The following is a 70,576-nucleotide window of genomic DNA, read 5'->3' on the forward strand; positions in this document are numbered from 1 at the left end:
GTTTTGTCCTTTTGCTAGCAGCAGGAGCGGTTTGGACATAACTGAAGATGTTGAACTATGCAGGTAGTAAACTTTGTTTAGATTAATAAATTGCTAAGGAATTATGTCATGGGTAATAAAGAAAATTGTCAAAATGGGCCTAGGGGAAAATTTTTGTTTTTTTTTCTAGCAATTTTTTCCTCCACAATAATACTGTGTAACAAACACTCCCAAAACTTGGTGGCTTATAACTTTGAGCATTTATTTCTGTCTTTCCTGGGCTTGTGGGTTGGCAGAAGCTCTGCTGGGATCCGCCAGGTTTAGTTCTAGGCTCTCCATTGGTATTTTAGCTTCCTAGGGCTGCCATAACATAACCACAGACTGGGTGGCTTAAGCAACAAAAGTGTACTTTCTCATGGTTCTGGAGGATAGAAGTCCAAGATTGAGGAATACCCTGGTGGTTCAGTGGTTAAGACCCCAATGCAAGGAGAGCAGGTTCAATCCCTGGTTGGAGAACTAAGATCCTACATGCTGTGCAGTGTGGTCAAAAAATGAAAATAAATAAAAAGGAAAAGAAGTCCAAGATTGAAGTGTTGGTAGGACTGGCTTCTATGGATGCCTCTCTCCTTGGTTTTTCCAGTAGTCATGTATGGATGTGAGAGTTGGACCATAAAGAAAGCTGAGCACAGAAGAATTGATGCTTTTGAGCTGTGGTGTTGGAGAAGACTCTTGAGAGTCCCTTGGACTGTAAAGAGATCCAACCAGTCCATCCTAAAGGAGATCAGTCCTGGGTGTTCATTGGAAGGACTGATGTTGAAGCTGAAACTCCAATACTTTGGCCACCTGATGCAAAGAACTGACTCATTTGAAAAGACCCTGATGCTGGGAAAGATTGAGGGCAGGAAGAGAAGGGGATGATGGAGGATGAGATGGTTTGATGGCATCACCGACTCAATGGACATGAGTTTGGATAAACTCTTGGAGTTGGTGATGGACAAGGAGGCCTGGCGTGCTGTGGTTCATGGGGTCGCAAAGAGTCAGACACGACTGAGCGACTGAACTGAACTGAACTGAACTGACTCCTTGGCTTGCAGATGGGTTCCTTCTGACTGTGTCCTCATGTGGTCATTCCTCTGTGTGCATATCCATGGTGTCTCCATGTGTGTCCAGATTTCCTCTCCTTCTTTTGAAACTATTTATTTACTTATTTGGCTGCACCAGGTCTTAGTTGCAGCATGTAGGATCTTTGATCTTCATTATTGCACGTGGGACCTTTTAGTTGTAGCATGCAAACTCTTAGCTGAGGCATGTGGGATCTAGTTGCCTGACCACGGTTCGAACCTGAGCCCCCTGCATTGGGATTGCAGAGCCTGAGCCAGCGGACCATTAGGGAAGTCACCAGATTTCCTCTTCTTATAAGGACACCAGGCAGATCAGTGAGGGCCTTTCCCAATGACATCATTTAAGTTTATCACCTTTTTAAAGGCCCTGTCTCCAAATACGGCTTCTCTTGTGGCTCAGCTGGTAAAGAATCTGCCTGCAATGCAGGGGACTTGGGTTCAATCCCTGGGTTGGGAAGATCCCCTGGAGAAGGAAAAGGCTACTCACTCCAGTATTCTGGCTTGGAGAATTCCATGGACTGTACAGTTTGTGGGATCGCAAAGAGTCAGACATGACTGAGAGACTTTCACTTTCACTTTCAACTCCAAATACTGCTACATTGGACATATTGGGAGTTAGAGCTTTGACATATGAATTTGCAGGGAACACAAGCTAGCCCATAACACTTGGGTTTAAGGTTATTCATGTGACTCCTTGTTCTGATACCAGCAGGCACCCAGCGCATGTTCTTCTCATGACAGAACTCAGAGACTCCTGAGGGGGCAGAGGGACAGTGGGGATCCATGGTACTCTGAAAGCCCAGGCTCAGAACCATACACAAAGAGCCAGCACCACATTCCAGTGGCTAAAGCAAGTCCTGTGGTGCATCTGTTACAACAGCTGCATTCCAACCCCCCATAAAACTGAAAAGCATGAAACAACCATTTCCTTAGGCTCACCAATTCTGTAGGTCAGGAGTTTAGGCAGGGCACACTGGGAACTGGGCTTCCCAGGTGGCTCCATGGGTAAGGAATCCTCCTGCAATACAGGAGACACAGATTCGATCCCTGGGTTGGGAAGATCCCTTGGAGGAGGGCATGGCAACCCACTCCAGTATTCTTGCTTGGAGAATCCCATGAACAGAGGAGCCTGGCAGGCTACAGTCCATGGGGTTGCAAAACTTTCATTATTGCCAGGTAGGTATGGAATTCCAGGCTCCCAATGTGGTCTCCACTGACACTTCGGCAAGAAGGGGTGGCAGGAGAGGGCTCATTAACTGGCCAGCAGAGATGAAAAGTCCTGCTCCCTTGGCCTTATCTCACAACACCCCACATTGATAGTGTGTAGTCGGGGCACCTTGAATCAGGGCAGAAGCCTATGGTCCCCACTCACCCTTTGTTGATGTAGTTGGCCATAACGTTCATAGTTCTTTTCTTTTCCCAGTGGTATTTGGCTGGAATAGAGCTGCAATCATCTACAACTTCTATCTTGCTAGGATGTTTCTCTCCTAATCCTTTGAATAGAGAGAGCTGGCTTCAGTTGGGGCTGTTTTTTCTTTTCTGTGCCCACTGGCTTTTTTGAGTAAGCCTGCTACAACTTCTTCAACCCCAAGTCTGGGATCTCTGAGACAGAAAACCCAGAGAACTCACCATTGTGTTGTTCCTCGGGTTCTCAGGTCCCCATCCAGCCTGCCTTCTTTTTACCTTTCAGAGTTTTCTTATGCTTGTTGCATATACAACATCCGGGGATTTTAGTTTTACTTAGCAGGAGAAATTGAGGAGAGGGCATCCTCTCCATCTTCCCAGAAGTGGAAGTATAGAAGAAGAGGCATCATCTGTCCTGAGGGGTGCCCTCCAGGCTGCATTTTACTGATTGCCCTCCCCTGTATCACTTACTGTGTTCCTCTGTCCCCTGTATCTTCCATTCAGGGGTGGTCACATTTAGAGGCCTTGGTCAGATTCAGATTTGACTTTTTAGCAAGATTATTTAGTCCGTGTTCTTTTGCCAGGAGGCACACATGATGACTCGGTGTCTTTGTGTGCCATTTGTAGCCTTCATTGGTCATCATGTAGATTCATTAACTCATTAGGGGTACAGATGGCTTTCACATTATCAAAAGATGTCAACCTCAATTAGAGGCTTGAAAATGAAATTTTAAAGTATGGGATACTATTTTTCCATCGGCCAACTGACAAAGATCAAGGAGTGTTAACAAGGATATCAGCAAAGGTTCAGAAGACAGGCAGTTTCACAGGATGCCAGTTTTGGGTGTCTCCATCAAAATGACAAAAGGCCTGGTAATTCTACTTCTATAAATAGCCTGTGGATACACATGCACGTGTGCAAAATGACGGATCCGTGAGGTAGCTCAGACGGTAAAGAATCTGCCCACAATGCAGGAGACCTGGGTTTGATCCCTGGGTCAGGAAGATTCCCTGGAGGAGCGCATGGCAACCCACTCCAGTATTCTTGCCTGGAGAATCCCATGGACAGAGGAGCCTGGTGGGCTACTATCCATGGGGTCGCAAAGAGTCAGACATAACTGAGCGACTAACACTACTACTATGCATGTATGTGTACAAAATGATGGATCCGTGAGGTTGTTCACTGCAGTATGGTTTGGATTAGCTAAAGTGGAGGACCACCAGTGGTGCCTCCCTCAAGCAGAATTTTCCAACTGACATGCTATCAAGTTTTTCATAAGTTGTGGTAGATGTGATGGTACTCCACCATGTGTCTTCAGACCACCCTCAAAGGTCATGTGCAGCTTTGGTGGGCAGTTTTCATTCAAGAAATAGCTGCCTGGGTCTTCTTGATCATAGGTGTATGCTTGGCAGGTAGGAAGTGCCAAGTACTGAGGAGAAATGACCTAGGAGCTGCCCTAGGCAGATGAGGGATGGGAGTTAGTATATAAATACCTTGTGTTCTTGCCTCTAGAATGCTCCATGGGTCTATCAGTGGATCCTCTGAGAAGGAGCCCCATTGCCTTAGGTGGCAGGTTACTCATCATTGCATCTTCTGTTGATTTCCAAAGTCCTCCCTGATCACCCCCTGATTCACTGTCCCCACTGCCCTGGGATCACCATTTAAACTACTTAGACTTAACTTAGTGTGCATGTTCAGTCATGTCCGACTTTTTGCAACCCCATGGACTACAAGTCCATGGGATAATCTCTGCAAGAATTTTGGAGTGGGTTGCCATTTCCTACTTCAGGGGATCTTCCTGACCCAGGGATGGAACCCATGCCTCTTTTGGCGCCTGCATTGGCAGGCGGAGCCTTTACCACCGAGCCTATCCGAATCCTTATTTTAGGCTTTGCCTTTGGGAGGTGTCCATGATAAAGTTAGAGCTTAGCCCCAAGATTAGTCCTCTCACCAGTCCCTGGAGCACTGGTGGTAAGGGGTAGGAGGTCTGACAACATAGCCTGATAAAGTTTATATAATATTTATGGTGCCAGAAACCCTTCTTAAGCACCTTAAAAGCATAAAAATTTGCACAAAATCTGCATAACCTCCCATCAGGTAGGTATAATTATCATTTTACAGGTGAGGAAACTCAGGTACAGAGAGGTTAAATCACTTGTCCCAGGGCTCCCAGCTAGCCCTGGCAGTCTGGTTTTATAGTCTTGCTACTAACTTCTATATAGCCCGTCTCTCCTCTGGCCCCTGCTGCTCCACCAGAATGAGATGAGCCTGGCCAAGGTTGAGCTCTTCTTCTTGGACATCTAACTGCAGTGGTCACCTGCACAGCACACGACCACCCATCTGGGAGGGCTGCCTACTCTCCTCTCCACAAGGACCCTTCAAAAGGCCATGGAGCCACTGGAGGAGTTTGCTTTCCAGGTGCACAGGGAGCTTGGCACGAAGCCTGGGGGAGATTGTTGTTCCTAAAAGTGATGGCCAGCTAGCTGTTGGGGAATGTTCCACAGCATCAATGGTTTGCAGATAAGGGCCTTATTATTGTTGTTGTTCATTGTTATTATTTTTACAATGCAACTGGATGGGGGCACAGCTGTTTTCTTTTCCTTGGGCGGGTGCAGGGGGTTGAGGTTTGAGGACAGCATTTTCACACCAGCACAATTTAAGCCAGGCTGATATGGGCACTGGTCATTTCCCACTCGGCAGCAAATTTACAAACCATGAAAAACATGTAAGACAAGTGTAGTGGACTCGGCCACTACATTATGTTAATGTTATATACTTCAAAATTTTACTCTTAGAAGACTGTTTTCTTAACTTTATGTCCATATTCTTGGTACCTTAGTGTTTTAAGATTGACTCCCTCCAACTTCAAGACGGAATTGTTAAAACGCTGTGATAAGACCATTTAAGTTGATAAGAATTCACAAGACTCTTTATCATGAAATTATTCAAATTAATTATTCATGTGTGAACCTATTGAAATGGGATGGTTTAAATAATTTAGGAGGGAATTAATACTCCATATGCCCTGAATTCTAACATTAGTGCATGGATATCTATTAAAAATCAAAGAAGACAAATTAGTAGGGATCATATATGTTCACTGGAGAAGGCAATGGCACCCCACTCCAGTACTCTTGCCTGGAAAATCCCATGGATGGAGGAGCCTGATAGGCTACAGTCCATGGGGTCGCTAAGAGTCGGACACGACTGAGTGACTTCACTTTCACTTTTCCCTTTCATGCACTGGAGAAGGAAATGGCAACCCACTCCAGTATTCTTGCCTGGAGAATCCCAGGTACGATGGAGCCTGGTGGGCTGCCATCTATGGGGTCGCACAGAGTCGGACACGACTGAGGCGACTTAGCAGCAGCAGCAGCATATATGTTCATTTCTATTATTTATTATATATTAAGAAAAAGCTCTTGGTTTTTTTTTCCCCCTGCTTCATGACAAAGGCTGTGATGGTAAAGACAGAAAAATGGAGAGCTGGATATTATGTAATGAATTTGATCATAAGTTGATGATTTTTCTCAAAGATTTGCTAACTTTAAAAAATTGCACAAGCAAAGCACACAATCATTATCTTAAACTTTAAGAAATTCAGAAGGGTATAAAAAAGTGAAAGCTAACTTTCAACTCTTAGCTTGATAAAAGATTTTTTAAAGTAATAAATAGGTATTGAATTTTACAAAATACTATTTTGATATCTACTGAAATACCATAAGGATTTTCTTTGTTAATGCTTCAGTACAATGAATTACACCTGACCTGCCTCTTGAGAAACCTGTATGCAGGTCAGGAAGCAACAGTTAGAACTAGACATGGAACAACAGACTGGTCCCAAATAGGAAAAGGAGTACATCAAGGCTGTATATTGTCACCCTGCTTATTTAACTTATATGCAGAATACATCATGAGAAATGCTGGGCTGGAAGAAGCACAAGCTGGAATCAAGATTGCGGGGAGAAATATCAATAACCTCAGATATGCAGATGACACCACCCTCATGGCAGAAAGTGAAGAAGAACTAAAAAGCCTCTTGATGAAAGTGAGAGAGGAGAGTGAAAAAGGTGGCTTAAAGCTCAGCATTCAGAAAACTAAGATCATGGCATCTGGTCCCATCACTTCATGGCAGATAGATGGGGAAACAGTGGAAACAGTGTCAGACTTTACTTTTCTGGGCTCCAAAATCACTGCAGATGGTGACTGCAGCCATGAAATTAAAAGATGCTTACTCCTTGGAAGGAAAGTTATGGCCAACCTAGACAGCATATTAAAAAGCAGAGACATTACTTTGCCAACAAAGGTCCGTCTAGTCAAGGCTATGGTTTTTCCAGTGGTTGTGTATGGATGTGAGAGTTGGACTATAAAGAAAGCTGAGCGCCAAAGAATTGATGCTTTTGAACTGTGGTGTTGGAGAAGACTCTTGAGAGTCCCTTGGACTGCAAGGAGATCCAACCAGTGCATCCTAAAGGAGATCAGTCCTGGGTGTTCATTGGAAGGACTGATGTTGAAGCTGAAACTCCAATACTTTGGCCATCTGATGTGAAGAGGTGACTCACTGGAAAAGACTTGATGCTGGGAAAGAGTGAAGGCAAAACGAGAAGAGGGTGGCAGAGAATGAGATGGTTAGATAACATCACTGACTCAAGGGACATGAGTTTGAGCAAACTCGGGGAGATAGTGGAGGACAGAGGAGCCTGGCATGCTACAGTTCATGGAGTTGCAAAGAGCTGAACACGACTTAGCGACTGAACTACAACAACAAAATTATGTAAAAAGACGTTTCTGGAAGAATCTCAAGAATCTGGAGAGGGGACTTGAGTGGTCAAGTTACTGGCCAGGGGCATATCCTGGGCCTAAAGATATAGAAGCCTGGAGGCTTTGGAGAATGGTGACCCTGAGCCAGGAGGCGTGAAAAGCTGTGAATCCGGGACCTAAAGGTTGGAAGTGTAGACGTCCTTCTGGTGAATGTGGCAGAAGATGGGGGACACAGTGGAAAGCTGGCCAGTCAGGAGCACTAGGAGCAGGCATCTGGGGTGGGAGTGGCTTTCAGGTGGAAACCCCTGGCCACCAGGGGGCAGTCAAGCTCGCTCCTGAAAGCAGACGGGGAGGAGCGCCCGTGGCAGGTCCCGCCTTCTGCTCCCCCCCCCCCCGCCCCAGCTGGAGAGCCCGCCTCCCCAGCTGAAGGGCCTGCCTCTGGAGTCCTGCTTCTTTTTCCAGACTCTTCCCGGATCTCCGGCCACAGCCACGTTGAACTCCCTGAGCACCTCCTTCTTCCTTTTGAGGGTCTTCTTGATGCAGGGTCATCGCTGCATCCCCCCTCAACTTTCACTTCACCCAAGTTTTGTTGGGTTATCTCTCATTCAATTTTGACCACTATTGCTTGAGATGGGTACTGCAATCCTACCCATTTCACAGATGGGAAAGCTAGGACATAGACAAGGTTACTTGACCAAAGACCAGGAATGGCGACCCAGGATACACACCTGGCTGACCACCCTCAGAACTGGAGCTTAACCGAGCCATGGCTTCTCCATTCTGCTCTCCCTCCAGAGCCTTCTTCACATAGCAGCCAGAGGGCGCTTTGGGGTCTAAGTGGTGTATCACTCCCTGACAACCTTCCTCTGGCTCTCACTGCCCTCAGGATCAAATCCAGTCCCCTCCTCCCCATCCCACCTCTCTAGCATCTTATTGACCCAGGAGCCCCCAGACACACCAACTTTCCTTCAGCCTGAAGAAAATTCTTGCTTGTCCTGTGCATTTGCTTCTTCACCAGGACCACTCTTCCTGCCTCCCCACTTCTTTTGGAGAACTCTTACAGACTCTTCAGGCTCTGGTTCTGATATCACTTCTTCCAGGGAGCCCTCCCTGACTCCCAGACAAGCTCAAGTTCCATATTAAATGCTGTTAGAGCATTCACTATGAACTTCTTGGCCTCAGCGAAGGGTGCTTCACTTTGGAATTATAATGGGTATCACTATTTCAAAACCTTGAATCACCCATGGTTCCTTTCTCTCTAGAGCTCTCTCCAATCCATCAGCTGATCTTGTGGGATTATCTTTAAAATGTTATCTGGGTTTCTGACCCCTTCTTATCTCCTTCCCCACTAGGTCTTTCATGTCTTGCCATGCTTCCTCAGAGTCATTCTGTTTCCACCTTTGCCCTGCAACAGTCAGAGCCATCCTTATATTCATCTCCCTGTCTCCCGGACCAGAATGGAAGCTCCATAAAGGAAAGGGCTTTGTTCTCTGAATTCCCAGGGCCTAGGGCTAGGATTGCCTGGTGCCTGAGACAGTAGAGAATCTGCCTACAGTGCAGGAGACCTGGGTTCAATCCCTGGGTCAGGAAGATCCCCTGGAGAAGAGAATGGCAACCCACTCCAGTATTCTTGCCTGGAGAATTCCATGGACAGAGGAGCCTGGCAGTCTATAGTCCATGGAGTTGTAAAGAGTTGGGCATAACTGAGCAAAACTAACACTTTCACTTTCTTTCAGGATTGTGCCTACACAGAGCAGGGGTCAGTCAACACTTGCCAAGTGGCCACTTGATTGTTTCTCCCACTAGAATATCAACTCTTGAGGGCAGGGACTGTCTGTCATGTTCACACATAGTCCCAGTACCCAGTACATAGCAGGTGCTCAATAAAAACCCAGTGTACAGGTGGAGAAATTCAGGCCCAGAGAGAGGAAGAAGGGACTTGTCCAAGGTTAGGGCAGCAGAGTCAGCACAGGTACCCAGGTCTCCTGCACCTCTTCTGCCAGCCAAGCGTCCCCTCCTGGAGCACACAAGAGCCCAGGCCCTTTGCTCACGAAGAACACATTTTATTACTGAACTGCACCTTCACTTTCACACAGACTATTTCAAAGAGCTGGAAAAAGTGTGGGGTGGGGGCTGGGGGAGGGACAGGTGCCTCTCAGGAGCCAGGACCTCCGGCTGGCTTTCCCAGACCAGGGCGGGGGGTGGGGTGGGGGGGTGCAGGGAGCATCAGGCTGTTCGATCTCTGGGCACCAGCTCTCCACGTGCACACGCACTGCAAGCCAGCAGCTCCTCACACATAAATACAGACACGCTTAACAAAAATAGTATATCATCTTCACAAGGAATAAAAACTAGTTTCAAATATGTACAGCAGAGAGCCCGGGGTGGCCGGGGCTAGGCCTGGACCCCCAGGGATGAGACAGGCCATAGGTAGAGCAGAGGAGAGAGAGGGAGGTCAGAAGAGCTCCCGGCCAGGCCATCCTGACCTTGGCAGCCCGGCTGCTCAGGCTGAATGGGGGTGGGGCACAAATTGTTCAGGCCAGGCAGGGCTGGCCCCTCCGGCCACTCCCAGCTCCACCCCACGCACAAGGCTCTCCTTCCTGCCCTTCCTGCCTGAGGTAGGAAGACCCTAGGGCTCCCACAGCTGCTCCCTGTAGCTCCCCCTCACCTCTGGGCCGAGGCCCCTGAACCCCATGGGCAGCAGCCCGAGGCAAAGATGCCACAGGCTTATCTTCTTGCAGGAAGTGAGGCAGCTGAGGCCATAAACAGCTCTGCGGCACCTATCTCAGGCCCAGTTGGTCCCTCACTCATGGTCATGGAGCCAGGGAAGGGGAAGAACTGGGGTGGTGCTAAACTGCAAGGCCACCCCAGCTTTGGCATGGGGTGCTTCCTGCAGCTACAGTCCCTCCATCTCGGGTGAGGCCGGCCTCTAGCCAGAGGCCTCCAGAGGACACTGGGATTGGAGGGAGGGACTCTGGCTGGGTCAGAGGTGGGGAGGGGGTCCTGGTCCTTATTTCTTTATCCCAAGCATCCTGAATCCCTAATTAGTCAGAAGTGGGCCCTAAGTGGCTCTTGGAGGGTGGGGATGGATGAACGGGGAGCCCAGGGCCGGGAGGAAGGGGGAGACCGGAAATTACCAAGTCTGAGGCCACAGACATCAAAATGAAGGCAATCTATTGTCTCTCTTTCTGGGAAAAAGGGTCAGAAAACTTTCCAGCTCCCTGGCAAGAAAGCATGCTCAGGGACCCTAAATGCGGAAGGGGACCCACCAATCAGGTGGGGCACTCCGGCCCCTAGTCACAATCCCCCACACCTGTTAGCTTCCATTGGGGCAGATTCTAGGGAATTTTGTGGGTTTTGACACCACGAGAACTGAGGAAGGCGGCTCTCACAGAAGCATGTCAATTCTAGAAAACTAATTGTGGGGGACCAAGTCAAGGCCCAACGCTGTGATGTGTGGGTGGCTGTGGGCTCCATGGAGTGGTTCTCCTGGTGGCAATGGTGGCTGGACGGAGAGATGTGGTGGGGGCAGGACGGGGGTGTGTGGGTGAGTGGGTGGTCAGTGTCTGGTCATTTTCGACTGAAGAGTGAGCCCAGCAGAACCACACCAGCCACAGTCATGCCCGTCAGGAACCAGCGGTTGAAGCGCTCCTGGCCCTTCCGGCTCTCGGCTGCTGCATTGTTCCCGTAGAGTTCCACAAAAGTGTCCTGCAGGGAGAGAGAAGAGACGGAACTGTCTGAGTTCTCAAAAAGGAATGTGGCTGGGACAAAGGGGGTGGTCGGCATGTGATGACCTTGCTGAGCTGAAAAACTGTAGCTGTCCATGCCCTCTCTGGGCCAGATAAAGGGTTAAGGGCTGCCCTTCTTCCTGACCCTCAGCTGGGGGTAACCAACCCATTTTATTGCTGAGAAAACAGGTGAAAAGTGGGGGAAGAGTTCTGTCCAAGGTCAGCCAGCTAGGAAGTGGTCCTTCAGAACCTGAGATGGGAAAGAGATGGGCAGGGAACTGAGGGAGGCCAAGGGGCTGGAGCAGGAGAGGACAAGAGAGGAGGAGATGAGCCTGGAGGGGTGAGTGAGAGCTGGACCACCTGTGGTCTGGAAGCTTGGAGGAAGCTGGAGTTGAGCCTGAGGGCAGTGCAGAACTATCAGGCCTCAGCCTTTCCACTGCTGCAAAGGAGGGAGAGAGGGAGGAAGGGAGAGAAAAGAGACAGGGGAAACTCCCAGAGTGATTCCAGGGCAGGGCAGGTCTGGAGGGAGCCTCTGACCAGGGCAGGCTGATGAGTGGGCAGAACAGGGCAGAGTAGAGAGGGTAACAGCAGTGCAGGACTGAGATGGGGTCCATGAGGCCCTGTCCCCCACCCCAGGGGGCATGACCCGGGGCCCAGGAGGAGGTGAGCAACAGTCCTCTGCCCCGAAGCTAGTCAGGAGGGAAGCACGTGATACCACGGAGGAGGGGCTGTGGGCTGAATGACCCAGCCTAGGGTGGGACCAATCTGTGGGGCAGGCAGAGGGGAGCTTGGAGCACCCTTTAATGAGGGCACCTTGCACCCCATTTGTCCTTTAATCCTCTCAACAATGCTGCAGTGCGGGCTGTCTCTCCCCACTGGCAGACCAGGAAGCCTGGCCTCTGAGTGCAGAGGAACTTCATCAGGTCACCCAGCTTTGTGGAGGAACCAGAATCTAAAGCTGGTGTCTGGCACCTAGGATCAGTGTGCTTTGACTGCCCAGGGAGGGAATAGACCACTGGCTGGTTCCAGAGACTGTGTTCTCGCTTCTCCACCACGAACTCACACCATGGGCCCACACTACCTGGGTGGGAGTGGCTGAGCCATGGGGTGGGCCCCTCAGACTGCGCCTGCCATTTCTGGTTGGCTCCACGTCCCACCTGGACAGTCTGCTCACTACGATATCTGCTGGGCCCTACTTCTAGTCTTGACGACATCCCCTCACTCCATGCCAAGATTTTTTAAAACACAGGTCAGAGTGTGGCACACCAACAGCTTTTCCTTGCACTCAGAATGACAGTGTCATGTCCGTTCATGTCCCTGGTACCTAGCAGAGGGTCATACACACCGAACTGACAAACTGACAACCTGACTCAAAGAATCCTCTATATTTATTAAGCCATTAGGGAGGCAGCAGTGATGCGTGAGCCAGAGTCCTTCTAGAAAGGGGAAAAGGCATTGGGAAGGGAAGGCGGGCAGGTGGGGAAAACCCCACCACTGTCACTCCACGCTCTCAAGCTCTCCAAGGCTCTCCATCAATGGAGTCCTCACCAAGGCCAGTGAGGTCCAGCCGGCCCCAGCCCCTCTGCACTGCACACTCTACTCTAGCTGACTGGCCTCCCTGCTGTCGCTGCAACATCTGCTGAGCTCAGGACCTACTGCCCTTGTGGCCTGGAGCACTCGACCCCAGGCTCCCTCATTTCACTCCTAACTCTGTTCAAATGCCATCTCCTCCGGGATGCCTTCCCTGGCCACCTTGTCTAATATGGTGCCCCGTACCCTGATCTCTTGCTACCTATCCCCTCACCTTGCTCTATTTTTCTTCTTAGCACTTTCTGGAAGCAGAGCCTGCCCTTTTGGGTCTTTGCTTTAACTGATCTCCTGCAGTAGTCATGGCTTGACGAGGCATAGAGGCTGTTCTGTTTCTATATACCCAGAACCCAAAACAGTGTCTGGCACAGAGTCAGTGATCAATAAATACATGAGGAGAACAAAGGTTTTACATGCCTCCTAAGTTCCAGACACTGTCATCCCCTTCACCTTCATCAGAATCCTCAGATGTAGCGATCTGAGCCCCATGTCACAGATGAAACAACTGAGGTATAGAGTCAGAAAGACCTTGCCTGGGGTAACTCAGCTAACAGGGGGCAGAGCCAGGATCAAAGCCCAGGACTGCCTAGCCCCAACCTGGGTGTTGCTGTGAAAGTGAAAGTCGCTCAGTTGTGTCTGACTCTGCGACCCCATGGACTATGCAGTCCATGGACTTCTCTAGGCCAGAATACTGGAGTGGGTAGCCTTTCCCTTCTCCAGGGGATCCGCCCAACCCAGGTCTTCTGCATTGCAGGGGGATTCTTTACCAGCTGAGCCACAAGGGGTGCTGCTACAGCAGGACTATTCCCTATGTGGGGGCTGGGGTGGAGGGGGCCTTGGACCTGGTAAGAGAAGGGCAGTGGCGGCAGCCAGCAACCTTACGCTTTGGTCTTCATCCTGCTTAGCCTCCATGGGTTTCTTGTTGGACCAGAAAATTCTTACAGGAATTGAAATTTTTCTGGTCCTAAGTGAAGGAGGCTCCAGGTGAAGTCACAAAAAAGACTGATCTGTGATGAGGGAGAGTCCTGGGCTGTGAGGAGCATGGGAGAGGGAGCCATGGCCAGAAATTCTCCCAAGGGGCCAAATGTCCCACAAGAAACCAGGGACACTGGGCTGCAGCCAAAGTGGGAGAGGCCTGGCTCCCTCGATGGGAACTTTCCTGAAGTAGAAGGCTGGCAGCCACAGGAAATTTTCAGCTCTGGGCTGAGCTGGAGTAAACAGGCCCCGTCCCTGCAAGGGCACAAAGCACTCACTGTCCAGGAACAGTCATTCCAGGATGGAGGGAACATTCTCCTGTCGGTGCCACGGAGACAAGTCTCTGATCGGCCCAGCCCCCACCCGTGCATTCAAGCGTTTGGACAACCTTCATTTCCATTTCAGAAGCTCCTCCTAGGGAGGGGGAGAGGATCCTGGGGATTGCTTTCACAGAGAGAGCAGGAGCAAAACGGGGCGTGCTGTTCCAGGGCGGGTGCCGGGGAGGCAGTGGTGTGGGTATATTTAGCCCACGGTTCACACGACACACTTGGAAACAAACACAGCCATTTTCTCAGCAGGCGGCTGCTCTGGATAAACAAACAGGATTGTGGAGCTGCCCTGGTCTGGAAAAGCAGAGATAAGCCCCCACTGCTCCTTAGTGGCTCCCACTGGTTTGAGCCAGAGCTGCCATGGTAGACAGGGGGTCGGATGTAAGGTAGGTGGCAGGGAGGTCAGTCTCTGATGTCCCAGAGGCTTTCAGGAGACCCAGCCTAAGGGACTATGTGCATTCTCAGTGTGGGGCAGGGTAAAGTGGGGTAAGCTTCTCTTTGTAGCTGTGACCGCTACCATGGGATCCATGTAGGGGTTTTCAGGACCACTGGGGATAGGTGGCAGCTAATGACCTCCATGGGAGAACCGTGGACTCCTAGGTTAGAGACCCACAAGTCAACAAGGCCCACCTACTCACTCACTCTATAGTTTCAAAGAGCCAGTTCGTGGGAGCTTGGACTCTACCATCTAGTATTGGGGCCCTTCAGAGTGGTGAGACAAGAACCAGGGTCCCCAGGACAAGTAAGGCTGGGACCACTTTCAAGGTCCTGCCTGCAGCAGTCCCGGCCACCTGCGTGGGACGGCCGCAGCCCCACAGTCCAGAGTGCTTCAGGCCCCTGAGCCTTGGCCAGCTCTGAGCCCTCTAACTGGTAACCCTCCCCACCTCCGCCTTCCTTAGTCAGCCAATTCTACCCAGCTTATGTGACCACTTTGGAGTCCTGTCTTCCAAGACTTCCCTACTTATCCTTCCTTCAACTCCAGCAGGAACATCTCCTTTGTGCTCCCAGAGATTCTGGACCTTCGTTCATACCATAACTACTCGGTGTCTACCATGCCTTGGGCCCAGCACTGAACACGACAAAGAAGGTCCCTGCTCTCACAGAGCTTATGTTCTAGTCCATGCATTCTCCATGGGGGTGGGGTGAGGACATAGCATAGCAAGAGATACACAGTACAGCTGTGGTATTCAAACTTATGCCAGGGCAATTAAGATAAACATGTCTAAAAAGACTCCTTAGCAGGGAGTGGTGAAGAGAAAGTAAGGTTGAGAAACACAGTCCTAGAGAGAAGCAAAGAGAATAAGAAGCAAGACAATTTCAGACATGATGGGGTTTTGAAGAGAGTAAGTCCTAGACAGGTGGTAAAGAATACCAGTGGACTGATATAGGTGGAGTGGTCAGAGAAGGCCTCTCTGGAGGAGGGTGGGGGGTCTAAACTGAGTCCTGAATGACTAGATGGCAGTGGCCAAGGGAGGATCAAAAATCTTGGGGGAAGAGATTTCCCTGGTGGTCCAGTGATTAAGTCTGCAGTCCCAACACAGCAGGCCCAGGTTTGATCCCTGTTTGGGGAACTAGATCCCACGTGCCACAACTAAGACCCAGAGAAGCCAAATGAAAAAAAAAAAAAAAAACTTGGGTGAAAAAGAGCATGTTCCAGCAGAAGTAACAAGTGCCAAGACCCTGAGGTAAGGAGAGGCAGCGGCATCTTCAGGTTGAGGCCCTCTGTATGTTGGTCTCGCCTATCAGTCTGGGGACTCAGTATAGGCAGGGATCAAGACTGACATGTCTGAAGCCAGGAGCCCATCCAGACAGGCACAGACTGGCTTTAGCTAGATCTCTGCCCAGAGAAAGTCAACTGCACAATGAAGGTTACCTTGCAGGCACCTGCAATCCTGTAGAAGTCAGGAGAAAGGCTGGCACAGCGTTGTCCTTGGGCAGTGGTCCAAGGACACTTCCTGCTCGAACCCAGTTAGTTCTCCACTACTCACTCTTCTCTCTCACCTCCCACATCTCCATGCTTCCGAGAGGCATGGCTTTGAGCAGGTTACCCATAGTGTCCTCATTTTCTAAACAACAGTATAATATCTGGGACATCCCTGGTGGTGCAGTGGAGAGAAATCCGCCTGCCAATGCAGGGAACATGGGTTTGCTCTCTGGTCCAGGAAGATTCCACATGCCACGGAGCAACTAAGCTCGTGTGCCACAACTACTGAGCCTGTGCTCTAGAGCCCGGGAGCTGCAACTACTGGAGCCCGCGACCTTGGAGTCCATGCTCTGTGACAAGAGAAGCCACCACAGCGAGAAGCCCACACACTGCAACTGGAGAGCAGCCTCAGATCACCACAAACAGAGAAAGTCTAAGAAAAAGCAACGAAGACCCAGTGCAGCCAAAAAGAAAAAAAACCCAAAAAACATAGTATCTGTTATGATGGCAGCTGACCTTTATATCACACAAGTGAATGTTTTGCCTGCTCCAGGCACTGAGCTAAAGCGCTTTACTCCGAGGAGGCCGTACTCCCTGGGCACATGCACAGTCACATTCACCTGAGTGAGTGTTCTTGGTCCTGCCTCCCCCACTAGACTGTGTGTGGTTTTTGTCACTTGTACCTCAAGAGCTGGTGCTGTACCTAGAACACAGCAGGTGCCGTTCTAAATGAATCTACTTGAGATGAACAATGAATGACTACGTTCAGTCAGCCCTCAGAACATTTATTGGAGCCTCATTCTACAGATGTCAAGATGGCAGCTTCAGTGTTCCCCCATAATCTCTGCCCAGCAAGTGGTAGGACTGGGATTTGTCTGAGTTCTGGCCTCTTGTTTGTTCTGAGGTCCAATCCTGCCATCTTGGGTCCCTACTGTCTCCACCCACAGAGAACTAGGTTCTCAGTGGCAGCAGCAGCAGCTGACATTTCCAGAGCACTTACCTTGCAAGATCCTCTCCTTGGTCCTTTCTGTGGATTGGTTCATTAAACTGTCTCTACGCTCTGTGGGCCAGTGAGTTCTACTGTTAACCCATCATACAGCTGACGGACCCGAGGCCCACAGATAACCTGTGACTTGCCCAAGGTCACACAGTGATCTGGTGACATGACTGGGTTGCCTGCACCAACAATCTGGCTCCAGTGCCTTTGCTCCTAACCTCTACACAGTACTCTGCTCACTTACAAAAGGACAACTGTCCTCAAGGCCCCATCATGGGCCAGGTGCATGCACTATTACTGAAAGAGGTTCTCACTCTAAGCTCAGGTAGGCTGAGGCTCAGAAATACTGAGAGACCTGTTTCAAGTGGGTAACTGAAGAACCAGTTCATATTCTGGGGCCAGGCTTATAGCCCTGGGTCTCTCTAGGAGGAGGAAGGTGGCCTGAAGCACTGGCTGAATGAATGAGTTCTGGCCCCAAGCCAGTTGAGGGGAACTGGGCGCCACAGGAAAAGGATGTGACGAAGGCCAGGAGAGAAAGTGAAACCCTTCCGTCCTGGCTTTAGTGGAGAACAAGCACCGCTGCCAGACGGGCCCTTCCTTCCTCTAGGGTGACTCTGGAGGGCCCAGGCCCACTGCTTCCTTCCTGCTTGGTTATTTCTGGAAAGAGGTAGGTGGAGAAGAGGAAGGGGCTCCTAGCAGCCCAGGGAAAGTGCCAGGAACATCAAGAATGTACCTTACCCGGCCTCATCAAAGCCCTGCACAGGCAGGCCGTGAGTCACTTTCTGCTCTTGGACTCAGTTTCCCTGAGGGAGAGGCTGACAAATGCCAGCTGAGTAGACAAATGAGGCCTTGCTAGGAGATCTCAAGGATATGGCAGGCAAGTGGGCAGTGGGGCAAACGAAGAGGCCTTATCACTCTCTAGGCAGGGAGCTGCAGGCGGAGACTCGGAAGAAGTGAGGTTTGTGGTTGGAATCCACTTCCCTTGGCTTTCCCGGGGGACGGGGGCGGGGGGCGGGCGGGTTGTATGTGGGCTTCAGCAAAATGAGAGGAACACAGCCTCTCTCCTCTACCCTGGGGATCACAGGCCTGGATGTAGGTAACTCAGAGAGGTGGCTCCATGGGACAGGGACAAAGAGATGGGTGGCTAGACAGCTGGGCTGACACCTCAGCTGAGTCAGCCCAGCTGGTGGGTGGCACAGCGGGCCTCTTTACTTCTGAACCTTAGTTTCTCCTGCTTTGACCTCACCGGCAATGATGGTGAGAAAAGGGGATGAAAGCACTTCGTAAAGCAAAGTGACCTTGGTATTATGGTGGAAGAGGGTGGCATGGGGAACGCAAGCCATCTGGGCTGTTGGGGCTATTTGGAGGCAACCTCACAGCAAACTTCTTGGTAATCTTTCTTTAAGTCTGCCCCTGTCAGCTGCCAGGCTCTCCTCCCCCGCCTCCTCCCCCTCCATTAGTTCTAAGAAGCTAAGCCTGACAGATGTGCTCATTTCTCAGAAAAGGAAGTGGTTGTGCCGGGAGGAGATAACACCTCCGCTAGGGAATTGAGAAAGCTATCAGGCCCAGCAGTGCAGCACAGGCTCTCCACCTCCTCAGCTCAGAAGCGGGGTACCAGTCTTGGAGGCAGAGAGAGAGAATTCAGAAAAGCATTTACTGGGGGCACAGATGCTCATTTAGGGGCTCTCGATCTCCTTCCCAGGGCGTGATGGCTGAGATTTACTGAGCACTTACCAAGCACCAGGCATGGTGCTAAGAGCTTCGCTGTGTATGTAAATTCACTGAATCCTCATAAGAACCCCATGAAGTAAGTGCTATCATTACTCACCATGTTACAGATGAGGAAACAGGCACGGAAAGGTCAAGTGACCTCCCAAGGCCATCCAGTTCATAAATGGTAGAGCAGGGATCTGAATCCAAGCAGTCTGGCTCCAGAGCCCAAAGGCTTAATGGCTCCTGGGCAGCTGCTACCTGCTCATATGCATTCATTCCCCGGAAATCTGAAAACTCCCCTCATCTCAACCTTATCTCATCCTTGGTAACTAACTCCCTATTCACTTTTTTTCTAGGTATTTTTATTTATTACTTAGTTATTTTAGTTTTGGTTGCTCTGGGTCTTCATTGCTGTATTCAAGCGTTCTCTAGTTGCAGAGAGTGGGGCTACTCTCCAGTTGCGGTGCACAGGATTCCTACTGCAGTAGCTTCTCTTGCTGCAAAGCACAGGCTCTAGGTGCATGGGCTTCAGGTGTTGTAGCACGCAAGCTCAGTAGTTGTGGCTCACGGGCTCCAGGGTATGCAGGCTTCAGTACGAACTCCCTATCTTTCATGAGTAGATGGCCACAGCCTTTCATTCTTCCCAGAGAAGGACCAAGGCTCAGCCTTGAAACAGAATTAGAGACTCAAAAGTGACCTTAAAAGATGCCCATCCAACCTTCCATGTGATGCCCAAGCTCACCCCTAACATCCTCACTTCCCAGTTAAGGTTCAGAAAGATGGAGTACGAATCTATAGATTCAGTGAAATCCCTATCAAAATATTAATGGCATTTTCCACAGAACTAGAACAAATAATCATAAAATTTGTATGGAAATACAAAAGACCTCCAATAGCCAAAATAATCTTGAGAAAAAAGAAAGCTGGAAGTATCATGCTCTCTGATTTGAAACTATACTACAAAGCTACAGTAATCAAAACAGTCTGGTACCAGCAGAAAAAACAGACACATAGATCAATGGAACAGAGAGACCAGAAATGAACCCACACTTACATGGACAACTACATGCAAAAGAATCAAACTGGATGATTCTCTCACACTATGCACAAAGATAAATTTCAAATGGATTAAAGGCTTAAATGTAAGACCCCAAACCATAAAATTCCTAGAAGAAAACACAGGCAGTATGTTCTTTGATTTGTAATATGATATTTTTTGGATACATCTCCAGAGGCAAAAGAAACAAAAGCAAAAATAAATTTAAATTGGACCACATTGGACTAAAAAGCTTTTGCATGGAGAAGGAAACTATCAACAAAGCTAAAAGGCCACCTACTGAATGGCAGAAGATATCTACAAATGATATAGCTGATAATGGGTTAATATCCAACATATACAAAGAATTCATACAACACAACATCAAAGAAACAAATAACCAGATTACAAAATGGGCAGAGGATCTGAACAGACATTTTTCCAAGGAAGACATATGGATAGCCAACAGGTACATGAAAAGATGCTCAACATCATGAAACATCAGGAAAAGGCAAATCAAAACCACAATCGGCTAACATCTCACACCTGTCAGAATGGCTATTATCGAAAAGACAACAAATAACAATCATTGACGGGGATGTGGAGAAAACGGAATCCTCATGTACTATTGGTGGGAATGTAAATTGGTACAACCATTATGGAAACAGCCTGGAGATTCCTTAGAAAATTAAAAATAGAACTACTATATGATCCAGCCTGCCTGCTAATGCAGGAGATGCAAGTTCGATCTCTGGGTCAGGAAGATCCCCGAGAGAAGGGATCTTGGCAACCCACTCCAGTATTCCCACCTGTAAAATCCCATGGACAGAGGAGTCTGGTGGGCTATAGCCATGGGGTCAAAAAGAGTCAGACATGATTGAGCATGCGTGTGCGCGTGCGCACACACACACACACACACACAATCTAGCAATATCACTCTCTGTATATTTATGTGAAGAAAACAAACATGCTAATTAGAAAAGATAAATGCACCCCTATGTTCACTGAAGCCTTATTTGCAACAGCCAAGATACAGAAGCAACCTAAGGGCCCATCAACAGATGAATGGATAAAGAAAATATGATACAAATACACAACACTAAATACTAGCCATTAAAAAAGGATGAAATCTTGCCATTTGTGACAACACAGAGGGACCTAGAGAGTATTATGCTTAGTGAAATAAGTCAGAGAAAGACAAATACAGTATGGTTTCACCTACATGTGGACTCTAATCCAAAACAAATGGAAAAAAACAAAACAAAAACAGAGATATAGATACAGAAAACAAACAGGTGTTTGACAGAGGGAGGGGGGTAGGGACAGGAAAGAAATAGGTGAAGGAGATTAAGAGATATAAACTTTCAGTTGCAAAATATATGAGTCTTCATGAGTATGAAATGTACAGTGTGGGGAATACAGTCAATAATTATGTAACGTCTTTGTATGGTGACTTATCTCTACTACACATATTGTGGTGATCAGTTTGCATTGTATAGAATTATTGAATCACTATGCTGTATAACAGGAACCAACATAATGTTGTAGGTCAATTATATTTAAAAATCAAACAGGGACTTTCTTGGTGGTCCAGCGGCCAAGACTCCATGCTCCCAATGTAGAGGACCAGGGGGCTGGGGGAGGGGAGGTTCAAACCCTGGTCAGGGAATTAGATCCCACATGCCACAACTAAAGATCCTGTGTACCCCAAGGCAGCCAAATAAATATTTTTTTTTAAAAAAAAGAGATCAGATTTGTGGTTACCAGAGGCAGGGTTTGGGGGGATGAGGGGTGGGGGAGGAAGAAGGTGGCCAAAAGGTAGAAACTTCCAGCTATAAACTGATACTAGGGATGTAATGTACAAAGTAATAAATATAATTAACATTGCTGTATGTTATATATAAAAGTTTTAAAGAGAATAAATCCTAAGAGTTCTCATAAGAAAAAAATTTTTTGTCTACTTGATTTTGTATCTATATGAGATGATAGATGCTCCCTAAACTTACTGTGGTCATCACTTCATGATGTATGGAAATTAAATCTTTATGCTAAAAACCTTAAACTTTTACGGTACTATATGTCACATACATTTCAATAAAACTGAAAGGAAAAAAAAAACAAACAAAAGGAAAGTTGGAGCATCCTGACTACACAGTAGGTTTCAGTCCGGATAGTCCAGAACCATGGAGTTATCTACAGGGCACTATCTGCTGACATACTTGCAGTAAAGAATCCGCCTGCCAACACAGGAGACGCAGGTTCCATCCCTGGGTCAGGAAGATGTTCTGGAGAAGGGAATGGCAACTGACTCTAGCATTCTTGCCTGGGAAACCCCATGGACAGAGGAGCCTGGCGGGCTAGAGTCCATGGGGTCGCAAGAGTCGGATGAGACTTAGTGACTAAACAACAACACATACACACTTGTGAGAAGGGGCTCCCTTCGTCCTGTGTGGATCATTTCATTTTTGAACAGCTCTTTTGGAAAACTTTTCCCTTTGATCGGCTCTAATGGAAAACTTTTTGCCTCTTTTCCTCTACTGCCTGCCCTGGCTGGCCTTAGTTCTGGTTCTCTCTCCTCTGCTGCTCTCTTCCAACTCCCCCAAGGGCTAACCAAGAAGGTAATACGAGCTAGTAGAGAAAGGTTAAGGCCCTAAGCCAGGTCCTGCTGCTCTCTGAGTATCAGCTTCCTCATTTATAAAATAGCAGTGCTATCTAGATGAGGCCAAGGATGGTGACAAGTTATCTTCTTTTTCTCCACCAAGGTGGGCTCCTATAGCAAAGAGCAGGCAGGGACCCAATAAGTCTTGCAATTAGACTAAGATGTTTAGCTTTGGACCTCATTAATAATATGGGAATTAAAGATGTACTTATTTCACAAGAACATTGTGAAAATTCAATAGTAATTCATATAAAGGACTTAGAACTGTATGTGACACCTAGCAGACTTGCAGTAATTTAAGTAATTATTACTGTTCTTATTATTAGACCAAGGCTCAGCTTGAATCTTAGAGCTTTCTCCATGGTCTGCAGGGTTTCCTCAGCTTTGTCTAGCGCCAGGCTGCTTACTCCTCACACACCATGATCTGTTCAGCCTCAGGATTTTTGCTCACATTGGTCCCTATGCCAAGCTCTCTCCTACTTATTTCTTAGGTCTCAACCTGCAGGCCTTAAGGAGGCCTTCTGCTCTCCTGCTCCAAGTCTCCTTCAGCTCTCTCACCCATCTGCTGAGCTGCTCATTTCTGACCATGAGCTCTGTCCCCTAGGCTGAGAGCCCAGTGCTGGGCCCAGAGAAGGCACTGCTGAGTAGGCTGACTGGTGGGAAGGAAAGAAGGCCAGTTCCTTCTCTCTTAAGCCCCACCTTCATTGACACCACGTGATTGGGCAGGATACCTAGGGCTCTCTAGACACCAAGTTCTCCCAGGCTCAGGAGAAAGTTCTGGAAAAGACATCTTCTGCACTGTGTTGACACAACAGGCAGGAGGGACTAGGGTAGCAATCTATAAGGAACAAAGGTTTGATTTCAGGGGCCAACCCCCTTCCTAAAACTCTGCTGCTTTCTGGGGTCTGTGCCTCCAAGTACTCCACGGTCCAAAGCACCCATTCCCTCCTCCTTTCTGCCCAGAGCTGCCCTACTCTGACATTGATCAATGCTGCATGCTGTGAAGAGCAATGGGCTGAGCGTCAGCAGGTGTGGGTTTTGTGTCCCAGCGCTGTCACTGGCTTGCTTGGGGGTGAGTCCATTCCGCTGTCTGGGATGCTGGGAAAGTCTGGGACTTTCCTCATCTGTACAATGAAGGGGATCATCTCAAAGGACTCTCAATAGTGCTGCAGCATGAGGAAGGTGAAAACAACTCACACATGGGCAAATAAGTGACTACCTGTGTTCTCTCTCGGGTATTCAAAAGATCCAGTCATGTAGTGTGGAAGGTGAGAGGCAACATTCTGGAGTAGAAGGACTTGTTGCCTCCACTTCAAAGCCTGCTGAGCCTTGCCATCCAATCTGCAGATTCCAGGGCAAAGGGCATTGGGCATATCTGTGACCAGGGCCAGCTCCTCAGAGGGCCAGACCTTGCCAGGCTCTGCCCCAGTGGCCTCAACCTCCTCACCCCAGCACTGCCTCCAACTAGTCCAGACAAGTCTGAGTATTTTCAGCCACCTTTATCTGATCGGAAATGTTTGGAATTCCACAGCAGAAGGCAACAGCTCTGGAGGATTTGGGGACGAGAGAAAATCCCTGCAACCCCTTCCTGCCCCCCACCACATATGAATGCTCTCACATACAGCTTGTGAAAGTTGCTCAGTCGGTGTCCGACACTTTGCAACCCCATGGACTCCTCTGCCCATGGGATTCTCCAGGCAAGAATACTGGAGTGGACAGCCATTCCCTTCTCCAGGGGATCTTCCCAAGCCAGGGATCAAACCCAGGTCTCCAGCACTGCAGGTGGATTTTTTACTGTCTGAGCCACCAGGGAAGCCCCTCACATACAGCCTTGTAACCAAAACCTCAGAGCTAAAGGCTCCCTCAGGCTGCAGCCTCCCCATTTCATCTTCACTGCAGTCCACCAGCCCCCTCAAGGTGCAGAATAGCAAGATGCCTGAGATTGGTGTCAGGAACACTGGAGGATTCTGTAGCCATGATACTGAGGGAGGAGCCACCTGGAGGTTTGCTGCTCACAGTCAATGCCCACAGCACCAATAAACTGCAGAAGACAACCACCACCAGCAAGTTCAACCTCTACTCTAAACAGATGGGAAACTGAGACCTGAGGAGGTAAAGGGACCCCGCCCCCTGCAAGGCCTCTTAACTCCTGGAGTCCAACAATGTGGGTTCTAACACACACAAGTGTGGGTTCTAACCCCAGTTCTGTGACTGCCGGGCCTGGGGCAAGATCCTTTATCTCTTCAAGCCCAGGGTACTGTCTACAAAGTGAGAATACTGCCATCACAGCCTTAGCAGCAAGAATTAAAAGGTCCATGGAAAGTGCTCAATAATAGTTAGCTGTTGTTTTTTTATAGCTAAAAATGAATGGCCCCATTTGTGCTTCTCATGTTGTAGTCTCACTACTTATAGCTACAAACAAATAACAACAACAAAAAACCCCCACAGCTCATACTGACTTAGCCCCTACTTGAATTCTCAAAATCTTCCAAGTAGGTGTTGTCCCCATTTTACCAAAGAGGAAACTAAAACTCAGAGAGGTGAGGAAACTTTGTCTGAGATCTGGTTACCCAGTGAGGGTGTTTGACTCCACAGCACGTTAAGTCTGCCAGCACAATATGACAGATGCAGAAGGATGTGACTAAGCTCTTCCTTCCCCTCTCACCCACCCAATGCCCACTACTTGCTGAGGATCATGAGCCTTGGATCAGAGACCATTTTGAGGCCAGGGCAGAGGCATGTCCTTGGTACCCCCCTGGGTTTCTTGGTGGAAAGAAGAGAAGTATGCAGATGGCTGCTCTGTGCTTCCCTATTGTCTCCTAACCCAGCCTCTGCAAGGCCAGTCCTTGAAGAGACCCCCTCCCTCCATCTGGTCATTATCCTGGAAACAAAAGTTATGCCTAGTAGCTTTGGTGGAGCAGTTAGCTGAGTTCCAAGATAGACCATGATGCCTTTGTGGGTTGACCTGTGGGGTTGTAGGAGGATTCCCTGCTTAGCTCTGGACACTCATTCATTCCACAAATCTTTATTAAGAGCCCACTAAATGCCAGGCACCATGTTAAATGCTAGAGATAAAACAGCGACTAAATTAGAAGAAAATTCCTACCTGTGTAAGTTTATAATTTAATAGGATGAGACAGGAAACAAACAAATGTCAGATGGTGGTTAAGAGCTAAAAAGAAAACTAAATGAGAGAAGGGGTTAAAAAGAAACATTGAAGAGGGCAGAATTAAAACCCTGGTCAGAGAAAGCTTCCTTAGGAGGTGACATCTGATCAGAGTCCTAAATGAAGTGAGGAAACAGGCACCACAAGGATCTGAGGAAAGGCAGGGGAAGAGCAAGGGCCAGGCCCTGAGGCAGGAACACACTCAGGGCACTCCAAGAACCAGGAAGACTGCAGTGTGGCTGAAGCTGAGTGAATGAGGGGAGAATGACAGCGTGGGGTCTGGCAGTGGCCAAGGGTCAGAATGTTCAGGGCCTTGAAGGACTTGAGCCTGTTCTTTGAATGAACACTGCAGGGTTTTGAGCAAGGGAGAGACATGATCTGACTTTGATTTTAACAAAGGCGCTCTGGTTGCTGGGTGGAGATCTGCAGGGGTAAGGGACTGGTGACGAGCTGATGCGGCCATCCGGGAAGAATATGAGGGTGGCTTAACCAGGATGGTGCCAGGGAAGCTGAAAAGAAGCAGTCAGATTCAGAATTTATTTCTTAACAGTAAAGGTGAAGGGATTTCCTAATGGATTGGATATGGACCATGCGAGTCGCTTGCTTCTCTGGCCCTGTTTCTCATCTACATAAGGCAGGGTTAAAAGGCTTTTGAGAATTTTTTTCCCAGCTTGATAACTATGGGAACCCTGTGGGAGGAAAAAAGAGATAAAACCACTTCTGGTATCAAAGCCGTTTGCTCACCTGACCTCCAGGGACATGCAGGATCATGGAGTAGCCAGAACCAGGTAGGGGTGGGCATAGCTTTATTGATAAGGGGAGGGATGGGGCATTAGAGCTGTGCTGTGTGTGTCTAGGGCCTGCTAGGCAGAAAGTGCTCAGTGAGTGAGTGAATGAGGTAACGCTGGGAGGCCAGGATGTGTACAAGAACATTCCAGGTCCTTCCAAATTAACAAAAGAAGCCTGGCCCAAGGGATTCCTCTCCGGGCTTTCCTTTTGCATCTATTACATTCCAGGCTGAGTCTCAAGTTCCCATTCTTTATGAATGGGAGACTTCGATATCTGAAATCACCAAAGTACAATTTCAGAGCTAGAAGGAAGCAGAGACACATCTGGCCTCCTCTATTCACAATTTCAGCCATCACTGTTTCTGTTTTATTTATGTGTCATGATTATTATGAATATTTTCCTATCAATTGACTCCTTTTTATTTTTATTTTCATTAAAGTTCACTCTTTTTAAAAATTTTTTAAATGGAGGATAATTGCTTTACAATATTGTGTTTCTGCCATATAACAACATGAATTGGCCATAGGTCTATACATATGTCCCCTCCTCTTGAACCTCCCTCCCACCCCTCTAAGTGGTCGCAGAGCACCGGTTTGAGCTCCCTGCGTCATACAGCAAATTCCCACTGCCTACCTATTTTACATATGGTAGTGTATTTGTTTCCATGCTACTCTCTCCATTCATCCCACCTCTCCTTCCCCCGCTGTGTCCATAAGTTTGATTCACTTTTTAAACACTTAGATGTACAGAAAATTCTTAACCTACTCCCCAGCTTGTTCTTTCTGCATTTTTCCTCCTTTTACTGAATGATAGTGGTTTCATCTGTCCAGGTACGGAAGCCTGGAACACCTTGCAGTGATTCTTAAGTCCTCTCTAGCTCTGATCTGTCAGCAAATTACTCTGAATATATATTCAAAATTTATCCAGAATTCCACCACTTCTTACCACCCCCACTGTCCGAGCCAACATCCTTTTCTGCCTGTGTTGTTATAACCACATCCTTCCTGATCTCTCCGTTTCTTACTTCCCTCTCTGGTCCCTCACACTTGAGCCAGCAGAAGAGTCCTCTAAAAGCAGCAGGATCCAAACCTGTCTGCTCAAAACACTCCCCCGCCTATCAGTCCCTTCTCACTCAGAGGAAGAGCCACCACGTCTCAGCACAGCTGACACAAACCTCTGTCTTCTACCAGCCTCCTCTGTGCACTCTGTTCTGGCCACACTCATCTCTGCTCTTCCTCAAACATGCCAAGCACACCCTTCTTACCTTGGGGCTCCTGCACCTGCTACCTCCATCTAGAATGTTCTTACCACAGACTGTCACATGGTTCACTCCCTCGGGTCACGCAGATATCTGCTCACATGGCTCCTCCTCAGAGAAGCCTTTCCCAATCACTCTTTATTAAAACAAACAAATACCAAGTGTTACCTAGCCACTTTCCATTCCAACCACCATTCCCTGTCTCTTCTGAATGTAAACTCCATGAAGGCAGATCTCCCCCGTAGTTAGAATGGTGTCTGGCATAGGCAGACACTCAGTATTTGCTAAATGAAAAACTGGAATGAAAAGGCAACATATTATTATTGCTATAAACAGAAAACTAGTATCATTTGCCACAAATGAAAATCAACATAAAATAAAAACACTATTAAAATTTTTAAATGTTTATTTGCATATCATCTGTAAGTTATCTTGAAGATAATTAGTACCGATCCTGGTCCCATATCTTTATAAAGGAGATATATGAAGTCTACGGCAGAGAAAGCTCAGAAGAAATCAGCTGGTCAATTAGAGGCCAGTCCAGAGCAGCCATCCAGGTGCTCTTTCCCTGGCTTGGAACCACAGCCCTGCCCTCCAGAGAGCAGGCGAAGAGACACAATCTAGGGATGGGCACAGTGAGGCTGGACCAATGGAGCCTATCTGAGGGGCCAGGAAAGCTCACGCCTTGGACAGGCACAGAACTAGCAGCTCAGCTGAAGAGAACAAAGGCCAAGCTGGAGGAGGCTCGTGGGGCTGCACCATGGGGGACGGGCATGCATAAACCTGTAGGCAAGGTCCACGGAGACCAGACAGCTGAGAGCAGAAAGGAAAACAGGCTAGGTCCCAAAAGGTGGCAGCTTCAATCCCGTAAACACCAGACAGGTGTGGGGGTTCGGGTGCAGGCCTAGGGGCCCAACTGAGCCCAGGGGGAAGATGAGACATTCCCAGTCTCCTCCAACAGCAATGATGACGCCAAGCTGCCCTGAGCAGAGCAGTGCCAACCCTGCTACTACTAACCAGGCATTAGACATCAGTGGGGAAAGAGACAGAGACACCCTCCTAGTCCCCACATCCAGATGGTCTCTTCCAGCACCCTCCTAAGTCCTAGTCAGCTCCATCTACCTGGGCCCTTGAGGACTGGACCCCTGTTTGGAGGGGAACATTCTTTTCCCATCCCCACAGGGCTGAGCACACATGGCTGCAGGTGCAGGGGGTAGATCTAGAGCTGTTGTAACTGCCAGGCCAGCAACGCCTGACCTACATCTACACGGTTGGTCATGCAAAGAAAAATACCAGGGATTTCCGTTGGTGTTCACCCAATGCAGCTGCCAAGGGAAAGCTGGGTCTTTTGAAGGCCTGTTGTGAGCAGGGTAGGACAAGTGGTAAGCTGGCTGGGACAGGATAGGGGCTGGCCTCTGAATTATTTCTTGGCTTTGAGGACCTCCTTAGCTTTCAGAGAATCTATCAAATTTTTACCTTTTTTCTACCAAGGTCATCTACTGAAGCTCCCCCTGCTCCCCCTTCTAGTACATCACCCTTAATAAGAATTGAGAAAGAGAAAATAAGAATGAAATTCTATTTGGGAAAAAACTGCCCAAACTAAACAGCTGTTCTAATTGTACACTGTTGGCATTTGGATGGAGGCTTTAGGTCTGCATAGAAAAAAAGTAATTTGGAATCCAGTTTTGCAAGGTAGTATGAAAAGAAACTGGGACCTCAGTGTCAAGATGCTGGGTTTATTACTGCTCTGTGGTGGGCAGAGACCTGTCTGGCTGTGGACAAGTCAGTTAAGCACCCTGGCCTCACTCTTCTCATCTGTCAAGTGTGGAGGAGGGACCAGAAGATCTCTAAGGCTCTCTCTTCAGCTCCAAAGTGCTTTGATCCGATCCCCAAGGCCTTCCTCTGGCAGGATTGCACCCTACCCCCATTCCGGTAGGGGAGCAGCATTGTGTAAGAAAAAAGTAAGCTCTCTTTGGTGACAAGAGACCAGAGTTCTAACCCAGTGTTGCAATTTATTAACTCACTGTGTAGTAGTCTTGGGCAGGTCACTGTAACTCTGGAGGCACATCACTTTTTTCACATGTAAATCAAAGACTTGAAAGTGGGTTGAAAAAAGCACTACAGGAACTCTGGTGTTATTGTGCCCCCCTTATGTCATTGACCCCTTAGCATACATACACCTGCCTCCTAAAGGGCATGTTCTTCACCTGCAATTGCCTCAACCTGCAAATTATAAGACCGTAGAGACACAAAACAGAGGGAGGGTGTTAGAACCCTCCTCTAACCCCCTTCTATCTAATTGCAGAGCCTGTGTTCTCCGACCTCAGAAATGTGGAGGTGGCATGGATGGTGGAAAGGACTTGGGATTTGGAGTCAGAAGATCTCAGTTCCCTTCACGGTTGACAAAAGACCTCCTCTACACCTCCCAGCACAATCAGAGGCTCAGTGAGATAATGCGTGTGTGCTCAGTTGCTCAGTCGTGTCTGACTCATTGTGACCCTTTAGACTATAGCCTGCCAGGCTCCTCTGTCCATGGAATTTTCCAGGCAAGAATACTGAAGTGGGTTGCCATATCCTCCTCCTGGGGATTGTCCTGATCCAGGGATTGAACCTGCATCTCTTTCATTGGCAGGTGGATTCTTTACCGCTGAGCCATCTGGAAGCCCCTGTGAGATAATATATGGATGCAAAGCAGCACTGGACAAAATTCAGCCAATGACCCTGTGCTATCACATTGTGACCCAAGCCTGGGTTTCCCCACAGAATGAAGCAGAGTGGAAGGCACAGCTGTAATATCTTAGTGGTGTAACAGCTCCACTTTTTAGTCTTTTGTCCTGAACACCTTGGCCTCTCTCTTCTTAGCCATATCTGTTCATCTTTCCCGACTCCCTTTATCTGAAGTCTCCAGGCCACAAAGCACAGAGCCCATAGCACTCTCCCTGAGAGGCTGTGGAAGGGCTCAGAGTCCTGAATCTGACACTAACTTGCTGTGTACTCTGGGCTGGTCACTTAAACTCTAAGTCTCAGGGTCCTTACTTATAGGTACCTATAGTCTCATGACCTAAGTTGTTGAGAGGTACGCCTATACTTTATACATCTCTTCTCTCTCATGGGAGCAGTGAGCACATCACAGGTGTGCAAAGAGCACCTGTTGTATGATTAGAAGGGTCCTTTCTGAGGCAACATCAGCGGGAGACCATCACCAACGACCACTCACCAATCCTCGGGCATCACACTGCAGCCCAGTCTTTGCCACCCTGTCCTGAACGGTGGGGACAGGGGTGGGGAGTATGAGGTAAAGGGGAGCTGTAGACCCTCTCCTCTAAAGCAGTCACTGTGAGGTGGAGAAGCCAGATTCTCCATCTGAGAGGGCACCAAACAATACAGAAAAGTGAAAGAGGCAGAGAGCCAAGGGATATCCATGGACACTAGAGTGAGTAAGCGAAGGTATCTGAGTCTACTAGATTGTACTTGGATTCTGTCCTTACTAGCATCTGACCTGTCTTACTCTCAGTTCACTAATCTGGACAATAGGGACAATATGTTTCCCAAGCAGGACTACTGTGAGGGTTTAAAAATACAACACAGTGCACTCTAAAGCACCCTGCACATAACAGGTACTCAATAAATGTCAGCAACTATGTTTCATTAGTATATTCATCATAGATGGGTTATGTCAATGGGCCCCTCTGCCGGCCAAGAGACTACACACCACGAACCAATAAGACTTATGGCTCTCTATAGCAACTGGAGCTCCGGATGGAGAAAATTCTCTTGACAGAATCCTGATTAGATTTGGAAACTCTATAGAACTCTCAGCTCAAAACAGATCAGAGACCTCAGCCCAGACATATGTGAGTCCCCCTGGGGACTCCACAGCTTCCTGGCTGTGTGTTCTTCAGGTCAGTTACTCTCTGAGTCTGATTCCTCATCTGTATTAGACTCTGAGACCATGTGCTATTCCTCCTGAGGGGTTGCTGCTGCTGCTGCTGCTGCTGCTAAGTTGCTTCAGTCGTGTCTGACTCTGTGTGACCCCATAGATGGCAGCCCGCCAGGCTCCCCCGTCCCTGGGATTCTCCAGGCGAGAACACTGGAATGGGTTGCCATTTCCTTCACCAATGCATGAAAGTGAAAAGTGAAAGTGAAGTTGTTCAGTCGTGTCCGACTCTTAGCGACCCCATGGACTGCAGCCTACCAGGCTCCTCCATCCATGGGATTTTCCAGGCAAGAGGACAGGAGTGGGTTGCCATTGCCTTCTCCACCTGAGGGGCAGTCAGGGTGTTATTTAAGAGCACAAGTGTTAGAGAATTTAAACCTGTGTTTGAATCCCAGCTCTGCAACTTACTATTATTAGGTTGGTGCAAAAGTAACTGTGGTTTTTGCATTATGGAAATTTACCTTTTAATATTGGAATACATTCTAAATAAATGTGGTTATGTTATACATCATTTTAACGTGCATTTCTTGCTTTATTTTATTTTATTTTTTTGCTAATGACTTATTGGAGAAGGAAATGGCAACCCACTCCAGTATTCTTGCCTGGAGAATCCCATGGACAGAGGAGCCTGGTGGGCTATAGTCCATGGGTTTGCAAGACTCGGACATGACTTAGCGACTAAACCACCACCACTAAAGACTTATTTATGACTTGCTATTTATTTTATATTTATTTTAGACTATGGAAATGATATTAGACAAAAAGCCAATTTGAGCGATTTCCTTATTTGAGTTAAAAATGGGTTGTAAAGCAGCGGAGACTACTCGAAACATCAACAACACATTTGATCCAGGAACTGCTAACGAACATACAGTACAGTAGTGGTTCAAGAAGTTTTGCAAAGGAGATGCGAGCCTTGACAATGAGCGCAGTGGCCAACCATCGGAAGCTGACAATGATAACTGAGAGCATCACTGAAGCTGATCCTCTTATAACTACACAACAAGTTTCCAAAGAACTCAAATGTCGACCATTCTACAGTCGTTTGACATTTGAAGCAAACTGAAAAGGTGAAAAAGCTCAATACGCAGGTTCCTCATCAGCTGACCACAAATCAAAAAAATCATATTGATGTGTTGTCTTCTCTTATGCCACACAACAACAACGAACCATTTCTTAATCAGATTGTGATGTGTGACAAAAAGTGGATTTTGTACAACAACTGACAATGACCAGCTCAGTGCTTGGACTGAGAAAAAGCTACAAAGCACTTCCCAACCCAAACTTGCACCAAAAAACATCATGGTCACTGATGTTCTGCTGCCAGTGTGACCCACGACAGCTTTCTGAATCCAAGTGAAACCATTACATTTGAAAAGCATGCTCAGAAAATCGATGAGATGCACCAAAAATTGCAACTGCAGCCAGCACTGGTCAACAGAAAGAGCCCAATTCTTCTCCACAACTCCCAACCGCATGCTGCACAACCAGTGCTTCAAAGGTTGAACAAATTGGGCTAAGATGTTTTGTCTCATCTGCCATTTTCACCTGACAGCTCACCAACCAACTACCACTTCTTCAAGCATCTTGACAACTTTTTCAGGGAAAACGCTTCCACAACCAGCAGGAGGCAGAAAACGCTTTCTAAGAGTTCGTTGAATTCCAAAGCATGGATTTTTATGCTACAGGAATAAACAAAGTTATTTCTCATCAGCAAAAATGTGTTGATTGTAATGGTTCCTAGTTTGACTAATAAAGACATGTTTGAGCCTAGTTATAATGATTGAAAATTCATGGTCCAAAACCGCAATTACATTTGCACCAACCTAATAGCTTGGGTCACTGACCATAGTACACTATTACACAAAAGTGTGATCTTTGTATCTAGAGCCTGGCATGGGAAAGCACTCAGTAAGTATGCTGAATCAAGCCCTGACTGCCCTGGTGGCAGGGTTCAGGGAGGAAGATGCTCTTGTGGGCTGGTGCTGCTGCTACTGGCCCATGTTGGTGATGTCTATCAAAATCACAAGAGCACAGACCCTTTGACCCTGCAACTGCACTTTGAGGGATTTATCCTCCACAGACACCCTGTAGTCACACGTGGGCCAAACGACAAATATATAGGGCTGTTCAGTGAGCAGCCCTAATGGGACTAAAAAACTGCCTCCCAAATGTCTACCACTGGGAACTGGTTTAATAAAGGACAGTACTGTGTATGGAATACACTGCAGCTATTAAGAATGAGAAAGTTCTTGATGGACTGCATGGAATGATCTCTTAGAGACACTGTTAAGTGAGAAAATCAAGGTACCAAACAGTATTTATAGCACATAACTGTTTGTATATCAGGGGAAATATATGTGATTGCTTATGTCTACAGAGTCCACTCTCCTAGGAAGGGAACTGAGTAGCTAAGAGAAAAAAGTGGGAAGGAAACATTTGTTCCTTTCAAAATTTGAACCCCATGAATATATTATCTATTCCAAGAAAACTAATAAAAAGTTAAGGGCAGGGTGGTTTGAGAGAGGACAGAAGAGAGAAAGAGAGAGAAATGAATTCTCCCATAAGAAGCAGTTGGGACTGCCCAAAGACAGACCCTGTGGCCAGTTATCATACTATCAGAAAAAAAGACAATTCTGGTATTTGCGTCTTGTGACACCAAAATAGCACCTACTGTATGACCAGCTACACTGGGGCTGCCCTCATTGCTGACCCTTTGGCCCCAGGAAAGGACCAGGACCACGATGAAGTTTCTCTGTCCTCTAGGTTAAGTTTGTCCAGGTAGAATAACAGGGAAAGAAGGTTCTAGTTACAGTAAAAATTATCCCTGATAGTCTCAGGAGAAAAAAGGAAAAAGCGGGGACCTAGTTCTGGAGGAATATGGGCAGTCAGGCTCTAGGGGAAGGGCTGGCAAGTAGGCCTGAAAACCCCCTTCCTCCTGCCACCTTTCTTCCCCTAAGCCCCCAACCACTCCTTCTCCTCCTGTTTTCCTTAACAATCTGCCTGCATGCTAAAAAACACTCTAGAAGTAAATGGAGACCCAACTGGCTCTGGAAGAAATACACGTGGCTAATAAAATGTAAGAAAAGATGCTTTTTACTTCATAAGTAACCCTGGAAATAGTCCTTGGATATTTTTAACTTTTGATTATGAGAATATTTAAACACGTACAAAAGTAGACAGAGGGATAAAATGAACTACCACCACTCAGCTTCAACAATTATCAACTTCATACCAATCCGATTTCATGTGTTTCCACTATCCCTTGCATGCATGCATGCTAAGTCGCTTCAGTTGCGTCCAACTCTGTGACTCCATGGACTGTAGCCTACCAGGCTCCTCAGTCCATAGGATTCTCCAGGCAAGAAATACTGGAGTGGGTTGCCATGCCCTCCTCAAGAGGATTTTCCCAACTCAGGGATCAAACCTGTCCGTATCTCCTAAATTGGTAGGTAGGTTCTTTACCACTAGCGCCACCTGGAAAACCCACTCTCCCTTACCCCTGTATTATTCTGAAGCAAATTCTAGACATAGTTTAATATGTGCTTCTAAAAAAGGAAAAAAAAAAATTCCATAACTGCAATAGTATTATCGTATCTAAAATTTGAAGAAATCCAACAAAAATCATGGAAGGGTTTTAAATGTGATCAAAACTCCCAAAGACGGCACCTTTGTTCAACATGAAATATTAATGCAGTGTATGTAATAATGAAATATTAACGCAGTGTATGTAATAAGCTCTAGGTACAACTCGAGTTATAAATAATTCAGATTTATAGATGTTTAAAGCCTATTGAAATAAAAGTATTCCACCAACAAAAATACTAAGATGACATGAAAGGCAATTCTAGATCTATTAAAGACTTAAATGTTAAAGGCAAAACTTTAAAACTTTAAGGAGAAAATACAAATGTCTTTAGGACTACAAATTAAGGAAAGATTTCTTCAACATAACACAAAATGTGTAAATCGTGGAAGAAAAGATTCAACTACACTAAAATTAAGACATTTTAGGGGGCTTTCCTGGTGGTCCAGTGGTTAGATTTCACCTCCCGGTCCAGAGGGTGCGGGTTCCATCCCTGGTCAGGGAGCTAAGACCCCACATGCCTCGGGGCCAAAAAACCAAACCAAAACATAAAACAGAAGCAGTGTTGTAACAAATACAATAAAGATTCTAAAAAAAAAAAAGAAATTTCAGTCATCAAAAGATATCACATATAAGGTGAAAAGGCAAACTGCAAAACTGAGAGCCTACATTCACAACACATGCAGACAAAGATTAATGTTCCGAATACGTACAGAATGCCTACAAATCCATAAGAAAAAGGTGTATCAACAGAAAACAGAGCAAAGAATTATATAGATATTTTACAAAAGAGGAAACATGAAAGGTCAATAGATGTAAGGAAAGATTCTCCACTCCACCTGTAATCTGAGAGATGCAAATTAAAACCCCAAGATACCATCTCACACCCACCAGCTATATAAAAATTTTCAAGTCTGACCGTATCAAGTATTATTACAATGTAAAGCAATGGAAACTCATATGCTGCTGCTTGCAGCATAAATTCTTACAAACACACAGGGAAACATGTGGGCATTACCTTCCATCAAGTAATTCCACTCCTGAGTATATACCTTAGAGCAATGTTTCCCAGTGCGGTCCCAAGACCCGCAGAAGCAGTATCGCTTGGGAACTTGTTAGAAATGCAAATTCTCAGGGCCTCAGTCCAGACAGAAACACTGTAGGGGTGGAGTCCAGCAATCTGGTTTAACAAGCCCTCCAGTTGACTCTGATGAGCAGCTAAGGGGTAGGAATCACTGCCCAAGACAGATGCTTGAACATGTGCATGTGAGGGGGAGACACACACAGATGTTCAAAATCACACTGTTTGAAACTGCAAAAACAAGGGAACAACTTGAATAACCACTGACAATAGAATGGATACATAATTTGAGACATTAATCCTACAAAGGGACATGAAAATGAACTACAGCTATACACATAACATTGACGGATCTCAAAATATTGAATGAAAAAAAGTAAACTGAAGATGAATACACACAGTATGACATTTAAATGAAATTTAACAGCATGCAGAAGCGCACACACACACACACACATTAAAACTTTAAAAAAAGGCAAGGGAATGGTAAACACAAATCTCAGGAGAATGGGCAGGGTGTGGCTGTAACTGAAGGGGCACACAGGGGGCTTCTGAGGTATTCATAGAAGTTTGATTTCTTAAACTTGGTTATGAGTTTACAGGTGATCATTTTCCTACTGAAACTTTATATATGCATAAGATATTGTCTGTTTTATTTATGATAAATTCCTTTTCTAAAAAAGAAAAAAGGTATATTGGAACAGTGCAATACTTGGAGTCAGAACTGCAACCACTCGCTCTGGCTACATGTGTGGTGTTCAGAGAGTTAAGCCTGTTTCTGGCCTGCCGGTGGGAGGGCAGGCAGCAGCTGGGACACAGTGGGAGTCCCTAGCTCCAGCTGGCTCCAGCCTAGATCTGCCTGGATCAAGCACCACGCCCAAGAACTGGCACCTGTGTGTGTGTATGGGGCGGCCTCCGGACAGGTGGCACCTGAAGCCCTTGATGACCTGTCCATGTAAAGAACTGGGCCCAGTTAGAGGGACAGTAGCCTCCTCCTCCTTTAGGAGCCGCTCCATCTGGTAAGAAAGTAGGCTGGTGGCAGTTCAGAGTTGGTGAGGAGGGGACAAGGGTCTGGGACTCAGGGTGGGGGTGGGCAAGGAACTGGGTGGGCTGGGCTCAGATATCACCAGAGGCTGCTGGGATTAGCACCTGCTGAGAATGAGATTAGGTTTCTTGGGACAGGCTCATCTCTCTAATGCCCCCCCCTCCCCCCAAGCTGTCTCCCTGTGGCTTTTCTCTGCTGGACAGATGGTGTCTGAGCTGTCTTTTGGAGGGTGGGCTTCTTGAGAGGGTGGTGGAGGTGGGGTGGGAGCTGATGCCTGCTTGGTCATGGGATTCCCTGTCTTCCACAATAATAATGATCAGAGCTCTTACTGAGGCCCTACTATATGCCAAGTACAGGCTTGGTAAACTTAAACACTTGCTCAAAAGTCAAATAGTAAACAAACGAGGCCCTGCATGCAGGCAGCCCTCGCAAGAAACTACTGGCCATGACATCGTCTTCGTCTTCTCAATAAACAGCAACAAGCTCCTTCCAGTTGCTCAGGCCAAAAACCCAGACTCTTTTCTCTCTCATACACCCCTTATCCAATCGTTAGCAGATCCAGTGGACCTGACTTTCAAATTATACTGACACACTGACCACAGCTCACCACTTTGACCACGCCTCCACCCTCGTTCAAACCACCCTCATCACCTGCCCAGCTTCTCACTGGTCTCATGCTCCCACTCTTGCTCATACAGTGAATACAGGGACTTTGGTTTGTTTAATACCATATGCCCAACCTATTACTCAATGCCTAACACATGGCAGCCACTCAAAAATATTTATTAATGAACAAATGAATGAATGACCAACATCTCTCAGGAAATGACTCAGATTCAGAAGGGAGGAAGGCCTGAGTGTCCTTAGTTTTCTCAGCCAAGATGACCTTTGGTACCCCAAGGCAGTGGTCAACGTCCTTCCCTATTATGAAATGTCCTGGTTGCAGAGTATCACCGCTGTGTCATCTACTTGTGCCTGCACACACGCACATACACAGTGGGACACAGGAGCTGGAAAAGGGCTACTTCTGATTAGGAATGAGTCTAGGGGACTGTCCCTGCACTATACACATGGTGGTTTTTATTCTCATGAATGAAGAGTCACTCATCGGTTCAGAATGGGAGGGTTCTGAACTGAAGAATGACAGGATCTGATCTCTACTTTAGAAGGATCGTGGCTGCTACTTGGATAATAGATGGGGGGGTTGCGGAACACAAGGGCAGAAGCAGGGAGGTGGCTGTAGAGCTGTCCAGGTGGGAGAGGGAATGAGCAATAGCTCTGCCCTCTCACCTCCCACTGCTGGCCTTTAACCAGGCTAAGTTCTCCTGCCAAATGAGAAACAGTGACAGCACATGCTGGGGACTTCCTCAGCAGTTTCCCTTATGAATAAAGCACCTCATTAACCCCCTCAACAGTCCTAATGAAGCAGGTTCGAGCAGTACCCAAATTTTACAGAGAAGAAAACGGAGGCGCTAAGAGGTAAAGTCACCTGTCAAGATTCTACAGCAGTCTGCTTCGAGCCAGCATCCATCCATAGCCTAGCCAGACTCCAACGCCCAGTTTCCAAACTGGCTCAATGGCCTTCTTTTGAGGACCTGTCTACAGGGCTACCATTCACTGAGTACTCCCTGGGTGCTAAGTGCACTGCTGAACGCTGTACCTGTGTTATGTAATATTTCAATGATCAAAGGAGTCACATACCCTGGTGACTTCCATTTTACACATGAGAACGGCGAAGCTGAGAGAGGCAAAGTCACAGAACAAGTAAGCTTATTGTCCCACTCGCCTGCCACTGACCCATCTTTTTATTATTTTTCTTTTTCTCTATTTTCTTCCTTTTCAGTCACTGGGTCAATGGAAGATATCCAATAGATCATAGTGTAGTGGATGCTCGGCTCTAAAATATCAGCTGTCTTTTGTCCCCTTGACCTGATGTTAAATGCCTTAAGGTCAAAGTCCACAAATAACATTTGTTTGCCCATCCTACAGCACTGGACCTGAGCCCTGGACTTGGGCAAAGGAGATGAGAAGGGTCAGGAGTTCCTGTCAAAGTCACAGGGCTAAATGAAGGTGGAGGAGAGCGGCCCTCCTGTGAATCCTACACCTCAAGGGCACAGTTCTTTTAGCTTGAGAAGCCTTGAGGACACTTTTGTCCAGGAAAATGCACCTTCCAACTCTTTAAAAGTGGGGAGCACTGTTTCAGCTAACACCCTGCAGACAGGTGGAATGTCTGTAACCCAGTCTTGTTCTGAAGAGACTTGCGGAGTGGGAAGGAAGGGGCAATGACTTTCAGTTCCCGTTAATGTGTCTAGAAGCAGCAGCTGATTCAGCTAGATGATGTCACCTTCCCAAACCTCCTGACCAGCAGCTGAGATGGTAAAAGCAGGAAACTGGAGGCTACTCAGCTGGCTAAGCCCGAACATGCCTCTGGCAAAGGCCAACAGTAACCCCAGGCTCTGGAGGCATCCTCCTGCAGTTGAGCAAAAAGAGTCCTCGCAGGTGACAGGACAGTAGGTGTCCTTCAAGACCGTCATGACAGGATACTGTCCTAACTCTCCTTTTGCTCAGCAGCTTTCTGCACATCCCGAACTAACAATGCTTCACTTATTCAAGGGTGGAGCCCTGGAAAGAAGCCTGGGTTTGGAGCCAGACCATGCTGGAGCTGAACCCAGGTTCCACCATGTCCAAGCTGCACGACACTGGGCATGGAACTTCATCTCTCTCAACCTCAACTTCCTCATGGAAAAGAAACAGGGGCTAACAGCCCATTCATCACCCAGGCTGGGTAGGAGAATAAACAAGACAATGGACACAGAGTGCCTGATTGGGGAAAGGTGCTCAGTAAGTGGTGGTTGCCATTACTCCCTTTGGGTCGGAGTGAAATACCAATACCACAAAGGGAAAGTAATGCCCACACTGGGCCCACCAGTGTTAGAGCTGAATATATGCATGGGCCCAAAGCCTGGACGAGCCAAGTTTAACCTGCCTTGCTTTTCTGTTTGCAAAATCTTTGCTTCAGATCTCCTCAGGCTGGCTTTCTCCTTTATCTACACTCCGGTCAAAAGTCACCTTCTCAGAGAGGCCTTCTTGACCTCCTCATCTAATGTTGCTTCCCTAGATTCCCTGAGACTGCATTACTCAGTCTCATTTTCATCTGAAATCATCTTATTTGTTTCTTGGGGTAGCTGGCTTCCCAGCTAACATAATAGTTCTATGAAAGCAGTGTCCTTGACTGTTCTGTTCATCACAGCATCCCTGGCCCTTAGCACAGGTCTGGCATGTACTGGTGCTCAATAAACATCTGCTGAATCAACAAATGAATGAATGCACCTGCAATGGCCAAGGGCTAAACTGACAAGGACCTCACACTTAATCCTCTGCTGTCAGGTCCTGGCTCTCATTCCAGATGCTGGCATTGCTACCTGGGAATCAGTGGACTGACGGGTGGCCAAGATGGGCATCCATACCTGGCAATAACTCATACATTGGGATACTAGGACTGCTGAGGAGGACCTCAGACTCTCCCACAAGTGTGGCTTCAGCTGACCTTTCTGTCTTTATTCCCTAATAAGCAACCCTTCCAGACACACTCCAAAACAGACTGCCACTCCTATGGGTCTCTCCCTCCTTGAGAGTCCATCCCAGTCTGCACAACTGAGGTCATGTGGCACACCAGCCCCTTTTTTCCCTGTCTCTGCAGTAAGTCCCAGCACAAAACTCACCTCTTCTGTGAAGTATTGCTCTTATTTGGCGTTTAGCATTTATTGTTGGTTTTCTCAAGATCTCTTTGTCATGTTCATAACATCTTTTCTAATTCAACTTCAAGGGCAGAACTGGCTCTTCAAATGGTGATATCTCAATTAATATATCTGGGAAAAAGCTTCTCTTTGAAACAAAGCTGGCTGGGTCCAGAGAGGGTTGGGGAGTGGGCCAGGCTCCTCCCTGCTGGCCAGGCCCCTTTGGTGAAGGAAGAGGAAGAGATCATCACGCCGCCTTAGCCCAGGAACAAGGGAGCCAACAAACCCCGGACTATCACATGGAGTCTGGGATGATCCCAAGGTCATGCACATGACTGGATTTTTAAAATATACCATCGTTTTCACAAGTCTGGGCACAATTTACTTACCAATCATAAAGAACCATAGAAAAACTTGGCCTCAGTTCCAAGGACTTCTGTGAACTAAGCTTAGTCCTGGCCCTCATCTTATCTATACTTTCCTTTCCCTTGACTCCACTCGCTATTTTATCCTTTTGATCATATGAATTTTCCTAAGTTGCCAACTAAGTTTCCAACTTTTTGTAAAACAGAGTAAGGCTCTAATAAAATATGACTTGGTCCATTTCTCTTTTAAATGCTACAATGGTACACAAAAACAACATCCCAAACACTTTATTATGACACAGATGAGTGACAAAAATAATGCATGAATCACTAAGTAGAGTGCTTGGTACTTAGTGAGCATTCAAAAGGTTAAGTTGAAAGAACCTCACAATTCTTACTAGCTTTTCTCTGGGCTGACTCAGTTTTCTCATGTGTAAAATAAAAACAATGTCTTAGGTTTGTTCATTTGTTCAATCATTCATTCCAAAATCATTCACTGAATGTTTACTACCTATAAGGAACAGTTCTAGGTACTAGAGATAAAATGATGACCAAACTAAAGTCCTTGTAATCATGGGGCTTATATTCTAGTAGAAGGGTGACAAAAAATCAAGTAAACAAAAAGAAAATTTCAGACAGAGGTTGGTGCTGTGATAAAAATACAAGGTAAAAGACTAGAGAGTAATTAAGTAGTACAATAGCTTGGCTACTTTAGATCAAACGTCAAAGAGAACCGCTCAGAGGAGGTGACCTGTGAGCTGAGTCAACTGAAAGAACCAGCAAGGCAAACACCGAGGGCAGAGCACTCCAGGCAGACGGAACAGCAAAGACCCTCCGGCAGGGACAGTTAAGCCTGGAACAGCAGGAGTCCCTAAGCTAGGAGTGCAGAGAGGGAAAAGAAGTGGTAAAGGATGGAGAGGCAGCCAGTATCAGATCGTGCAGGGCTTAGGAAGGCCTTGGTAAGGACTCTGGGTTTTATTCCAAGTGGGTGGAGGGTTGTAAGCAAGAATGTGACAAGATCTGAATTTGGTTTCCAAAAGACCATTCTGCCTGCAGTGTTTGGGAAGAAGTGATTGTTTAAGGTACTCTTTTAGCTCCAATACCTGATCCCCCTGTCATTCTAGGCTCCCATGAATTGGTTGCCTGATCCTCCTCAAGAAAGAGGAGCCAAGAGAAGCCGTTTCAGCCCTGGGGCAGTAGCAAAGAATCTGTGTCACCTTGTTCCGCAGATGGAGGGAGTGGCCCAATCAGGGAGGGGTGGGAATCCCAGCTTGGAAAACAGCATTGCCAAGCCACCTGTATTGTTTCTGCCTCCTGTGTGGAAGTTTCTGCCCAATGACACAGTGCTGTGGAATGCTCTCCCCACACCCACACACCCAATCTTCCGTTTACAGAGGCCAGAATTGTACTTTGCATTCCTCCCAGGATTTAGCTCAAATCTAGCCTACAGGAAATGGTCGATAAAGAGCTACTGATTGATTAATGATGAAAGGGAATATTCCCAGCCATTAGGCAAATATTAATGAGTACTATGAGTACTATGTTGGGTCTCTGGGGATACAAGGTGATTGAGATGAGTTTGCTGGCTTCACTGAGTTCAGAATTCTGCAGATGGACCAAAAACCACAGACAGCTACAGTGCTGGATACGAGAGTAACAGCAGCAACACTGATGAGGCCTTCTTTATCCAGAAGTAGAACACTGTGGGCTCTGGAGCCAGACGGAAGTTCCAATCACCACTTCATCCCTTACCAACCTAGCAACTTTCTACAAACCCCTTAACTTCCCCTATGTCTCACTTTTCTCCTCTATAAAATGAGAATTATAGTAAGAATGCCTACTTCAATGGTATTGTTTGAGAATTCAATGAATACATATGAAACACTTAAGGATAAGTGCTCTGTAAATGTTAGCTATTATTAAAATTGGGCTTCCCTGGTGGCTCAGATGGTAAAGAAACTGCCTGCAATGTAGGAGACCTGGGTTTGATCACTGGGTTGGGAAGATCCCCTGGAGAAGGGAATGGCTATTCACTCCAGTATTCTGGCCTAGAGAATTCCACAGACAGAGGCGCCTGGAGGGCTACAGTCCATGGGGTCGCAGAGTCAGACACTACTGAGTGACTTTCACTTTTTCATTATTAAAAGTACTATAACATCTGTGCCAGGCTTGACATGTATGATTTCATTTCATCCTACAAAAACCGTACAAAGCAGGTATTATCATCTCCATTGTTGAGACAGGGGAACTGAGGCTCAGAAAGAAGAATGAGTCCAAGATCAAACAGCTGGTATGTGAAGAAGCCAGATTTAAACTCAGCTCTGTCCCACTCCAGAGCCCATACTTTCGATAATGAAATGATCTCACTCTCTTCAAAAGCCCCCAGCACAGTACAATGCCCCAAACATAGCAGAGGCCTCTGGTTACCATTCCATCGTTCCTGAGGATCTTCCAGCAGGAGGTGCTGTGATGCCCAGCAGGAGCACTTCTTTCACCTTGAAGGGGTTTGAGAAGGGTTCAAAGGACACTGCCCTGGGGGCCAAGTGTAGACTTTGTTCTGGAGTTGTACGGGTTCTCCATACTGAAGCTTGGGGTACTAATTTGGAACCTTATCTTCCACCACTAAATCAGACCCAGAAACTGCTCCCAGGTGCCTGGACACCTGCATGGACAGGCAGGCAGTTTCCTCTGGGCTGACTTCTTGTCTGGCCCTACTTGTCTCTCAGTTTCATCACTTAGCCACCAGCCTGGGGCCTCCTGCACCTGCTGCTGGACCCAGTCCCAGGGGACCCTGCCCCGAAGGGCCATTTCTCAGTGACTCCCTGGGGACTTCCTTGATATGGTAATCCCTAGGGTTCCATATGAATGTGGGTGTTATGAGCAAAGGGAAATTTTTTCTCACTGAGTAGCAGACAGGGAGTGGGTAGAACAAGGGGTAGTTGTTCTTGTTTTGAATCAGAGGTGAGCGTGGGGTGAGGCCCACTGGTGCCTCCCAGTTTTATATTTAAGCAGCACTGATCCTGGCCAGTCAGAGTTCCCACTCAGCAGTCTAGCCAAGGCGGGTGAGGACATCCAGGGGTGAGGAGTTAGTAGTCATTTCGCCTTCCCATTTGAGTATTACTCAGAGGTCTGGCCTTGCTGGGTAATCAGACTGCAGAAGGCAACCAATGGCTGAATCAATGAATGACCAAACTTCACAGTGAGAGGAAAAGGAAAGACCCTGCATTTGGGGAGCTTTTACTCCATTCCAGGCTCTGTGCCAGGGCACTTTACATACACTGTTCATCATTGTGAATGTTCATCAACTTGGACACTAAACACTCAGCCTGGTAGTAACTGATGGCAGTGAATGGGATGTGGTTTCCACCCTCAATAAGCTCAGAGTGCCTGGCTTAGTCTTTCTTCCAACAATCCTGTGAAATGATTATTAATTCCATTTTATAGATGTCCAAGCTTAGAGAAGTAAAGTAACTTGTCCAAATTCATGAAGTTAGATAAGCCAAAGAGCTAGGATATTGCTTCCACCCAAAAAGTGCTTGGTGGTTGAATGAATGAATGACAGTTATGGTTTGACCTCAGTCAAGGAAGAAGTAGCAACAACACCAAACATTTATAGTTCTCAAAGTGCTTTTTCATCTATCATCTCCTTGGGCCTCTCAGCTAGCACGTGAGGGAGGCAGGGTGGGTGTTATCTTTCTCTAGCAGATGAGGCAACAGGCTTACAACCACACAGCAAACAAGGAGTGAGGCCACCCTGGAAAATGCCAAAGCCCCCACAACACTGTTTAATCATTCAGACGCAAGTCAGACACCTACTATGTGCTAGGCATGCTCCTATGCTCTTTAAATATTCAACTCATTAAATCTTGCCTCAGTCTTCTATGTTTCAGGTTCTATGGCAGGATCTAGGGACAGAGCAGTAAATAAAGAGGAGGAGGAGGAGATCCCTGCCTTTCTGGAGATACTTGGCAAAGATCGAAGAAAATAAGCCCCATTACCAAATGCCCAGTCAGCAACAATGGCCAAACCCCCACAACGTACAGCATGACTAGGGGGCCCTTGTGGAGGAGATGAGGGACAAGGTTTAGGAGCTATGGTCCCCAGCTTCAGGAACCTTAAAATCTCCAAGCTCTTGGTTCAAAGCGTATCCATACACTCTGTTAGCCTAAAAGTTTGCTCTTGGAGAGTAGCTCCAATTGTGATCACAACTTCTTGATCATCTGTGATGGCAATCTGCTAGTAACAGCTGTAATAGTAGCTGTCATACTGAGTAACTATATGTGCTAGGCTCCATGCTAAGTGCTCCATGTATCTTATCACATATTTTCACGATCAAAAGAGTCTTTCAAGAAAAGTACTACATTATTTTAGCCTCTTTATAGATGAGGAAACTAAGGCTGAGAGAGATTAAGTAATTTGTCCAAGAGTAACTAACTGTAGAGCAAGTAGGATGCAGCACTGGTTTGTCAAATTTTGTATCTGGCTCCTAACAGGGATAGGATCTCTCCCAGGGAAGCACTGGAGAGGCAGACATCAAGAATACCAAGAGCAGCTGCTTCCTAGAAGGGCTGGGGCCTCCAGGGCCCCCAACAGATTCTTCCTCACCCTCTTTTATCAGGTCTGAACATCAGCACGAGGAGGAAAGGTAAGGAGGCTACGGTTAGGTATGCTCAAGCTATCCCTAGGGCAACAAGAGTTTCTGCCAAACCTCCAGGGAAGAAGTCTGTGACCTTCATTTGCCACTCACTAACCCCTCAGAGAGAGACAGAAGCAGGGGTGGTGGGGAGGAAGGGGCAGGGGCGTCTTCTCCCTGGCTTGGGGAGGGGTGGGGCCCACCTGCGAAGAAGGGAAGAAGCCTGACTGGTTCTTTCTTCTCTTGGACAAGAAGTCTGCACACGTGATATGGTGCATGTCTTGCACATGGATGCCCCTCAGGGGAAATGCCAGGGTACCTTTTGGACTCAAGAAGCCTCAGAGAGGAGAGACTGGCACAGCTCTGAACTGCAAGCTAAGCTAACAATTTCTAAGCATTGTAACTAGGTCATCAGGTTCCTGGAGAAGCCAGCTGTGACTGGGGGGTGGGGGAAGGGAGGGAAATTTTGCAGCCTACCAAGATCCCTACTTCCCTTCAGGCCCCGCCCTCCCTGAAATCTGCACCTGCTCCCAAACTGACCCCTCCCCCCAGCTGGGCCCAGCTGTCAACGGCTCCCAAAGCCCCACCCCTGCCTTCCAGGGGCAGGAACCACAGGGGCCTCTTGGACAGGAGGTACCTTATTGCTACCTGAGCCCTTCGGAAAGGAAGCTGCGGGGCAGGGAAGGAGTGGCCTCTCCTGGGGGGGATTTCTTATGCCATGAGGGCAGTAAGAAAGCTGGGCCCCTTTGGGTCTGCCCAGGGTACCTTCCTGGCATTGCTGCCGCAGGTGGCAGAAGACAGGTGATGTTTACCCGGCTGAGACCAGAGTTGCCAAAAGGCTTCAATCAAGCCTTTGAATCTGCACCTGGCCCAGAGCCCCAAAATAACAACCAGCACAGCCTACCTGATCCACAGGTCACAGGTGCCTCTGGCTTTTTTTCTCCCTGCAGCTCTGTCTGCTGAGCCCTGGCTGGCAAGGGATCCTCTTCCAGTGATGACTAGGGACCTGGCTGCATCACTCTGGTGCTGGGCCTCTCCCCAACTGGCCCACCTCTACCGTCAACTATCCCGTCCCTCTGTCCACAGGCCCCCACCATCAGTCACCATTCCCTTCTCCCTGACCGGCTTTACAACAACCCAGACCCTCTTCTGCCAGTCTTCCTCCTCACTGTCGCCCAAATACTTCCTACACATTTCACCCTCCAGCTCTGTCTGGACTGCTCTTACCTACCAAGGCTGCCCTTGCCACATTCTTTTCACCTACTGTAAGCCTTCATGCTCCACATCTTGCTCAGAGGTAGTGATGATGCCTAACTGAGCATACTATATTCAGGCACCGTGCTAGGTGGGCTAGTCACTCACTCCTTCAGTATTTGCTGAATGGATCCCTTGTGCCAAGCACTATGCGAGATGCTGGGGATGAAGGAAACATGAGACAAAACTCCTGCACTCTGGCAGCTTAGGTTTTACAAGAGACAGACAGTAAGGAGGTAAACACAGGCGGCCTCTGGAGAGGTGATATTTGAGTTGAGACCTAAATGCTAACACAGCCCTGATCAGATCTAGGAGAAGAGTGATTGAGGCAAGCCCAGGCGAAAAAGATCACCACTGCTATCTTCATTAAGGGATGACTACTACCTTTCATATTATGGATGAGGAAACTGAGGACTCGGTGTGAACTGCACAAAGCCCTACTGCTGGGAAAGCTATCATTCAAGCCTCTAGTGAATTTTCTCCTTCCTGACACTTTCCACTACTGGCACAGAGTGTCTGAGCTGGCGGTGCAGCTGGCGAGGGAGAAGGTGTACAGGATGATGCAGGCTGAGGGTGGAGGCCACTGGGCCGAGTCATAAACTGAGTAGCTGATGGTGGAAGTGGGCTGGTTTGGCAGAGGTCTGGGTACCCGTGGGATGCGGCCAGCGGGTCTGTTCTCTTCCATTTCTGGAGTCTACACTGCAGATTTGGCACAGTTTGTCTGAAGCCGTTCACCAAGGGTTGTGAGTCTATTCCTATTGCTTTAAATGAGTTTGCTCCCTTGAGGACAGAGACAATTTTTGTAGCCTAACCTGCATCTAATAATAACAACCCTTCATGTTCATTGAGCAAATCCTGGCCAAGCCCGTGCCCAACCCCAGGCCCTGTGCCAGGTACTCGGGGTGAAATAAGCCAGTCTGGGCCTGCAAAGAAGCAATGATGCTGTAGTTTGAGGGTAGGCTTTGGTATCAGATACAGCTGAGTGCAAGACCCAGCTCTGCCTCTTACAAGGTGTGTCACTTTGGACATGTTATAGAGCCTCTTGAAGCTCTGAATTCTCCATCTTCAGGCCAAAGCAGTTGTGAGGACCAAAGAGGATGATTATGTCAGGGGCATAAACATAGCACCTGGCACAGAGCAAGCACTCAACACACAGCATCTGTCATTATTACTAAGGAACACTTTTGCGTTTCACTTTCTCATTTGAGCCTTGCTTACTCGGCGGGGCTGGTACTATTCTCTCAGATGTGTGGATGAGACTGGAAAGCTGATTTGCATAGTGCTGCACCACCAGCAAGAAATTAAGCTAAGCTTCAAATCTGAGAGCAGAGTTTTATCTAAGGTTTTGTAGAAAGCGATCAATACATCCTGTAGCGAGCCTTGCCCGGTGTGTCTGGGAGCGAGGGGATGGCTGGGCGCTGCACACAGCCTGACTCAGATGGCAGAGGAACACCAGCATGGCCCAAGGTGTGGGGCATGGAAACAGATCACCCAGGCCCCCTCACTGCAGTACGCACAGCATCCTCAGCACTCAGCACAAATAAAGCATGCACCAGTATTTGCTGATTTAACAAATAAAACAAAACTCAGGACAGCTCTGAGCAATGAATCCAGACTTACTAAAGGCAACATCGATAAGAGTGAGTTAAAAGAATTCTAAGCCATTTACTGTGGGATAAGACCCCTGCCGTAGTTTCCTCCCTGAAATGGGACTGAACATACCCACATCACGCACCTCACTATGAAATGATGTGTATAAAGACGTAAATTATAATGTGTTAGCCTGCACATAAAAACAATTATCATCATGCTACAGGCCACTAAGGCAGTCAAGTGTTGTGAAGACAAGCACCTCAGGTTTGAATCCCGGGTCATCCTGGTACCAGTCTGTGAGGCTCCGAGCATGCCACTTTTCTCTGAGACTCAGTCATCTCAACTCTACCGTGAAGATGACACCACCTACCTTGCAGGGTTTCTAAGGTGGTTTAGAGATAAAGAACACAGGCTTGGAGTAAGACAGACATGATTTCAAATCTTGACTCTGCTTCTTACTGAGTGCCCCCAAATCTCATTGTCCAGTAATGCTGAGGTTGTTGGACAGTAACACGGAAATGAAGCTGGGGAAAGCCCTGCCACATAGTAAGCACTGGATAAATGCCAACAACCATTCAGACACAGTTGGGGAAGGGGGTGCAATGTAGTGTTTAAAAGGGGGAGCTTGGAAGTTACCCTCACAGGCCTTGCCAATTACGAACCGTGCTACTCGGCATGAGCTGCTTAACATCTCTGTACATCACTTGCCTCGTTTGAAAAACAGGGATAATAATAGTAACAACTTCAGAATATTGTCTGCGAATGGAATAAATTAATACATGTAAAGCATTGTGAACAATGCCTGGCAGAGAATAAGCACTTGATAAATGTTAGGTGCCATTAATAGTAACATTAACAATAATATTAATCACCAAGTGGAATAAGAGGGAGGGACTGTATAATCCTGGGACATGGGCATCCCGTGGAAGAGTTCCAGGGAAGTCCCTGGACAGCTGTTTGTAGGCAAGTTCTCAGCCTCTGGCAGAAAGACTCTTCTATGGAAAGAACATGAGGCTGGGTGCTCCTAAGCAAAAACCTCAGTCCTGCTGACCAGGAGGCCAGCCTCTGGGGAGGCCAGTCAGGCTCCTTGGAAGCACACAGTGTTCCCAGCCCCGCCTGACTTGGGGGAACAAAGGCACGTGTGTGTGGCCAGGGAGGAGGGAGGGGAATGTTTCCCTTTCAAGAGCGGAACAAAGGATCTGAGGCATAGTTGAGTGCCTTCCAATTCCCTCCCAGGCTAGCTCCCATTCCTCAGATGATTGTCCAACAAGGTTTTCAATCTTTTAGCTTCCTCCTGAAAGGTGACCACAGGGAGGGGGTGGCAGGCTCCACTCGACCCTCTATCAATTGTCTCCAAGAGATAGGATTTCTACGTGCCAAACCTCCGAGGAGTCCCAGGCCTGTGCAGGGGGTAGGGTGGGGACCCCTGAGGGTTAATGGATGGGCACCGCAAGTGACAGGTTTCATGTCCCTCTAGGGGAAGTCCAAGACTAAAACTGCTACTTAGTGTGGAGCCAGAAGAGAATCCAGGAGTTTGGACAACCCCCCTCGAAGGGTGGGTGGAAAGGTGTGACAGAACTCAGTGGAAATGCATTTTCTAAATCCGAAAGGGATGATCATGAGCTGGAGAGAGAAGACAGGCGAAGGGTCAAGGGAGGGAACAAAGAAACTAACTGACAAGAGGAAAGGGAGAGACATGGGCAAAAAAGGAGTTTGTACGCGGGGAGAGCCTTTAGGGATATAACTTTCCAATTTCCACACTCTAGCCAGCAAGAATCCGGCTGCAGGGCTGGGACAGGAAGCAGTCCATGGAAGTCACTGCAATGGCATTTCCTGAAGAGGGAGAAAAAAACCTCTAGTTCCGAGGGGAGTTCTGGAGTCTGACCAAAAAGCCCTGTAGTGTGGAGCCAGTCTTAAAGCTCTGGCTTGTCCTGAGTCTCATCAGGGGTGAAACCATGGTAGCAGAAGGTCCCAAAGGCAGTTTCTTTCTGCAAAAATACTGTTTACAAAAATCAGTATGTAACAAATGGGAAGCCAGGTGATGTGACTGAAAGACCCTAGGATGTGACTGCTGGTTGCTGCTGCTACTAACTGTCACTATGCAGAGCCATACAACAGAAATTAACTCACTGAATCTTCAGAACAAGGCACATTACAGCCATTTACAAGGTAAAAGACTTGCCCCAGGTCATGCGGCACACAAGTGGTCAAATCTAGATCTGAAAGCCCAAACCCTGCATCTTCCTCCTGATGGGCAAGTCACTTCATCTTTCTCAGCCTGATTTCCCTCTGCTCACCTCCCCAGTTGTTGGTTATAAGCATCAAAAAGGCAAGGTGGGGGGAATTACTGGCGGTCCAGCGGTTAGGACCTGGAGCTTCCACTGCAGGGGCCATGGGTTCGATCCCTGGTAACAGCCATCCTATAGCATAACTATCATGAAATATGTCACAATGGTGGAACCCACCTCAAGGCCTAGGGCCACTGAGAAGTAAGATTCCTAGACTCTACTTCAAACCTCCATCTTATAGATGGGAAACTGGGGCCTAGAAGTGATGTGGCCAAGGTGAGACAGTGAGCTGAGGCAGATTTGAAACCAGAACTGGAATCCTAACAAAGACCAGTGTTTGACCAACATGGCAAAGGAGCGCCACAGAGCTCCTGGCAGGACAGGAACTGCCAGGGCCTGCCTGCCCTAAGGATGTGCCAGAAGGTCACTGTGGAGTCCAAACAAGGGAGAACAGACACTGTAGATTCTGTGAATAGGTCTCTGACACGAGCTCTGTGCAAAGATGGTCAGAATTCGATACCAACTACTGCCAGACTCTATGCATTTCAGGCAGATCTCTTGAGGTCTTTGTGAAGCAGGTAATACCTGTCCTAAGGTTCAGAGAGTTCAAGAAGCTTGCCCAAGGTCACAGAGCAGGACACAGGTGATCTGGGACCTCGATCCAGACATGGTGCAATCATTCAGAAGCAAGAGTGCTAGAGGGAAGGAGCATTCAGGATACCACATTTGAAGAGACTATCTCCAAAGAACATCTAGCATACTTAGCCCTGATTCTATGATTGCTAAGTGGTTAGAAAATGTGGCTTTCAAGGTGGTCGGACCCATCAATACACCATGTGAGTCTGGTCTTGTTCTTTAGTCCCTTTTCACCATTTCCACCTCTATCTCCTGATGCAAGCCACTCTTCTTTCTCGCTTGACTGCTGCGCCAGCCTCTTCGCTGGGCTCCCCGGTGTAATTCAGAACTTGTGGAACTCACCCCTTCTCCTGATCTTTTCCTGGCCTCTCATTCAACCAAAGTCAAGTCCTCATCATGGCCTGTAACAGGCTATGAGATTAGGCCCCTGGCTACTCTGCCCCCTCAAGCCCACCCACTCTCCCCTCTCACCTCTGACCACTCTCCCTCTTGCTGTATCTTCTCCAGCTGCACTGGCCTTCTCTTTCATCCAAGCCTGGCCAGCACACTCCCTTCTGAGTCCATCCCTCTGCTTATAACACACTCTCTAAAGGTACCCACATCAACCACCAACTTACCTTCTTCAAGTCTTGGCTCAAATATTCCCTTTCAGTGATGCCTTCCCTAGGCACTCTTTTAAAACTGCAGCCTTATCTCCTTTGCTAGGCATGCCTTGTACTTCAATGTACTTTATTTTCTTTACAGCACTTAGTATCAACTGATATATGTTATGTATGTGTATAATTGGGGCTTCCCAGGTGGCTGAGAAGTAAAGATTCTGCCTGCCAATGCAGGGGATCTGGGTTGGATCCCTGGGTTGGGAAGACACCCTGGAGAAGGAAATGGCAACCCACTCCAGTATTCTTGCCTGGGAAATCCCACTGACAGAGGAGCCTGGCAGGTTACAGTCCATGGAGTCGCAAAAAGTTGGACACAGCTTAGAGACTAAACAACAACAATGTGTGTAATTACATGTTATCTATTTCTCCCCATTAGAATATGAGCTCCTGACACAGAAACTTAATTTTATTTAATGCTGTACCACTAGTGCCTAGGACAGCCTGACACAACAGGAGCTCAATTAACACTATCTGAATCAATGCATGAATAATTAGATAAAGGGCAATTCCCATTACTATTATTCTGGTTTGATAAGTGTCTGTTTCTTCAGAAATTTAGTGGGCTTCTCTTTCATTACATACCTGCTATGCCTAAGGCCTCTGCTCAACGCCAATTAAACAAGTATTGACAAGATGTGGACTCTATTCTCAGGAAACTCCTAAACCTGATAGAGGTACGGTAGTGTTAGAAATGTCTTTATACTAATTTAAACTCTATCAATGTGATTTACCTATCCAAGTTCTCCTGTACTATACCAATAAAAAAGGCTTAGCCCCTCTTCCTGCAGACATTTGAAACCAGTGATCATGGTCTCCTGGATCTTCTTGTCCCCAGGCTAAACAAAAAAACCCACTGGGACTGTCTGACTCAGATCTGCCAACTGGGAACAGGAAAGACAGACTGTCAGTCATGGAGACAGAAAAGAAGCAGATCCAGGAGCAGACTGACTCCTTCAAAGAAAAGAGAGGGAGTCCTTGGGGAGGACTCCACGGAATTAGGTTGGAGGTTGGGGGTGGGGACAGAGCCCTGCTAATTAAGGCAGTAGGAGATTATGTTTCCTACGAAGAGCAGCTCACTGGGAATTACCCCTAAATCTATCCATGGTAAACCCAGACAAAATCATGGCTGCTGAAAGAAAGCCCTGTGGTGGAAGGCTGAGGGCACCGGAAAAAACCAGGAAGGATGCTCAAGCCTCTGGCCTCAGGACAGATAGCTGCTGGGGAAGGGACAACTAACAACTGCACCTTCCGGTAGCCCACACAAAAACCAAGAAAACCCTGCAGGTTCCATTGAAGGCCCCTGAAAAAAACCTGGGGTAATTTTCTACCAGAAGCCGAAGGGCTCTGTGGGGCTATTGTGGAAATCAATCCTAGGAAGCCTGGAAAACCCTGTGATGGTGATGGAGTTTTAAGGGCAACTTCAAATGTAACTCCAGAAGAACCGGGTGTTTTGAGGGGGAGCCCCTGAGACACTTCTACCTCACTTTGGGACCTGAATGAGATTACTAAAAATTTCCACGTTTGGGGTTTCTAATGGGGTTTCCCCAAGAAAACCGCAGAATTGCCAACAGCTGCTGAGATCTGCAAAGGTCGCTGAGGTGCTTCAGCAGAGCATACATCAGTGCCAATGAAGCCAGAACAGTCAAGAAGAAACCTACAGAAACTAGAAGACCACAGAGCCATGCATCCTGGGGAAAGGCCAAATGATGTTTTCTTCCCCCACCCCTCAAAAACTGTTCAACAATGGTGTTTCCATCAAGCTAAGGGGTTTCCCAGGGTCAGTGATCCCAAAATGGCCTGGCCCACCTGGGTCCTACCACCTAACTGTCTATATTCCCATTGGAAAGCCCCAGAAACATTCAGTCTCGACTATTCTGGTTGAGTATCTCAAGGGCTGGCTTTGTGTCTTGAGAAACTCTGGGGGCAAAGTTCAGTTTTTGGAGGCAGGTAGCCCACTCATTAAAAGAAGTGCCTCCACCATACAATTAAGGCCCAGGAGAGCCTTTGTTCTACATCATTTACTAGAGTCAAGCTATGGCAGGTGGCTATCATTAGTCCATTTTACAGGTGGGAGAGATGAATGGACAAGAGAGACAAACAGGTTCAGCATCTTGCCAGGGGACTCTAGGTAGGCAGTGGTGTGGCTATACAGATGAGGAATTCCAATCCTTGGGGCATCACCCACAATTAAGTAGACATACCTGAAGCAGACCATCTTCTCTCTTTATGCACACAATTCTTACCTACCGGGAGGGCCAGAGAAGGTTTTAACAAAAAATTAACAAGAAGCCCACTCTCACTGGGCAAAATCCTGATACTGACTTGAGTTTTACCAGTGACAGAATCTAGAAGCTACATACATGCCTCTGGCAGCCTGCTATTGCCAACACAGGTGCTGTTCTTCCTGCAGTTCCTGAACAAGGCCAGCATCAGACTCAAGTGAACACCTCCACAGGCATGTTTTGCTTGGCCCAACAACGTCTCTGGCTCACATTATTACTCCTAAAACAATGTGATATGGAGAGAAAGAGATTATAGGCTTTGGAGTCAGGCCCACCTGGGGTAACCTCTCATTCAGTCACTTAACTGGCTGAAGAATACTTGGGGCCAGTCATTTAAGCTACCAGGAACTTCACATATAAACTGAGCATAAACCTACCTAACTTAGAAAGTTATTGTGTGGAGTATATGAAATAGCATGTCATTTCCATGAGAGAAAGTACCATGTCTGGCTTACAGCCAATACCTAGCACATGCCTGCCTCATAGAAAATGCTCAGCGAATTTTGGCTGCATAAGTAAAAGACCTAATACAATGCCTCATGCATAAGATATACTCCGTAAAAGCACATTTCCTTTTCCTTTCCTGCAAGGATGCTAAATTTAGAGCATATCCCAGAGTGGAAGGGTCTATAATTCTTACATTCATGGATCCCCCAGGCACAGCCTCCAGGAAGGCTATGAGATGCCACTGCAGCAGCCAGTGTGCAGCTCAAATAGAATGGTCCCTGAGAGGAAGTGGGTGGGTACCTTCTACCCAAAGGATCCCAATGTCACATGTTCTCTACCTCCTGGCCTTGTGAAGAACATGTGCCCAGAAATGGTTCTGACATAACTGGCTCTTCTGCACACATCCCCTCTGTCCACCAAGAGGAAGTAACATATGGTATGCTGTCCAATGGGCTCTGATAACTCTTGGGCAAAGAGACAGCAGAAGATGGAATGTCAATCCAGTGGTGATCTAATGATCTTGCCCAGTTTTGCTGTGTTGAAGAACTCTTTCCACACGCGACACTGGGTGACTAACAACTCTCTGGTCCAGGTGGCCCTCTTAGACACTGGCTGGCAGGCCAGGAATCTCTCCCACGCTGCCTTTTGTTAACAGTTGGCCACAACCCACATGGTATTAGGACCACCAGCCAGAGATAACAGTGAGGGGTAAATGGCCCAAGTCTCTACTTAGGCCTCAGAGGGTGTGTCAGAAATGTTGGAATCCTGTCCCTCCAGTAGTAAGTTAAATAAATATTTGCCCCTAAAGAGAATCAAAGCAGGAGGGAATAAGAGAGGTCATCACACAAACCAACAGGAACTATTTAATCATTTATTCCCCCAGGGAGTTCATTTACTGAAAGGCTTTCAAGTCGGGTCAATCTTAGCCAAAGAAAGCCCTCCACCTTTACCTTCCCAGCCCCACCCTGGTCATCTGACCTCTACTCTGCTTTTTACAAGAACTGGCAGTGGGAAGAGTTAATGAAGTTGCAAAGAAATGGGAAATAAGACAGGGGGTGGTGTACCTGGAGGTCCCCGGCTCAGTGGTAAACTGAAGTGGCTGCCACACCCTAGGCCCAGCCTCTGGATAATTGCATTCTTAACATTCCTGAGTCCATGGTGCGTGGGCCTTTCCACCTCAGCTCCTTCAATAGATGACTTATTTTCCACAGCCTGCTCAATTTTCTGACAGAATGAATACCTCTCATAAGCCCTACACCTCCCTGAGGCAGGGAGATAAACGAGAAGATATGACTGAGTTCACTGCAGAAAAGCAAAAGCTGCTGACAGTGACCACAGGTAAAGAATCCCTCCACAACAGCTCATTCTGACTTGGTGATATCAGGGCAAGGGAATTCTCTTCCCTGGCAAAGGAATGAGGCACGACTCGGGTTCAGAAAGTGTACCTGGATCTGACAAAAACTACTAGAGCAAACTTCCTGTCACTGTGCTCACATCAGCTCCAAGATTTATAAGGACTGCAAGGCAAGGAGGGTTGGCCACATTTTTTTAGTGGAAGAACCCGAGGCTCAAGGTAAACTGGCCTGTCCAAGGTCACACACCTAGTTAAGTGACAAGGCTGGGACTCACACCTGTGTCAGTTTGTTTCTGAAGTCTGTCACTGAATCTCAATGTCCCAAGGAGCCCCAAAGACCCGGTTCTTGCACTGCCAGCAAACAGTGCTCAGTGAAGAGGCCCCAGGGCCCTGGCAGAAAAGTGACAAGCATAACAGCTGGAGCTCCCCAACCAATCCCAGGCAGTGAGGTGCAAAGTCCCTGGGCTTATGTGTGACACAGCAAGCGCTCCGCAAACTGGCCAACCACACAGAAAAGTTGTATGCTTTAGAGCCAATAAACATGGGCACAGCACAAACATAACTGGCCCACTGGCACAGCTTACAACCTAAAATCAGACAACCCTCAGCCATCCAAGCCAGAGGGATGCAAAGCCTGGCCATGCAAACTCTGAAATAAAGGGAACTTGATTTGGAGGAGGGAAGCCCAGGACAGGATTGACATCTCAAGGGAGTAAGACTGAAGGGGCTGGTGGGTCACTGATATTCACTATCTTCTCCAGGAATTCCACTCACCACCCCTTAACGTTGTGAGCCATTATGTCAGGGTGAGGGGTAACCTGTTACCTTTGCATTCTCAAAGGTTTGGGGCCAAATGAACACACAGTCTATGTTATCTTCTGCAGAGAAACTGGAACACAAGTATGACAGAGTAGGGTCACGAGGAAGACCAGAATGAAGATGTCTGGTCCTCACAGGACTAGGTCATCTGTATTTCAGAACAGTTAACTTCTGTGTTACAATGAGGGCAGTTATGTCTCCTTAACAAACAATAATAATCACCCAGCACAACAGAGACACAGGGGAAAGGTTGTTGGGGATTTGACCAAAAGCCAAGGAAAAGGAATACACAAGGGGCATGGTTCTTACCCAGCCGCCGTTCTCCTGGATCCAAGGCTCTAGGTGGTCATTCAGGTAAGTGGCCATCCAAGTTGCGATCCGACTCACCAATACCTGCATCTCCTTGTCTACGCTTTCCACGCACAGTGCCCCACCGAAGGAGAAAAAGGCCACAATGCGACCCCAGTTCACCCCGTCCCGGAAGAGTTCATTCACTACCTGTTCAAAGCTCTGATATGCTGTCCCGGGGGTGATGTGGAGCTGAGACGTCAGGTCGCTGAATGCCCGTCGGTACCTCAGTTCAAACTCATCGCCGGCCTCCCTCAGGGCTTGCTTCACCGCTGCCATGGGGATCACTTCCCGGGCATCCAAGCTTCTGCTGTGGCCAGTGGCTCCATTCACCGCAGGGCTATCTGCCAGGTGCCAGGATGGGTTGCCATTGACGGCACTGGGGGTTTCCATATCTGATTCTGTTCCTTCTGGGGCCTCAGTTCTGTTCTCTTCCACATCACTAAACTGACTCCAGCTGTATCCTTTCTGGGAAAGCTTGTAAGAGAGAAAGTCAACCACCAGCTCCCGGTTGCTCTGAGACATTTTTATAATAAGGATGGGCTCCACCAGTCCATTGTCCAAAACACCTGCTCACTCACTGGGTCTGGTCTCTGCTTAGTGGTTCTCTTCGAAGATCCAAAGCCAAGATAAGGTTCTGGAGAAAGAGAAAGAGCTTCAGGGGAAAAAAAAATTAATATGCAAGCCATTTACCTACAACATCCCATTCCCCACTCCAGGTACTCGAACTGGGTTCTTTGACGCTGTTATGAAGATCTGGGTCTAGCTTCCCAGGTACTTCAGTGAAGTCAATTTTGAAAGCACCAGTGGGCTCTGAATCATCACACTGGCCTTTTTTTCCTCCCCTTTTATACCAGCCACCCCCTTTTCCATGAAATGTCTTCCTCGAAAAGTCACCCCCATGGGCAGTCTGCCCCCCACCCCCATACCTCCTCACCACCTACATTCAAATCCGTCTCAGGCGAAGGCAGGCAGGTGCAGCCCCCGGATGATCTTTTGTATCATAGGTGGGAGAGGAGGTGGCAGCGGGGATGCCGGTAAGTCAACCGGCCTCGCGGCGGCGGCTGGCAAAAAAAAGCAGCTCCGGCTGGAGAGATCATACGACCAGGCGTACTGAGAGCTCAGGAGGCGACACAGGAATTACGAAGCTCAAGAACCGGCCCCCTCGCTTGCTTCCTCCTCCATCGCCCCGATCGAGGGCGGCCGCTCAGCAGCCGCGGCCTCCTGCCACCCGGGAGCCCAGCCCCCTCGCTCTTGCACGCCCCTTGGCTCTCCGCCTCCTACTGGGAGCTAGGAGAACTCTCTCGGAGGTGGCTGGTGTGAGGCTTAGTTTTTGTTTTTTTCTATTTCAGTATCAGCCCTGGGTGAGGCTTCCGAAGAAATCCTGAAGGGACTTCTCGACGGGGCTCAAGGTTTCGATGAGAAACAGAGGGAGAGGAACACTGCCTTGGATCTGCGGTCTGACTTTGGAAAGGCCATCCCCGGGCCTTTCTGGGAGGCTGAAAGCCGGAGACCCCCCAGAAACGCCGCTGGCTTTCTTTGAATTCCCCAAAGGCCCTGGTCGTGGCGGTGGCGGATTGCCGGGTCCTCCATTCCCCGCACGGACACAATGGCCGCCGGCGCCCTGCACAAAGACCCGGCGAGGGTGAGGCGCCGAGCCTCCCCACGGGTCAGAGACAAGGGTCGAGGCCTGCTCGAGACCCCCCACAGCTGAGACTACGTTTTCCTGGGGACAGGCCGAGTCCGGCTTCTTGGCACCCCGGGAGGGCTTAAGGGCCCGGGGTTGCACCTCTCCAGAGCCCGGGGTGGGTGGGCTGCGGCCTCGCGGCTTCCTCCGCGCGCTAGGCCGGGTACCCGCCTGGCCACCGCCCCGTTGCTAGGCAACCTCTCTCCCTCAGGGGCGCCCCCTAGACCTTTCTGGGAGGTGGGGTCTCGCCCTCGGCGGCCCGCCCCGGCGTAGCCAATCAATGAGCCCAGGTAGCACGGAAGCAGAACGGCGAGGGCTCCTATTGGGCGCAGCGCCTGCCACGCACGGGGGAGGCGGTGCTCTCACCTGCGAGCCCCGCGAGCCGTGGGGGGCCACATACCTCCTTCATCGGCCAGGTCGTTTCCGGACGCGAGCGCTCTTCGCGGCCAAGTTCCGCGCCGCGGACCGGGGCCGGCCTACCTGGCTGACGGCTCGCGCTCTCTCTTCCGAACGAGCCGGCCTCAGTTTCCCTGAAGAGACCGGGGCAACTTGCAAGCTCAGTCACTTCCGGTGCCGCGGCAGCGCGCGCGAGCCCGAGACGCAGAGGGAGTGCGCGCCTGGAGAACTGGCGTCAAGAACTGGGCGAAAGCGCCCCCTGGCGGTAGATCTGAGGATTCCGAACACACAAGGGAAAAAACGTTTACATTCACATTTCCATTCACTCATTTTGGTCGGTTTAATCCACCGATCAGTTTGTATACCGAAAAAGCGTTGCCTTGTGGCTAAGAACCTTGTGTTTGGGATTCTACTCTTGCCGATTTGGCAAGTTACTCAACTGCTGCACGCCTCAATTATCCTTAACTCTAAAAAGAGTGAAAAACAGCCTCCCTCCTTGAGTTATTGTGGTGATTTTAGAGTTGTTATTTTTGAAGTCCATAGTCTGTGCTGCATAAATACATTCAGTAAATATTTATTGTTTGGGTTGCTGAAAATAGAGTTAGGAACAAGACAAGACATGACCCATGCTTTCATAGAGACTTAAACCCTTGAGATGGAGAGAGACAGTAAACAACTGAGAAAACAAACAAAGTAATTTAAAATAGTGACTAGGGCTCTGAAGAAAACAAATCAGGGTATTGTCATAAAGAAGGTGAAGGAAGAGGTGCTCCATTAAAATGGGTGCCCTCTCTGCCCAGTGAGGGAAACAGACTTTTTTTTTCAACTATTTTTTAAAATTATTTGTGTAGGGTGCCAGAGATGGCCTCTTTGAAGAAATGACGTAAAACCCAAGACCAGAAGTGTAAGAATATGCCAACCGGTTGAAAGAGTGTAGAGAACATCAACCTTAGCAGAGGAAATGGCTTGTACAACGTGTCCTGAGGCAGGAAGCTTCTGGCATGTCCCAGAAACAAGGAGAAGCACTGTGACTGAGGGAGGGCAAATGCGGTGTGAGAGGAGGTTGAGAAGCTGACCGTGGGAATGAGTTGGAATTGATTCTAAACATTGAAAAGTTTTATTTTGTGGTAATTTAGTTGATTAAAAATAGGATATTAAAAATATACCAAAGAGCATAGAAAGTCCTCTTCCCACTCCTGCTTTCTAATCCCTGGTTCACCTCACAGAGATCATCACAATTAATTAATTTTTCTGCTGACTGTGTGACGTGTGGGATTTTACTTCCCCAACCAGGGATTGAACCCATGCTCCGTGCAATGGGAGCACAGAGTCTTAACCACTGGACCATCAGGCAAGTCTCAGAGATCATCACTCTTAAACCTTTCTTCTGTAGTCTTTCAGAGATGGTCACTGTATTCACAAGCAAATGTATATGTAAAAATGTTTTACACAACTGATAACTTGCTATAAACACTTCTACATCTTGCTTTTTTTCACTGAGCTCTATGTTTTCAGTCTACCCTGATTTTTTGTTTTATTTTTAAAATATTTAAGTATAATTGATTTACTATGTTGTGTTAATTTCAGATGTACAGCAAAAAAAAGTCAGTTATACATATATCCATTCTTTGTTGGATTCTTTTCCCATATAACTCTCCCTTAATTTTTAAATTAACACACAACTTCATAAAAATATGGGCTTCCCTGGTGACTCAGACGGTAAAGAATCCACCTGCAATGAAGGAGATCCAGGTTCGATCGCTGGGTAGGGAAGATTCCCTGGGGAAGGGAATGGCTACAGACTTCAATATTCTTGCCTGGAGAAGTCCATGGACAGTGGGCTACAGTCCATGGGGTTGTGAAGAGTCGGACACGACCGAGTGACTAACACTTTATAAAGATATGCCATAATTTACTTGCCCAATCCCCTATTTAGGGATAGTTAGGTAGTTTCCAGTCTTATCTTATTATAAATAAAGCTATAACTTGTTCATTGGTTATTTTGCATATGTGGGAGTTTATCTGTTAAGTAAATTCCTGGAAGTGGAATTGCTGGTAACTGAGTATATGAATTTGTTTTTGTTTGTTTTAATGGATATTGGCAACATGCATAGTTTGTCCTCCTACCGTTAAAGTATGAGACTGATTATTGCCTCACATCCTGAGCTACACAGTGTGTTATCAGACTTTTTTATCTTCGCCAATCTGATAGGTAAAAACTGAGAGGCACTTTTATTTTTCATTTCTTTTTATTAAGAGTTAAGTTGAGCAATTTTTCATATTTATATGAGTGTTTTTTTGGGGGGAGGTTTTGTTCTGATGAATTCTCTGTTCATTTTGTTTGCCCTTTTTTTCAGTTGGTCTTTCTGTTGAACTTTTTTCTCATTGATGTGTAGAATGTTTATCCTTTTTTTCGTCCCCTACAGATAAGTTATCGATAGTTTCCCAGCGTTTTATTTATTACCATGGGAAAACTTTTACTTTCTATATAATTAAATGTATGAGTCTTTTCCTTTGTGGTTTCCAGTTTCTATGTCATTCTTAGGAAGACTTTTTCCAGTTTAATACCGTAAAAAGAATTATCTATTTTCTTCTACTTGGTTGCATATTTTACATTTCAATCTTTGTTCCATCATAAATTTCCTTCAGTGTAAGATGTGAGGCAGGAATCCATAATTTTTTTTCCAAATAACTACCCAGTTACCCCAGTATCATTATCTTTTCCCAACTCACCTGAAATATCTCATTACCATTGTCTATATTCCTAAGTGTATTTGTGTCAATTTCTGAACTTTTTATTATGTTCCATGGAAAGGTTTTAAACTGGCACAGGATATGATCTGATTTCCTTTATTAAAACCTGTGGTGTCACAATCATTTCAACGTGGAAACTTTTATTCTGAAGGTCTACGATGGGTTTGGGAGCCAAGCAGAGGGCAGAGTAGCTGAGGGGCATTTTAGGTGGAAGGTACTGCCTGAGCAGAGGTGTGGAGTGTTAACAAGAGGGTCCAGATGTGTCTTAGAAATAAACTGAGATGGCTGAGAGGAAGTGGTGGCAAAGGAAACAATGCAAATGTGTTTCCGAGGGTGCTGGACACTGAACAGGCACTGGAGGAGCCAGCCATCCTTTCTGAACAAAAAGGACATGAAGAGATTTATATTTGGGGGAGGGAACTTTGCAAGATTTATTAAGATCCTTAAAAATGGTTCTGGAGGGACTTCGCTGGTGGTCCAGTAGTTAAGACTCCACACTTCCAATGTAGGGGGCAAGGGTTCAATACCTGGTCAGGGAACAAGGAACTAAGATCCCACATGCTGCATGACATGATCAAAAAAAAAAAAGAAAGACTCTGGAAAGATCATTGAAAAATAATCTTTGATTGGAATTGAATTTAAGAAAAAACATGAAGTGCAACCAAAGTTTATCCACGGAAATGTTTATACAAGGTTATTTATAACACAGGATAGAAAAAACTGAGAAGTTCAGTAAAAAGAGTGATGCTTTAAATAGATTAAGTTCACACCATACTTCATGATGTGGAAAAATACTCAAACCATAGAAGTTTGAAAAAAGAAGGTTACAAAGCTATTCTGAGAATTATTCTAATTTATTTAAAAATGTACATTATATGCAATATATAGTAGAAAAGATTATACCGGATGCAAAAAGGTGGTTATTGCTACATCGTCAAATTATGGATGATTTTTATTTTCTTTTTTATACTTTTTGTATTATCTAAACATGACTATATTTTGTAAAATTGGGAAATACTGTTTATAAAAACATGTTTGCTGAGATTTAGATGATGAGATGCTTATGGTATGATGTTAAATGAAGATAAAGATACACAAAATTAGATTTGTAACATCTCAACTCTAAATACCATGCATAAGAAAAAAGGCTGGGAAGTCAATATGATAAAGACAAAAGAAAAATGGAGAAAGCCCTTGTGCAAACACTAAAGAGGAACAGAAATGAGTGGCCAATAAACCACAGAGATTGCGGTAGATGCTCAACCCCACTAGTTTTCAGGGAAAATGCAGATGAAAACCTCAGTGAGATACCATTTGACATTCATCAGATTGGCAAATGAGAAAATCTGTCTTTTTTTTGGTTGATGATTGTCCAACAGTTAGTTCTTATTTTTGGTGTTTTCACGAGAGTCGGTGAGCTCAAGTCCTTCTACTCTGCCATCTTGTCTCCTCCCTCCAGATTATTTTAATGATGTCCTAAACTTTGGTAAATATCTTGCCTTTGACTGACTTCTAGAGCTCCTTTGAATCGACTCTCAGAAAGCAAACCATCAATTCATTGCAGGAACTGGAGGGAATGGTGCTGCCTGCTTGCCAGCATCTCCCTCACCTTGGCAGAGGAAAGTTGGATAAAATCAAGTATGTTTCAAGAATATGGAATAGGGACTTCCCTGGTGGTCCAGTGGTAAAGAATCCTCCTGCCAATGCAAGGGACATCGGTTCGATCCCTGGTCTGGGAAGATTCTACATGCCATGGGGCAGCTATGCCCGTATGCCACAACTAATGAAGCCAGTGCACCTAGAACCTGTATTCTGCAACATGAGAAGCCACCACAATGAGAAGCCCACGCACCTCTACTAGAGAGTAGCCCCTGCTCACTGCAACTAGAGAAAGGCTGCACAGCAACAAAGACCCAGCACAGTCAAAAATAAATACATAAGTAATCTAAAAAAAAAAGAATACAGAATAACTTTGGAAAAAAAAATTATTGTTACAGAGTAGAATTGAAGATGCCCACAACCTATGACCCAGCAATTCTATTTTTTTATATATGTTCTAAAATAACTCTTAACACATGTGTGACATGAAGGTATAAGGATATTTCTAGCAGTACGACTTGTTATAGCAAAAATATGGAAACTATCCAGTTGTTCATTATAGCAGACAATTAACCAAACAGAACCTCACTTTCACTTTTCCCTTTCATGCGCTGGAGAAGGAAATGGCAACCCACTCCAGTATTCTTGCTTGGAGAATCCCGGGGATGGCGGAGCCTGGTGGACTGCCGTCTATGTGGTCGCACAGAGTCGGACACGACTGAAGCGACTTAGCAGCAGCAGCAGCAGTATGTTTATGGGCTTCCCAGGTGGCGCTAGTGGTAAAGAACCTGCTTGCCAGTGCAGGAGACATAAGAGATGCATAAGCATATATAATTTTTGTAATTTAGAAAGTTTTTTTAAAATAGACAAAGTCTCCAATATTAAAGTACCTCGACCTAGGCCAGGGTCCACTACAAATGCACAGGATGGAGTTTCAAGTGATTTCCCTTTTCCAACTTCGAGAATACAAAAGTGAAAGTGAAGTGAAAGTCGCTCAGTTGTGTCCAACTCTTTGCGACCCCATGGACTTTCCAGGCCAGAATACTGGAGTGAGCAGCCTTTCCCTTCTTCAGAGGATCTTCTCAACCCAGGTCTCCCACATCGCAGGCAGATTCTTTACCAGCTGAGCCACAGGGGAAGCGAAGAATGCAAAGGCACCACCATCGCTCATTTTCCTCTGTCTCTATGAATTTGCCTATTCTGGAAATTTCATATGGATGGAATCATACAGTATTTGTCCTTTTGAGTCTGGCTTCTTTTATTTAGTATAATGTTTCTGGCTCATCTATTTTGTTGTATATATCAGCATTTTATTCCTTTTATTAAAGAATACTATTCCACTGTATGGATTTACCACATTTTATTTATCCATTCATCAGTTGATGGATGCTTGGTTGTTTCCTATAGTTCATTGCTTTTAATTACTGTGTGCTAATTTAATTGCTGTGTGCCAAGGTGTCATCCTTTGTGGCTCAGACGGTAAATCCGCCTCCAATGCGGGAGATCCAGGTTTGATCCCTGAGTAGGGAAGATCCCCTGGAGAAGGGAATGGCTACCCACTCCAGTATTCTTGACTGGAAAATGCCATGGACAGAGGAGCCTGGTAGGCTACAGTCCATGGGATCGCAGAGAGTCAGACACGATTGAGTGACTAACACACAGTGTCTTCATGGATCACAGCCTTGTCATGGTGAAGGGGCTTCTGTAACTTGAAGTTATAATCCATGGGCCACCCAAGCAGGGCCACCCAAGATGGGCTGACTCAATAGAGATGAATTTGAGCAAACTCCGGGAGATAGTGGAGGATAGAGGAGCCTGGTGAACCACAGTCCATGGGGTTGAAAAGAGTCAGGCACAACTTAGCCATTGAACAATAACAACGAGATGTCTGTAATTCTTCCTCCAGAATGGATTCCACATCAGCCAGGAAGAGACCAGGACACCCACAGAGCTCCCTGTGTTTGGTTGGCTGGGATCTGTAGAAGACAGATCCTTTTGATGACTGTCACCAATGGCTCACACTTGCAAACTTCTCCAGGGGGTGTCACTGGGTGATCACAACCACCTCTTCTGGAGCTGTCCAAGGGTTATGCCGCCACCTAGAGCCAATGACCAGCTGTTGTCTATTCTCCATGAAGTAGGCGGTCTCCGCTGAGCTAAAAGGCAGGTCCAGATTTCTGGCCTGGTGATCACCGGTTGGATGGTGGAAGAAGTGACAGACATGGAATGAAGATTTGGAAGGGGCAGGAGTAAAAAGTTGGGTCTTTCCTTCTCACTTTTTAAATACAGAGCTTGGCTTCCTCCACTTCTCCTCTGCAGACATCTTTCCTCTTCCATTATAAGAAAGAATAAACTCAAAGCACACAAATATTAACAATACATGAATATATTCTCTTTTAAAAATTAAAGATAAATCTCCAATTATTGTTTCTATCCATGTGTCCTGTTTAGCTCCTTCCCTCTGAAGTTCCCACTCTCTGAGTCTCAATTTCCTCAATCTATAAAGTGGAAATACAACATTTCTTACATCACAGGGTTATTGTTAGGATGAAACGAGTTATGCGCAAAGTACTTCAAACAGCGCCTGGTATGCGGTAAGTGCCAGGTAAGTGCTAGCTGTTATTACTTCTTCACACCTGTGGGAAAAGTGTTGCCCTGTTTTGCATATTAAAAAAAAAACATAATTATCAATTATACTTCAATAAAAATACTTAAGGTCCAGAAAAAAAAAAACCCGTAATGGTTTCATAATGAAAAAACAAACAAACCCACAATCAGCACTTTGTGTTCTAACTCAATAATGTGCTTCAAAGATACCTCCCTATCAGTCCCGAGCTATCGAACTCTTTTTGAACTGATGCTTAGTGTTCCACCCTATAGACAGTTTACTGAAATAGCCCGCCTACTAATGGACAGTTAGGAGGTTTCCAATTTCTCACAACTACAATGCAACAGCCTACTAATTGATATCCCTATTTCCACTCTTGTTCCCCATCCCCCTGTTTTCAGCACAGCAGCCAGAGTTACCCATTAGAAGTAGAGAGTAAGTTCAGTTCAGTTCAGTTCAGTCGCTCAGTCGTGTCCGACTCTCTGCGACCCCATGAATTGCAGCACGCCAGGCCTCTCTGTCCATCACCAACTCCCGGAGTCTACCCAAACCCATGTTCATCGAGTCGGTGATGCCATCCAACCATCTCATCCTCTGTCGTCCCCTTCTCCTCCCACCCCCAATCCTACCCAGCATTAGGGTCTTTTCCAATGAGTCAACCCTTCGCATGAGGTGGCCAAAGTATTGGAGCTTCAGCTTCAACATCAGACCTTCCAATGAACACCCAGGATTGATCTCTTTTAGGATGGATTGATTGGATCTCCTAGCAGTCCAAGGGACTCTCAAGAGTCTTCTCCAACACCACAGTTCAAAAGCATCAATTCTGCGGCACTCAGCTTTCTTCACCGTCCAACTCTCACATCCATACATGACCACTGGAAAAACCATAGCCTTGACTAGACGGACTTTTGTTGGCAAAGTAATGTCTCTCCTTTTAAACATGCTATCTAGGTTGGCCATAACCTTCCTTCCAAGGAGTAAGCGTCTTTTAATTTCATGGCTGCAGTCACCATCAGCATTGATTCTGGAGCCCAAAAAAGTAAAGTCTGACACTGTTTCCACTGTTTCCCCATCTATTTCCCATGGAGTGATGGGACCAGATGCCATGATCTTAGTTTTCTGAACGTTGAGCTTTAAGCCAACTTTTTCACTCTCTTCCTTCACCTTCATCAAGAGGCTCTTTAGTTCTTCTTCACTTTCTGCCATAAGGGTGGTGTCATCCGCATATCTGAGGTTATTGATATTTCTCCCGGCAATCTTGATTCCAGCTTGTGTTTCTTCCAGCCCAGCATTTCTCATGATGTACTCTGCATATAAGTTAAATAAGCAGGGTGACAATATACAGCCTTGACGTACTCCTTTTCCTATTTGGAACCAGTCTGTTGTTCCATGTCCAGTTCTAACTGTTGCTTCCTGACCTGCATACAGGTTTCTCAAGAGACAGGTCAGATGGTCTGGTATTCCCATCTCTTTCAGAATTTTCCACAGTTTATTGTGATCCACACAGTCAAAGGCTTTGGCATAGTCAATAAAGCAGAAATAGATGTTTTTCTGGAACTCTCTTGCTTTTTCGATGATCCAGTGGATATTGGCAATTTGATCTCTGGTTCCTCTGCCTTTTCTAAAACCAGCTTGAACATCTGGGAGTTCACGGTTCACGTATTGCTGAAGCCTGGCTTGGAGAATTTTGAGCATTACTTTACTAGCATGTGAGATGAGTGCAATTGTGTGGTAGTTTGAGCATTCTTTGTCATTGCCTTTCTTTGGGATTGGAACAAAAACTGACCTTTTCTAGTCCTGTGGCCACTGCTGAGTTTTCCAAATTTGCTGGCATATCGAGTGCAGCACTTTCACAGCATCACCTTTGAGGATTTGAAATAGCTCAACTGGAATTCCATCACCTCCACTAGCTTTGTTCGTAGTGATGCTTTCTAAGGCCCACCTGACTTCACATTCCAGGATGTCTGGCTCTAGGTGAATGATCACACCATCGTGATTATCTGGGTCGTGAAGATCTTTTTTGTACAGTTCTTCTGTGTATTCTTGCCACCTCTTCTTAATATCTTCTGCTTCTGTTAGGTCCATACCATTTCTGTCCTTTATCAAGCCTATCTTTGCATGAAATGTTCCTTTGGTATCTCTAATTTTCTTGAAGAGGTCTCTAGTCTTTCCCAATCTGTTGTTTTCCTCTATTTGTTTGCACTGATCGCTGAGGAAGGCTTTCTTATCTCTCCTTGCTATTCTTTGGAACTCTGCATTCAGATGAGAATATCTTTCCTTTTCTCCTTTGCTTTTCGCTTCTCTTCTCTTCCCAGCTATCTGTAAGGCCTCCTCAGACAGCCATTTGGCTTTTTTGCATTTCTTTTCCATGGGGATTTTCTTGATCCCTGTCTCCTGTACAATGTCACGAACCTCTGTCCATAGTTCATCAGGCACTCTGTCTATCAGATCTAGTCCCTTAAATCTATTTGTCACTTCCACTGTATACTCATAAGGGATTTGATCTAGGTCATACCTGAATGGTCTAGTGGTTTTCCCTACTTTCTTCAATTTAAGTCTGAATTTGGCAATAAGCAGTTCATGATCCGAGCCACAGTCTGCTCCTGGTCTTGTTTTTGCTGACTGTATAGAGCTTCTCCATCTTTGGCTGCAAAGAATATAATCAATCTGATTTCGGTGTTGACCATCTGGTGATGTCCACGTGTAGAGTCTTCTCTTGTGTTGTTGGAATAGGGTGTTTGCTATTACCAGTGCATTCTCGTGGCAAAACTCTATTAGCCTTTGCCCTGCTTCATTCTGTACTCCAAGGCCAAACTTGCCTGTTACGCCAGGTGTTTCTTGACTTCCTACTTTTGCATTCCAGTCCCCTATAATGAAAAGGACATCTTTTTTGGGTGTTAGTTCTAGAAGGTCTTGTAGGTCTTCATAGAACCGTTCAACTTCAGCTTCTTCGGCGTTACTGGTCGGGGCATAGACTTGGATTACCGTGATATTGAATGGTTTGCCTTGGAAATGAGCAGAGATCATTCTGTCGTTTTTGAGATTGCATCCAAGTACTGCATTTCGGACTCTTTTGTTGACCATGATGGCTACTCCATTTCTTCTAAGGGATTCTTGCCCACAGTAGTAGATATAATGGTCATCTGAGTTAAATTCACCCATTCCAGTCCATCTTAGTTCGCTGATTCCTAGAATGTCAACGTTCACTCTTGACATCTCCTGTTTGACCACTTCCAGTTTGCCTTGATTCATGGACCTAACATTCCAGGTTCCTATGCAATATTGCTCTTTACAGCATCGGACTTTGCGTCTATCACCAGTCACATCCACAGTTGGGTATCTTTTTTGCTTTGGCTCCATCCCATCATTCTTTCTGGAGTTATTTCTCCACTGATCTCCATTAGCATATTGGGCACCTACTGACCTGGGGAGTTCATCTTTCAGTGTCCTATCCTTTTGCCTTTTCATACTGTTCATGGGGTTCTCAAGGCAAGAATACTGAAGTGGTTTGCCATGCCCTTCTCCAGTGGACCACAATCTGTCAGACCTCTCCACCATGACCCATCCGTCTTGGGTGGCCCCACACGGCATGGCTTAGTTTCATTGAGATAGACCAGGCTGTGGTCCGTGTGATCAGATTAGCTAGTTTTCTGTAGTTTTAGTTTTAGTGTGTCTGCCCTCTGATGCCCTCTCGCAATTCTTACCGTCTTACTTGGGTAGAGTAAATCAATGCTCAAAACCCTCCCAGGTCTCCCACCTTATTCAGAGTAAAAATGAATTTCCTTACTAAGGCCCACTTGATCTGCATCCTTCCCGGGAGAATCTCTGGCCTCATCTCCTGAAACTCTCCTTTCTGTTTGATCCAGCCACCCTGTGTGTGTGTTAGGTGCTTAATCGTGTCCGACTCTTTGTGACCCATGGACTGTAGCCTGCCAGGCTCCTCTGCCCATGGAATTCTCCAGGAAAGAATGCTGGAGTGGATTGCCATTTCCTTCACCACCAGCCAGCCTGACTGGTTTAGCTATTTCTAAAACATGCCTC

At 47.0% G+C, this 70,576-nt stretch overlaps 1 protein-coding gene and 1 long non-coding RNA gene across 18 annotated transcripts; one reads left to right on the forward strand and one right to left on the reverse strand.

The window, feature by feature from the left end:
- Positions 1-9,308: 9,308 nt before the first annotated feature.
- BCL2L1 (BCL2 like 1) lies at positions 9,309-59,773 on the reverse strand. 17 transcript variants are annotated; one of them, XM_081559535.1, is made up of 4 exons: positions 59,579-59,773; positions 58,436-58,555; positions 57,642-58,128; positions 9,309-10,974 (listed from the first exon to the last, which is right to left on the reverse strand). In XM_081559535.1, the coding sequence occupies exons 3-4, from the start codon at positions 58,014-58,016 to the stop codon at positions 10,837-10,839; spliced, it is 513 nt and encodes a 170-aa protein (XP_081415661.1). In that variant the 5' UTR covers positions 58,017-58,128; positions 58,436-58,555; positions 59,579-59,773; the 3' UTR covers positions 9,309-10,836. The 17 variants fall into 17 exon arrangements, with proteins under 17 accessions (XP_081415661.1, XP_081415653.1, XP_081415646.1 ...); XM_081559527.1 differs by having other exon boundaries at positions 57,453-58,128; XM_081559520.1 differs by having other exon boundaries at positions 57,453-58,146.
- On the forward strand, positions 17,362-31,875 carry LOC145533059 (uncharacterized). The gene is made up of 3 exons (XR_014073787.1): positions 17,362-17,473; positions 29,733-29,973; positions 30,060-31,875. It is a non-coding gene; the product is annotated as an uncharacterized LOC145533059 (long non-coding RNA).
- Positions 59,774-70,576: the final 10,803 nt, after the last annotated feature.

Source organism: Giraffa tippelskirchi, chromosome 13, assembly GCF_054371585.1.
Source record: "Giraffa tippelskirchi isolate mGirTip1 chromosome 13, T2T-mGirTip1v1.2.pri, whole genome shotgun sequence".
NCBI lineage: Eukaryota > Metazoa > Chordata > Mammalia > Artiodactyla > Giraffidae > Giraffa > Giraffa tippelskirchi.

Bases quoted from the DNA above. Each gene is read 5' to 3' on its own strand.
- BCL2L1 (XM_081559532.1), bottom strand. From the start codon at position 58,016: ATGTCTCAGAGCAACCGGGAGCTGGTGGTTGACTTTCTCTCTTACAAG. The intron at 10,975-57,452 runs GTAAGAACCATG...CTCTCCCTGCAG, and splicing joins TCCAGGAGAACGGCGGCTGG to GACACTTTTGTGGAACTCTA.